Here is a 72,089-nt window from a genome sequence, read left to right as displayed (position 1 = left end):
TAGGAAGTCATTTTATAAGATTTAAAATGATCCGGAAGGTTCTATGGAAGGTTCTAGAAGGTTCTAGAAAAGTCCGGAAGAAACCACTAAGGAAGGCGGAGTCCCGGAGGGACTCCACCTCCCATGGCCGGCCAACCCTAAGGGGAGGAGTCCCAAGTGGACTCCCCTAAGGGGGCCGGCCACCCCCCCCACATGGAAGGGGGGAATCCCACCCCAAGTGGGATTCCCACCTTGGGTAGGTTTCCCTATCACATGGAAGGTTTTGGGTTCGGGTCTTATTCGGAGACTTGTAGTCCAACACTTGGGGCTTCCACCTATATAATGAGGGGCCAAGGGGAGGGGCCGGCCACCCCAAGACCACAAGGTGGCCGCACCCCCTAGTGGCCGGCGCCCCCCTCTCCCAAACCCTAGCGGCCCTCTCTCCTCCACCACATCCCGCACGCTTAGCGAAGCTCCGCTGGGTTTCTCCACCACCACCGACACCACGCCATCGTGCTGTCGGATTCAAGAGGAGCTACTACTTCCGCTGCCCGCTGGAACGGGGAGGTGGACATCGTCTTCATCAACAACCGAACGTGTGACCGAGTACGGAGGTGCTGCCCATTCGTGGCGTCGTGATCAAGATCTTCTACGCGCTTTTGCAAGCGGCAAGTGAACGTCTACCGCAGCAACAAGAGCCTCATCTTGTAGGCTTTGGAATCTCTTCAAGGGTGAGACTCGATAATCCCCTCGTTGCTACCGTCTTCTAGATTGCATCTTGGCTTGGATTGTATGTTCGCGGTAGGAAATTTTTTGTTTTCTATGCAACGAATCCCTACAGTGGTATCAGAGCCGTGTCTATGCATAGATGGTTGCACGAGTAGAACACAATGGTTTTGTGGGCGCTGATGCTCTTGTTATCTTTAGTTGAGTACTTTGCATCTTTGTGGCATAGTGGGATGAAGCGGCTCGGACTAACTTTACATGACCGCGTTCATGAGACTTGTTCCTCATTCGACATGCAACTTGTATTGCATAAGAGGCTTTGCGGGTGTCTGTCTCTCCTACTATAGTGAAGATTCAATTTACTCTTCTATTGACAACATTAGTATCAACGTTGTGGTTCATGTTCGTAGGTAGATTAGATCTCTCTCGAAAACCCTAAACCACGTAAAATATGCAAACCAAATTAGAGATGTCTAACTTGTTTTTGCAGGGTTTGGTGATGTGATATGGCCATAATGTGATGATGAATATGTATGAGATGATCATTATTGTATTGTGGCAACCGGCAGGAGCCTTATGGTTGTCTTTAAATTTCATGTTGAGTAGTTTTTCAAAGTAGTTGTAATAGTTGCTACATGGAGGACAATCATGAAGACGGCGCCATTGACCTTGACGCTACGCCGACGATGATGGAGATCATGCCCGAAGATGATGGAGATCATGTCCGTGCTTTGGAGATGAAGTTCAAAGGCGCAAAGACAAAAGGGCCATATCATATCACATATGAACTGCATGTGATGTTAATCCTTTTATGCATCTTATTTTGCTTAGATCGCGACGGTAGCATTATAAGATGATCCCTCACTAAAATCTCAAGATAATAAAGTGTTCATCCTTAGTAGCACCGTTGCCAAGACTTGTCGTTTCGAAGCATCTCGTGATGATCGGGTGTGATAGAATCAACAAGTGCATACAACGGGTGCAAGCCGATTTGCACATGCGGATACTAAGGTGGCCTTGACGAGCCTAGCATGTACAGACATGGTCTCGGAACACGTGATACCGAAAGGTAGAGCATGAATCATATGGTTGATATGATGAACACTTTGAGTGTTCGCCATTGAAATCACACCTTGTCTCGTGATGATCGGGCTTAGGTGCGGTGGATTTGGTAGATCACTAAGACAATGCGAGGGATATTGTTTTGAGTGGGAGTTCACCTAGATTTTTTAATTATGTTGAATTAAAATTTGAACTCAATTTGTCATAAACTTAGTCTAAACTATTGCAAATATATGTTGTAGAGATGGCGTCCCCAATCAATTTTAACCAGCTCCTAGAGAAAGAAAAGCTTAAGAGCAACGGTAGCAACTTCACCGACCGGTTCCGTCATGTGAGGATCTTCCTCTCCGGCGGAAATCTGCAATATGTGCTTGATGCACCGCTAGGTGACCCTCCCGTGAAACTGAAACCAATGAAGTAAAAGCTGTTTACGAGACTCGGAAAACTCGGTACTCTCAAGTTCAGTGTGCCATCCTGTGCAGCCTGGAATCCGATCTTCAAAAACGTTTTGAGCACCACGATCCTCATGAGTTGATGAATGAGCTGAAAGCTATATTTGAGACTCATGCGGCCGTGGAATGCTATGAAGCATCGAAACATTTCTTCAGCTGTATGATGGAAGAAGGCAGCTCCATTAGTGAGCACATGCTCGCCATGACCGGGCATGCGAAGAAACTCAGTGACTTGGGAATAGTGATTCCTAACGGATCGGGGATTAATCGTGTCCTTCAATCACTGCCACCAAGTTACAAGAACTTTGTGATGAACTACAATATGCGAGAACATGAACAAGAAGTTACTCGAACTCTTTGGCATGCTAAAAGCTGCCGAGATTGAGATCAAGAAAGAGCACCAAGTGTTGATGGTCAACAAGACCACCGAGTTTCAAGAAATAGGGCAAGTCTAAGGGAAAATTCAAGAAGGGTGGCAAGAAAGCTGCCACGCCTCCTATGAAACCTAAGAACGGCCCTAAGCCCGATGCTGAGTGCTATTACTGCAAGGAGAAGGGACACCGGAAGCGTAATTGCTCCAAGTATCCGGCTGATCCGAAGAGCGGCCTTGTCAAGAAGAAGAAAGAAGGTATATCCGATATACATGTTATAGATGTTTATCTCACTGGTTCTCGTTCTAGTACACTGGGTATTTGATATCGGTTCGGTTGCTCATATTTGTAACTCGAAACAGGAACTAAAGAATAAACGAAGACTACTGAAAGATGAAGTGACGATGCGCGTTGGAAACGGATCCAAAGTCGATGTGATCGCTGTCGGCACACTTCCTCTACATCTACCTTCGGGATTAGTTTTGAGCCTAAATAATTGTTATTTTGTACCCGCGTTGAGCATGAACATTATATCTGGATCTTGTTTAATGCAAGACGGTTATTCATTCAAGTCTGAGAATAATGGTTGTTCTATTTTTATGAATAATATCTTTTATGGTCGAGCACCCGAAAAGAATGGCTTATTTCCGTTAGATCTCGATAGTAGTGATACGCATATACATAACATTGATGCTAAGCGAATTAAATTGAATGATAATTCTACTTATATGTGGCACTCGTCGTCTTGGTCATATTGGAGTGAAACGCATGAAGAAACTCCATACTCGATGGATTACTTGAATCACTTGACTTTGAGTCACTTGATAGATGCGAAGCATGTCTAATGGGAAAAATGACTAAGACTCCATTTTCTCGGTATGATGGAGCGAGCTACCGACTCATTGGAAATCATACATACCGATGTGTGCGGACCAATGAGTGTAGCATCGCGCGGTGGTTATCGTTATGTTCTAACCTTCACGGATGATCCGAGTAGATATGGGTATATCTATTTCATGAAACATAAATCCGAAACTTTCGAGAAGTTTAAGGAATTCCAAAGTGAAGTAGAAAATCAACGTAACAAGAAGATTAAATTTCTACGATCTGATCGCGGAGGTGAATATCCGAGTTATGAGTTTGGCATGCATTTAAAGAAATGCGGAATACTTTCACAATTGACACCGCCGGGAACACCACAACGAAACGGTGTGTCCGAACGTCGTAATCGAACTCTCTTAGATATGGTTCGTTCTATGATGTCTCTTACTGATTTGCCGTTATCTTTTTGGAGTTATGCATTAGAGACAGCCGCATTCACTTTAAATAGAGCACCATCAAAATCCGTAGAAACGACACCGTATGAATTATGGTTTAATAAGAAACCTAAGCTGTCGTTCCTTAAAGTTTGGGGTTGCGAAGCCTATGTAAAAAAGTTACAACCGGACAAGCTAGAACCCAAAGCGGAGAAATTCGTCTTCATAGGATACCCTAAGGAAACTATAGGGTACACTTTCTATCACAGATACGAAGGCAAAATCTTTGTTGCTAAGAACGGAACCTTTCTTGAGAAAGAATTTCTCACTAAAGAAGTGACTGGAAGAAAAGTAGAACTCGATGAGATTGATGAATCTATACTCGTTGATCAGAGTAGCGCAGTGACCGGAAGTTGTACTCGTATCGCCTACACAGGCAACAAAGGAAGCTAATGATAATGATCATGAAACTTCGAACGAGGAAACTACTGAACCTCGCAGATCGACAAGGGAACGTGCCACTCCTAATTGGTATGATCCTTGTCTAAATGTCATGATTGTGGATAACAATGATGAGGACCCTGCGACGTATGAAGAAGCGATGATGAGCCCAGATTCCAACAAATGGCAAGAAGCCATTAAATCCGAAATGGGATCCATGTATGATAACAAAGTATGGACTTTAGTAGACTTACCTGATAGCCGCAAGGCTGTCGAGAATAAATGGATCTTCAAGAGAAAAACAGATGCTGATGGTAATATTGCTTTCTATAAAGCTCGACTTGTCGCAAAGGGTTTCCGACAAATTCAAGGTGTTGACTACGATGAGACTTTCTCACCTGTAGCGAAGCTAAAATCTGTGAGGATTTTGTTAGCAATAGCTGCATTTTTCGATTATGAGATTTGGCGGATGGATGTCAAAACGGCGTTCCTTAATGGAGACATTGAGGAAGAGTTGTATATGGTACAACCCAAAGGTTTTGTCGATCCTAAAAATGCTCGACAAAGTATGCAAACTTCAGCGTTCAATCTATGGACTGAAGCAAGCATCAAGAAGTTGGAACCGACGCTTTGATAAGGTAATCAAAGACTTCGGGTTTATACGAGTGCCATGGAGAGGCTCGTATTTACAAGAAAGTGAGTGGGAGCTCTGTAGCATTCCTGATATTATATGTAGATGACATATTATTGATTGGGAATGATATAGAACTATTAAGCAGTGTAAAAGGTTATTTGAATAACAGTTTTTCAATGAAAGACCTTGGTGAAGTATCATATATATTAGGCATCAAGATTTATAGAGATAGATCAAGACGCCTAATAGGGCTATCACAAAGTACATACCTGGACAAGATTCTAAAGAAGTTTAGAATGGACGAAAGTAAGAAAGGGTTTTTACCTATGTTACCAGGCAAGGTCTTGAGTAAGACTCAAGGACCGGCTACGGCGAAGAAAGAGAAAGGATGAGTCAGATCCCCTATGCTTCGGCAGTAGGCTCTATTATGTATGCCATGCTATGTACAAGACCGGATATAGCGCATGCTGTTAGTTTGACTAGCAGATATCAAAGTGATCCAGGAATGGAACACTGGACAGCGGTTAAGAATATCCTGAAGTACTTGAAAAGAACTAAGGATATGTTTCTTTGTTATGGAGGTGACCAAGAGCTCGTTGTAACAAGTTACACCGATGCAAGTTGGAACACTGATCCTGATGACTCTAAGTCACGATCCGGGTACGTGTTTATATTGAATGGTGCTGCGATGAAGCTGGGAAAGCTCGAAGCGATGCACGGTGGCGAAGTCTTCAACGGAATCGGAGTACATAGCGGCTTCGGAGGCTTCATCGAAGCGGTATGGATGAAGAGATTCATTGTAGAGCTCGGTGTGGTTCCTAGTGCATTGGACCCACTAGTCATATACTCGTGACAACATGGGTGCCATCGCCAATGCACAAGAACCAAGGTCACACAAGAGGCTGAAGCATATCAAGCTGCGTTACCACTCGATTCGCGAGTACATCGAAGATGGAGAAGTAAAGATTTGCAAAGTACACACTGATCGGAATGTAGCAGATCCGTTGACTAAAGCTCTCCCTAGGGCAAAGCATGACCAACACCGGAATGCCATGGGTGTTAGGTTCCTTACAATGTAATCTAGATTATTGACTCTAGTGCAAGTGGGAGACTCGTTGGAGATATGCCCAAGAGGCAATAATAAAAGTGGTTATTATATATCTTTATGTTTATGATAAATGTTTATATACCATGCTATAATTGTATTAACCGAAACATTGATACATGTGTGAGATGTAAACAACAAAGAGTCCCTAGTGTTGTGGGTATACTTTATGGGTATATCAACGGCATGGCCTAGATCCGGCAAGCCCGGGTGGCCCATAGATGGTGGTGAGGCATGTGGCCCATCGGGCGGCCCAGTTGCTGTAGATCCTGAAGGATGAAGTCCAGCCCAAGAACAGGAAGCCGGATCTCTACCGACCTACGAAGGAGGCCGGATCCGTGACGGCCCATGAAGTATCCGGATCCAGCACGTACTTGGAGGAAGGCGGATCCTTGACGTACACGGCAAGACATTGTACCGTAGTTAGGCAACTTGTATTCCGGCTAGGACTCTCCATGTAAACCCTAGATCCGTGCGCCTTTATAAGCCGGATCCCGGGAGCCCTAGAGGCACAACCACAACTCATTGTAACAACGCGAAAGCGCCCGGATAATTCCGGACAAGCAGCAGTAGGCCCTCGTCATCGTGCGGGTGTTCCGAAGCCGGGTAACTCGCGTACCACCGTCTCGTGTGCACTCCGCCCTATGGCCCCTACTTCTTCTCCCCTCGTGAGGACCCCTCCTCCGAGGTACCGTCGATTAGGCAACGACAGTTGGCGCCCACCGTGGGGCCTGCGGCGTCTGGAGGCCGGAACCGGGAGGGTTCCGCCATGGGAAGCTTCGACGACACCATCGTTGTGGGGTGTGTTCTTTACGCCGGAAATCTGCCAATCGTCCCTCCGGATGAGTGTTGGATTCCGGCTAAAACCGACCCCGTCAAGCTCTCCATCGTCCCAGTTGGCGGCATACACATCTTCATCGGGGAAACCGTCGATTCCGACGGAAACCCACTGGTAAGTAGCGCTGACGCGACCGCCGCGGAGCAGGACGCAGTCGCGAAGATCCGATCTGAGACGCAGGAACTTCCTGGTGAAGTATCCAGAAGAAGGGAGAATCCTCAAGAAACTTCCTCACACGATGGTTGGCATGCAGGAACGAGTGCGAAAACGTCGACCACACCACTGCCATGTACGCCTTCATTGGTGGACTGCAGAGAGGAGGATTGCTGAGGCATAAGCTCACTTGTTTGGCTAACGCAAATAAACTGACTTTGGATGAGATGATCTCCATTGCCAGTGATCACACTGCCACCGATGACGACGCAGGCGGTGATATCGCAGCTACAGCAATCCCCCTACACCAGCAAAAGAAGAACCGTGATAACGGCAACAACAGCGGCCATAAATGCAAAAACCCTGATGACCAGAAGAGTGGCGGATCCGACATGGTCGCCATGGCGTTCCAACGCGGAGGTTCATGTAATATCCCAGGTTTAGAGGCAATAAAATGAGAGAACACCAAAGTGTGCATTGCATTCATGCATAGAAAATCCGGGGAATTTTCGCGCTTCAAATAAAACTTACCACGATGAATCGAAGTTTCACTTGACTTGCTGGAATTAAAGTAGATCATCAAGTTAAGCGCTATAAACTTCACTGTGATCTTTGCTAAACCCTTATTTTGGGTAGACATAATTTGATCCATAGGTTGGATCAAAAAGGAACTAGAACTATTACACAACACTTAAAAGTTAGCAACTACCTTTGTGTGTAAATTAATTCACTTATAAATAAGTTAAACCACAGGGTCTAAAGTGCATAAAAGCCACACATTCTTATTTAAATCATAACTTATTAAATACATGGAATATCATAAAACTAAAACCATTTACATTACGAATTATAGTTCAAACTATTTGAATCAAACTAACTATGAGTATTTTGAAACTCATATGACCATGCCTTGGTGAAATCAAACCCAACTATCCAAAATTGAGGAATAACCTTCAACTTTAACTTTTTACCAATATTATAATGTAAATCCAATCAAAGATGGTATGATGACTCATCCACAATAATAAAACCACCCACAAGATATTTAGTAACAAATGCCACTTGGCTATCCAAAAATAAATCATATGAGAAGATAATGATCTTGCCACATAGGATGAAAATATCTACATGACTTGCTTTCCAAGTTATGCCACCTCATGCTCAAAGGATTGCTATGGATGAGAGCATGACAACCAAGCACCTTACTCATCCCACCAAAACAAGAGTCACCCACCTAGGTGTCATGACACTAGAGCTTACCCAAGCCTATAAATAGAGCCACACCCTTCATCCATTTCATCATCTTGTAGCATGATACATGTGAACAAACACATAGAGCCACTCCATATGAATTAGATAGGATCAAGATGAAGAAGCTAGGAGGTAGAGGCATACCACAAGATGCAGGTTTATCAGATTTCCTGAAGAACAAGCTACAGAAGATACCAAGGTAGAATTCCTAGGCAAACCATCTATTTAGAGGATCATATCATCATCTCTTGAGTAGGACCTTAGGATATTCTAAGACATTGATAAGTGAGAGAAGTTATAATACTAATCATAACCATGCCCATACAAGAATACTAGAGTAGTACTAATTCTAGTTGTTCAAGACAACATTTGATCTTGGAGGTAAGAACCCTATTCCAATAGCAATACCTTAGGAAACCAATTCCATAATCATCACAATTTGGTATTAATTAGAAACCCTAAGAATCTAAGTGAGTGTGATGAGAGGAATGATAAAGAGTGATTAGTGAGGAATAAGTGGATATTGTCTGATGCATGATTATACCTTGTAGATATAGATGATCAGTTAAACCCATGTTATTAATAGATCTCATTTATCACATAAAATAATAAGTATATCACTAGTAGTTAATCCCAAACCAATCCTCATGCCTTGTGTAGAGGAGTAATCCTAGTCAATTAAACATAACCTAACTATTGCTCACATCCTAAACCTAGTGGTGTATCACATTGGTGATCACTACTAAAACCCTAGACCAAGTCTGAAATCCAACCCATGGATTACTTTGGATTATAATTATAACACTGCCATGCCTCATGCCTACTTATATTGCAACTTAATAAAGAGTATGCAAAACTCTAAACCCTTAGAAATAACTATCCACATAAAATCATAACACAATTCCATTTCCCTTACCATTTGTTAAACCCTAGCCATAATTAAATTATATGTGAATGATCACTATGGTTAAGCACTAGAAAAATAGAATGTGTTCACCATGCACATGTTCTAAATTTCAAATCAATTAAAACATGTTTAATTCCTTAATTAACAAAGCAATTGAGATAAACCCTAAAATCATATCTATTTGAAAATTTGAATTGTGTCTCATAAGAACACAAAATAAATCAATTATATAATAGTTGTTTGAAAACAAAACAATACAGTAGGTGGCATTATCAAATTGTTTTGATATTCAAATATATTAGAACCTGCAAAGTAAAACCAGGATCAAAACTTGAATTCAAATTCAAAATAGAAAATAAAAACAGAAAATGGAAAAAGGAGAAAAAGGAGAGTCTTACCTTGTGGACCTCAGCAGGCCGTCGCAGCCCACGAAGCCTACCCAGCTGAAGCCCACGACGTAGCCCAGCCCAACCAAAAACGGTCCGCGTACCGTTTCGCGATTAAAAAGAAGGTCGTCGTCGTCGTCTTCTTCTCCGAGGCCGACACCGCGGCAACGCCAGTAGACGCCGCCCTCGTCAACGATAAGCACGCCCCGGACGCCGCAGAAGCTTCCAGAAACACTCCCTATACATCTCGCGTCCGAGCATATCCAGAAGCAAAACATCTTCGCCCATATGAACTCTCCAGGCACCGCCACCTCCCGACCGTCGTCGTGTCGAGGCCTCAGAGCTCCCCTCGGCCTATAAATAGGGGGAAAGCACCACCGAGCACCCCTTGATCTCATCCAACCATCCATTTCCCCTCAGCGTCTCTCTAGCCCTCGATTTCTTCCTCGACTGCTTGCCGGCGTCGAGCACGAAGCCAACGATTGAGGCCACCCCGGAGCTTGCCGTGAGGTCGAGGAGGTGCGCCTCGACGTCATCATTCTAAAGGCCAAGCCGAGCATCCAGGGGAGGTCGGAGTGCGGCCAATTTCAAGATCTTCTTCCGCAGTACATCGCCGGAATCGGCGAAGTTGAGATCGATTCCTTCTCCAATCGACATCGGCGGCTATCTGGGAGGCACCAGGGTGAGCTTGCGCATCTCTGGACCCCTCTATTGCTTCCTGGCATCAACCGTAGCCGTAGTTCGTGTGCTCGCCGGAGTAAACCACCGCGGGACATGGTCGCCGGCGTAGCTCCGGTGATCCCCTCGCCAAACCAACCTCACCATCAGCTTCAGTGAGTCGAGGAGAGCCAGAACACCCTAGTCGCGCGTCCTAGGGGGCCCTGTAGCGTAGCGCCGCCATGAATTGGTCGCCGGCGTTTAACCGCCGGCAACGCCAGCGTGGCGGTGGGGCCCCGAGCACCGGTTGACTGGTCGTTGCCATCGTGGCAACTGACCCAGTCAAGGGACCCATCTGTCAGTCTCTGTAGCTAGGGTGCGAACCGGTACGTTTAGTGTTTTTGAGTTATTTCAAATTCCAGAAAATCACTGAAACTGTGTAAAATCATACAAAATTTATTTCAATTCAGAAAAATATAAACAATATATCAAAATGCTCACACAAATAAACTCTATTCAAATAAAATATAAAATAAAAATGTGTGTCAAAATAAAAATCCACTTATTTTTAAACCTTATTAATTATGCCATTTCAATTATTTATAAAAAAAATACAATTTGAATTCAATAATTAGTGAAGTTATAAAAATTAAATTTTAACTATTCAGTAACTAAGTAAAATGTTTTATTTACCATAATTCCATTATTTTAATTATTAGTGGTAATTCATAAACCCTAGTTTGCAAATTACTATTTTCTATTTTCTTTAAATAGTAATAACTCAAGAAAATATTATAAGCTAATATAATTTTGGTAGCCCAACAATTGTTTAATTAAACATCTTAACTTAACAAGTTAAATACTTTAACCCTAATCACAATTGTTAAACCCTGATTCTTAATTAAACCTAAATAAAAATTACTCTAATTATTAAATCTTGTAAAAAATTAATAAAATGTTAAACCATTACTAATTTTGATTCAAAGTAATTAGTAACCAAAACTCTATTACCAATCATCATTTTAGAAGTTGTACCATAATTTAGAAACCTTAGTTTCAATTTGAGTAAGACCTTGATCCCATTATTTCATGTGATCATCCTAAATTAGTGCAACCCTAAAAACCTAGGGGTTTAGCCCATGTGATCATATAAGCTTCACTATACCTATAAAACCCTAGTAAGAAACACATGAATGCATGCTTATGATCCACTAACATAAAACCAAGTCACATGAGATTATCATTTCATGTCCCTATTCTTAATTAAAAACTATATGATTTCCTAGTGTCACTTAGGAGCAAACCCTAACTTGTTAATTGGATTAGTACCATTGATCAATCACTCCTATATACCATATCATTAGGTCAACCTCAACCATCAAACCTAATAAAACCATAATGATGAACCCTAATACCAATCTTATGTAGTAATGCACATCACATGCTCCTATTCCACTAAACCCTACTTAGAAAGTAATAAACCACTTATCTTAGAAACCATTATTAGTGATTACTTAGTGAAGCAAATGTGAAGCCATAGTAAACCCTAACTCATAGCAACACCTTGACCATCCTTCTTTGATATGATACCCATAATCAACCATAGTAATAAACCTTCTAATACTTCCTACATATAGACCAAGTTTATTTAAGAACCCAACTAGTTCCTATTAGAGAACTAAATGAATCCAATAGTAAACCTAGAAAGCCATAGCTCCTATGTATACTAGTTCTTATTCTTATTTAACCTGTTCTTCAAAAGTTATTCTTTTGAAGTACAAATGTCAATCAAACCATAGAAGCCCATAGTTCTTATTTGAAATACTTATTAATTCTTAATCAATATGTTCTTCAAAAGTTATTCTTTTGAAGTATAATATAAGTAATCATCACCCATGTCATGTTAAACTTAAAACTGGCAACTACTCTTGATTTGTTATGCATTCCCCATTCCTTTGTGTGCATGATTGTTATGATGTCTTATATCACTTGGTTATAATGCTAATATAATCAAACTCTAATAAGAACCTTGTTTGAGAACCATTCTAAAACTGCAACAAACCTAAAGAAATCTTTACAACTCATACATCCTAAATCATCGAGGTTAGGTTACGCTCGGGACGATTGCATCTCATACTATGCATTATAGCATTTTTGCCAGTTCTTTAAACATTGTCCTTAACGGACAATGATGGTATTTCAGAATTTGGAGTTCTCACGTATCGAAGCTTTTGCCTGCATAATCTTGCAGTCAAGAAAGGCAAGTTCATCGCTTGCTCATGTCATTTGATTATTTTTATCAAACTATATGCAAAGTACTATACTTATCACTCATGCATTGAAAAGCAAAGTATTATTTTCCAATTATGAATATGACTATGTGGTGGGCAATGGAACCATGGTATGTGTTGATATGGTGGAGGTTCCATTGCATGGGTACTACTCATCTAGGACTAAGTACCAATGCCGTCTAGTGATTCTAGCACCGTACATATCGCGTTGACCATAAGATCTATAATGGCTCTGGGGAAGTCAGTTGTATCTTTTCCCTCTCGCATGCCAACGGACTGGTAATAGGGGTTGCCCGGATCGGTCTATCTTTGGTAAAGGTGGGGACATGTGGTCCTGCACGGTCTACCATTAGATACAGGAGAGGGTAGACTTATTATCGGTCTATGAAGGATTGTAAGGGTTGTCCGGATCGGTCTACCTATGGTGTATAGGACAGGGCATATTAATTGTTCGGAACGGTCTACCTTATTGGTAAAGGTGAGAACACGGGCCTGTGTCGGTCTACCCATAGATATAGGAGAGGACAGACTTACAAAAGGGTGGGTCTGCGAGGTCGCGGAGAAGGCGGTGTGGACTTGGATCTTACACCTGGCCTCACACCAAGGAAGTGTGGACGGCAAAGTATACGCCTGGTTGGCAACAAGGATAAGGTCTCTTATGGGAAAAGTAACGCACCTCTCGCAGAGGGTATCAAAATTGTGGCTGTCACTCCCTGTTCGGGAAGGAAGCTGCGAACGCGGCAGGAAAGGAACTCCATGAAGTTCTAGTCAACCTGTGAAGACTGACGGGCATAGTTTTCAGAATAAAATAAACCTTTTGAAGAAATGTTTATGAAAACTTGCATTCGCCTATGACTTTCTGGTCGATGGCTGTAGCTAGTGCATGATACACCTATTTCCTAATATGAACTTGTTGAGTACGCTCGTACTCATCCCACTCTTAAATCCCCTGCTTAGTTATGGAGGCACCGAAGGAGAAACTACCGTGGAACTCGAAGACAAAGAAGTCAACTGCAACAAGATGAAGAATCCAATCAAAGAAGTCAATGGAGTCAACCTCTGCATCAGTTGGAGTGGAAACTTAGACTAGTAATAGAAGGGAACATTTCCCTAATCCTAGCACCTAAGTAGCTAGATGTCTATAGCAAGCCAAGTAGCTCTTTAGCTTGAGTTAGCAATAAGTTAGACTACGAGTCGTTCTTCTGGAACTTTATTTGAACTTTTACCTCAATGTAAAGTAGGAGGCTATGTTGATCTTCTGTAAACCGTTTGTGTATCCTTCTATAGACATGCCTTGGACTCGCATATGTTTCTGTTGTACCACTCTGAGAGATGTAATATGGGTGGAACGGTGTTTCACTTGTGTTATGTCAACGACTTGTGTACTACACCATGCAGTGGTACGCTGGGTCATCACAGCCCATCTCGTAAAAGTTTTAAACCGCCTATTCACCCCCCCTCTAGGCGACATCCATGTCCTTTCAGCGGCACGCAACACCCAGCCACCAGCCACCACTCCCAGGCGCCATCAATGCTAGACCAGAGAGGGGAGCGGAGGGAGGAGGTCCAGCACCGCGTCCCCAGACATGCGTTTGCTAAGCAGCGGCGGGGTGGAGGATGGCCATCAACAGCATAGGTGTGCCGCCGCCGTCGCCAAGCACGGATTGCTGGAGGGACTCCATCAGGGCCCGGCGGTCTGCCCTCACCGCCGATGAGCGGGCCGATCCGACCTGGGCGGCCACCGGCAACGACGCCTGGTGGGTCGCCTACTTCCAGGCGCAGTACGACATGGAGATGAACAGCACCATCGGCCTCGTCGGCCGATGGAATAGCTAGAACAAGGACATGCACGTCCTCTTCTGGGGCGTTCCGGGGCGCACCCTGAAGAACGTCGTCGATGGCATCCACAACGGCGCTCCAAAGTTGGAGACGCCGTCGTCGCCGCCACCATCTTCGCTCGCAGCGCGCTGGCAGCCGAGGAGGACGTACTCGTCCTCTTCCAACTCTTCCCCATCAGGGCCGACGCGATCGGCGCCGTCCTCGTCGCACCGCGCCGCACCCTACACCGTCCCCAACCACGAGGTGAATGAGGAGGAGCCGGAGTTCGCGACGACGCCAGTCATTCTGAGGCGCGGTGGCAGCGGCATCATGCAACAACAAAGGCGCGGCGGCGGCGCCCTTCTCATCCCGAGGCCGGAGGTGAAGGAGGAGCAGGACGACGAGGCAGCCGAGAAGGCGACGCTGCTGGCGGAGTACGAGCGGCAGCAATGTCTTATCGCGAGCAGCGACGACTCCGAGGACTGCCCAGGGCTGCGAGCAACGTGCTTGGCGTCGCTGAACGACAATGACGCCTGGAGGGGCGACCTCGAGGCGGCGATCGCGATGTCCATCTGTGACACCGGGAAGCCATTGTGGACCTCACCGATGACGACGAGGCTAGACCAAGCGGCGCGGTGAAGGGCGAGCCCATCGACGAGCCCGACGAGCGCGCCAAGCAGGAGGTCGTCACCGACGACATGTATAACTTTCAGCAGTACTACGACGCCTCCGGCCACCGCAAGTACTACTACATTAGGTTTAGTTCAAATTTAATCGAATTTCGTTTGAATCTATGTAATACATAGCGAGTTTAATGAATTTGCTTAAGTTTTAAATATATGAAATTTTGTTTGGAGGACGCGGCTGGGAGCGACATCCTCAAACACGGCTCAAACGAAACATGTCTCCAAATGCTCCATCCGACGCGGTTTGGGGAAGCTTTGGAAACGCGGCTGGAGATGCTCTAATTTGGAAACAAGAAATCGTATCCGGATGGAGTTCCTGTTTTTAGTTTGACACATCGTACGTTTCAGAGTTGAGATAGAAGCGATCCTACGATGCTAGAATCCCGATCGGAAACAAACAAAATATCTGCAGCCGATTACTAGTCTTTCTTTTGTTTCTGAAGGGAAAATCCTTCTACTTAAGCCATCGGGGACCCGGGTCTCTCCCTTCAGAAATCAGAAGTCTCTCGTCCGCAGCCGCCTCGCTAGGATTTCGTTTGCCCACAAATCCGCCGCCGATCCCCGACCTCAACCCACCCAAATCCGCCGCGATCCCCGACCTCAACCCACCCATGGCGGCTGAGGACAAGAAGATCACGCTCAAGTCCTCGGACGGCGAGCAGTTCGAGGTGGACGAGGCGGTGGCGATGGAGTCGCAGACGATCCGCCACATGATCGAGGACGACTGCGCCGACAACGGGATCCCGCTCCCCAACGTCAACGCCAAGATCCTCTCCAAGGTCGTCGAGTACTGCAGCAAGCACGTCCAGGCGGCCAAGCCCGCGGCGGCCGATGGTGCGGCGGACGGCGCCCCCGCCGAGGACCTCAAGAGTTGGGACGCCGAGTTCGTCAAGGTCGACCAGGCCACCCTCTTCGACCTCATCCTCGCCGCCAACTACCTCAACATCAAGGGCCTGCTCGACCTCACCTGCCAGACCGTCGCCGACATGATCAAGGGCAAGACCCCCGAGGAGATCCGCAAGACCTTCAACATCAAGAACGACTTCACCGCCGAGGAGGAGGAGGAGATCCGCAGGGAGAACCAGTGGGCCTTCGAGTAAATCTGCACCCTGCCGCGTTTGCTCGTCATTTCAACGCTACTTTTATCTCCACATCGCCCCGGTGAAGTTGTAAAGTTACATAGTATTCAATTCACTAGATAGTTGGATCGAAAGAGTTGTAAAGTGACATCAATTTTGATCGATGGTGGTTCATTCGTTTTGGTTTGTTTTAATTGTGTGTTGCCTATTCTGATTCTTTTATAATGGCACACCTTAATATCATTTAAGAAATTGCATACACGTATGACCTTGATCAGCATGATGCTAACTACATATTTTTGAAGATATTTTGCTCCCTGTGGTTTGGTATGTGAAATTGCATATACATATGACCTTTGATTTTGAAGTTTGCTATGCTACGGCCTCCTCACGTTGTCAGGCCTCAGGTGTTGAGCGACTGGTGGATAGCCAATGGAAGCATTTATATATTTGATGGAAACAAACTCACCAGAAGAGCAGACGGGGAGAGAATTCCTGCTAGCTAGTAGAAATTCCTCCCAATTATCTAAATAAGTTAGGGCATGTTTGGATTGCAGCCAAAGCTAACCATACCAAAAAGTTGGCTCGCCCCAAAATTTTGGTACCCGTTTTGGATCGGTGCCAATTATTTGGCTCGCCAGCGGCGCCCGCCCCACGCCTGTGTTAATCTTGCTGCCGCGCGGGCGAATTGAGGGCGCGGAGAAGCTCCGCCAAAAAATTGGCGTGGTACTTGCCACTCTCTCCTAGGTGGCCCCATGTAATTTTCTATTTACTTTTTTTGTCTTCTAGTGCATGGAGAACAACAGTTTGATTCTTTTAGCTTTTGATTAAGCGCTGGGTCCTTTGTCTTTTGCGATTATGGAGTGCATGCAGCTCGGCATGTTCAACAATTTTCAGCGCAGCGTGGTGAGTTCTGTCATGGAGTCACAGGTCGCTGCAAACCAAATAAAATATCCATTTTGCCGCGAAAAGCCTTGGTTTGGTTGCTCTTTCCCCTAGCGAAAAAACTAGGGTTTCTCTTTCCTCCGACGGCGGCGTCGTCGTGAGTTTTTGCTGGCCTCCGTCCAAGCGGGGACTACGGGGGGGATCCTGCTCGCCTCCCATGATGGAAGGCGTGAAGGACTCAGAGAAGGGACGTGATTCGAATAAGGACCGGGCAGCAGATGAGTCTCGCACCGGATTGAGGGGAGAAGAGATGCGGGAGAAGGATGGGGACCCTGGTAGGGTTCGGGATTCAGAGAAGGGATCGGGATCAAAACCATCTGGAGGCCCTGATCGCCCGGGGCTGAGGGTTGAGGATCTACTGGATCGTCTAAACCTTGATGAGGAGGAAGATGCGGGGTTCGTCTGGGAAGAAGAAGTGGAAGATCATGAGGCAAAAGCAAAGTGGCTCGCCATTGCTAAGGTACATACTGAACGAGGGTTTAGCCCTAGTGCTCTTTACGCGGATATGCGATCGGCATGGAACCCTGCGAAAGATGTAGCTTGGAGGAAAATTGATGATAATCTGTTTACTATACAATTTTCTTGCCTTGGGGATTGGAATAAGGTGATGTTACAGGGTCCGTGGATGTTTAGAAACCAAGCTGTGTTGATTGAGGAATATGATGGCTTCACAAATCCTAGACTAGTTACTCTCGATAAAGTTTCTGTATGGGCCCAGGTTCTGAAATTACCGGATATGTTGTTGAAAGATCATGTCATACGTGGGATGTGCAGAAATATGGGTGAAATAAGAGAAGTGCAAATCAAGTTACCAGCGGGTTATGTTGGAGAGTTTGTTAGAATCCACGTTAAACTAGATGTCACGAAGAAGCTAACAAGGTTTGTGTCGATGACAAAGGATAATAAAAAAGAATGGTATCAGATCAAGTACGAAAAACTGCCAAATTTCTGTTTTAAGTGTGGACACCTGGGACATTGGCATGAAGAATGTGGGGATGGGGTCCATGATGAATCTAAGTTTGAGTGGGGAGATTTTATGTTAGCAGGGGAGGCCGAGGTTTGGGGCGTGGAAGGGGTACTGGTCGGGGATCGGAACCTGGACGCGCTTCTTTTGGTGGAAGAGGCAGGGGGAGAAGGAGTGACCATAACCCTTTTGCTTGGGAGAATCAGACTATGGGTAAAGATGGTGGTGGAGGTTCTGTCGTTGGGATAGCAAGGGAGGAACTTAATTCTCGTAAAAGGCTAAGCTTTGATGACCCAATGATTAAGAATGGCACTTTGCTTCTTACTGGTTCTGGAGGTAAAGTATCTGATATGGTTGGTATTTTTGATAATGCCAACAGCGAACATGGGAATAAATCAGGTGATACTCCGGGGAAAGTCCAGGCTCCAAAGAGAACAAGGACAGATGAAGATCAGCATACCACTAACAATAGTGGAAACCTTTTATCGGCGACCTCCGGGATGGAGGTTGTCCGGGAGCAATGAAACTCCTAAGTTATAACGGCCGTGGTTTTCTTAAGACCACGGCTGTAACGGCGCTGGTGGATATCCAGAAGCGTCAAGATGCAGATGTAATCTTTTTGATGGAGACACATTTAGATGAATGGCCTGCGGAGTGTCTGAAGAAGAGATTAAAAATGGATTATAAAGAGGTAGTATCTAGTGACTCTCGGAAGGGAGGTTTATTGTTGCTTTGGAAAAAGGATGTTGTAGTGACTCTACGTTATAAAACTATGAACTACATTGATGTCTTTATTGGTACTAATCAGGAAAATATGTGGAGATTTACAGGTTTTTATGGTGAACCTAGATGGGCTGATAAACACCTAACTTGGGATCGCTTGAGAGAGCTACGGTCTGTAACTACAATGCCGTGGGTGGTGATTGGAGATATTAATGAGATCCTGTATCAATTTGAATAGGAGGGAGGCAGGCCGAGACCAAATCAATGCATGAAGGCGTTCCAAGATGCTTTGGCTGATTGTGGTCTGTCTGATCTTGGGTACACAGGAGATAAATTCACTTGGCATAGAGGTGGTATTAGGGAAAGATTGGACCGTGCTTTGGCGTGTGATGAATGGAGAATAAAATTCCCGAACGCTATGGTGGAAAATTTGAATTATGAATGGTCAGACCACAGACCTATTCTTTTGAAATTTGGTGAAGAGCAAAGACAAGAAAATAGAGGCCCTTTTGTTCTTAGATTTGAAGCTCGATGGCTGAAAGAGAAAAACTTTACTGAATTGGTTGATGATGCTTGGCAAGCGTCGGAGTATTTGGATCACAACGGGCTTGCTAGTAGACTAGCTCTTGTGCATGATAATTTGCATAGATGGGATAGAACTGTGCTGAAGAAGCCACAGAAAAGAATCAAATCGGTTAAAAGAGAACTTGAAGAGATAACTCGCAGTGATATTTCTGATGTGAATATAGCAAGAGAAAAAGAATTAGCAAAGGAAATAGAGAAGTTATTGGAGCAAGAAGAACTTTTCTGGGCACAGAGAAGCAGGGTAAAATGGTTACAATTCGGAGACAAAAACACAAATTTCTTCCATAATTTTGCTTCAAGTAGAAGACAGAGGAATAAAATCAAGAATCTGAAGAATGCAAATGGGGATATTCTTGAAAGTAAAGATCAGTTGAATCCTCATATCTCTGGTTATTTTGCGGGTTTGTTTGCCACCGAAGTGGAGGAGCCTGACCCGGGCTTGATACAACTGGTAACGCCAAGGGTGACGGAAGAGATGAATACTTCTCTCCTTAAGCCTTATACAGCTGAAGAAGTAAAGAAGGCCCTGTTTTCTATTGGGGATATGAAAGCTCCTGGTTCGGATGGGCTTCATGCCCTATTCTTCAAAAAATGCTGGAATATTTTGGGTGCTAAACTGACTGAAGAAGTTTTGGAAGCGATAAATAAGAAGTGTATACCGGCTGGGTGGAATGATACAGTTATTGTGCTGATTCCAAAGGTTGAAGCGCCAGAAAGTATTACCCAATTCAGACCTATTAGCCTCTGTAATGTTCTTTATAAAGTCATATCTAAGATGATTGCGGGAAGGCTGAAGCTGATTCTAGATGACATTATCTCACAAGTCCAAAGTGCTTTTGTTCCGGGCCGTCTGATCTCGGATAACATCTTAATAGCATATGAGTGCTTACATAAAATAAAGAACAAGAAGGTTGGAAAAGAGGGTCTTTGTGCGGTAAAACTGGATATGCACAAGGCCTATGACCGGGTGGAGTGGAAATTTTTGGAGAAGATGATGATGAGGCTGGGTTTTCGGAAGGAGTTTGTTGAGTTGTTGATGGCTTGTATTAGCTCAGTGAGATACAAAGTTAGATATAATGATCAAGAAACGGGAGAAATTATTCCGACTAGGGGGCTCCGTCAAGGGGACCCCTTATCACCCTATTTATTTCTTATTTGTGCAGAGGGATTGTCTACTGCTCTGGCTCATAGAGAGGAGGTTCTTGGTATTGAAGGTGTTCGGGTGTGCAGGAATGCACCATCAGTTTCTCATTTACTCTTTGCTGATGATTCCCTAATACTTATGAAGGCGAATTTAATTAATGCAACCTCATTGAGACAGGTGTTGGATCAATACTGTGCAAGTTCGGGACAAATGGTGAGTGAGGCAAAATGCAGTATCTTTTTTAGTCCGAATGTCCAAGTGGAGGTAAAAGGCCAAATCTGTGAAGAGTTAAATATTATGACTGAGGCCATATCTGATAAATATCTAGGTTTGCCATCCATGGTGGGTCTTGATCGTACTGATAGTTTTATATATTTACTGGAAAGAATTATAGAGAGATTGGAAGGATGGAAGGAAAGATTCTTATCTATGGGAGGCAAAGAAATTTTGTTGAAGGCTATTATCCAGAGCTATTCCTGTTTTTGCAATGGGAGTTTTTAAGATACCAAAGCAATTATGCAAAATGATCAATGATGCAATGGCCAGATTTTGGTGGGGAGATACAGAAGAAAGAAATAGGATGCACTGGTTTGCATGGTGGAAGATGTGCATCCCGAAAAATTTAGGAGGGATGGGTTTCCGTGACCTTCATACTTTTAATATGGCGATGCTAGCAAAACAGAGTTGGCGATTATTATCTAATCCGGGGTCTCTTTGTGCGAGGGTGCTAAAGGCCAAATACTATCCGCATTCTAATCTTCTAAAGGCAGGACCAAAAAAAGGATCTTCATACACTTGGCAAAGCATCTTAGCGGGGCTGCGAACTTTTAAAAAGGGACATATTTGGAGAATTGGTACGGGGTAGAATGTGAATATATGGGAGGATCACTGGATTCCTTCAAGTCCTAGCAGAAGGGTGTACTCCAGGAGGGAAATATTGTGTTAAGAAAAGTGAATGAGTTGATTGATCCAGTATCTAATACTTGGGATGAGGATCTCATCCGATCTATTTTCTTACAGATTGATGCAGAGAGAATTCTACGTATCCCACTAAGTCAGAACTTACAAGATGATTTTGTTGCCTGGAACAAAACAAAGAATTATGCTTTCTCCGTTCGGTCGGCGTATCATCTAGAGTGGGATGACCAGTTTGGGCAGACTACCCGCAGAAGAGATGGTCAAGGGGCGGCACAAATTAATCCTGTATGGGAAATTATGTGGAAGCTGAATATCCCAAGCAAGGTGAAGATCTTTCTTTGGAAGGCGCTCCACGGGGTTCTTCCTGGAATGGCGATTCTAGCTGATCGACATATTAAGGTTGCACCACAGTGTCCAGTTTGTAAGCTTGGTCCTGAGGATATTAATCACATTATGTTCAGCTGCAAGAGAGCGAAGGAAGTTTGGACAGAATTGGGGTTAATGGAGGAGATTGAGCAAGCTATGAAGGTTGACCGGTCAGGTTCAGTAGTCTTGGAGCATATTCTAAGATCGCCGAAAAAAGAGATAACACATATTGATAAGGTGCATTCACATGAAATAATAGCCGTGGCCAGTTGGTATATTTGGTGGCAAAGAAGGGAAATAGTAAAGGGTGAAACTGTTAGTCCGCCGAAAAATACTGCGTTTGCAATCAATGCAATTACGGCAAACTATGAAGCTGCGACGAGTGCACATGTTGCCAAAGATATAATCCGGAAGAAACCTCCTAGTGGAAAATTCAAGTTAAATGTTGATGCATCCTATATGGTGAATGGATCGGGATCGGCTGGAGCCGTGCTTAGAAATGAGAAGGGTGAGGTTTTGGGGGGTATGGCGTGCCCCCTTGAGAATCTCTTATGCGCAACGATCGCGGAAGCATATGCTATGCTGAAAGGTTTGGAATTTTTGGATAAATTCGGGTGCTCTTCATGTATAATTGAATCGGATTCACCGGAATTGATCTTGGCTTGCACTCGGAGAGATGGATATTAATGGTCCTTATACGGCTATTTTAGCGGATTGTTTCCGTAAGGCAAGTGAAGTTATGGATTTACAGCTTGTGCACCGTAATATGAGGAGGCTAACCAGGTGGCTCATGAGTTAGCTAGGTTTGCTTTTAGCTCTAAGGAGATTCTTAGTTGGGTAGATGAGCCCCCAGAGTTTATTTTACCTTTTGTTTTTAGGGATGTGACCCTGCTCACAAACTTGTAATTGTACTTGTGGTTCCGGCAGCAAGTTTCACACGCACTCTTTTCCTTTCAGGGTACCGAAGGGGACTGGAAGGTTTTTAATGAGGCGGCTTGCTTGCCTAATATATTATCCATTTTCAAAAAAAAAAATATCCATTTTGCCAAAATTTTGGAAGGTGCGTTGGATACCATCCAAACAACGGATACGAACCAAAATTTTGGGGTGCGTTTGGTTCTAGCCCCACTGCACCCTACCAATTTTCGCCTTACCAAATTTTTGGCGCGGGATTTGCCCGCCCTCACTTCGCCCAAGATTTGGCAAAAAAGTGAACCGACATACACGGAGCGGAGCGGGCTAGCCAATATTTTGGAGCTAAACCAAGCAGCAGCCCGGGGTCACGGGACGTACCAATTATTTGGTCGGGCTAGCTCCGGCTACAAACCAAACCTACCCTTGGTCATGCCCTTGATTTGGTCATGCCAAAATTTTGGCGGGGCAAGTTGGGGCTCAAACCAAACATACCCTTAATGCTGTTGCCATCCCTGGCTTCTCAGCGATTTGACGCGGATCGCCGTGTGGGCTAGCGTATAACAGAGGCGCTGAGCACCGGCTCACTTGCAGCTCGTCGGATCCGGCTGGCCGCAACCCAACCCTTCTCTCTTTCTTCTCTCTGCTTTCTCCCGAGTCTAGGGTTCACCTTGGCCGCCTCAACTCCTCCCGCTTCGGCAGCTCCCTCCATAAGTCGCCGCCGAGGCCACAGCTGCCGGGGCCCGCGTTTTTGCCATCCTCACGAATCCTGGCGTCTTTGCTCGACGCGACGGACGTCGAGGAGAAGGAGGAGGGGAGCATGTCTCCGCACTTGATCGTGCTCACCAACGCCGAATTCCGGGCCAGTGGCCGGGCCATGGAGCTGCCGTGAGGGCTCATACTGGTCAAGGAGGGGGATGAGCTTGTCATGATCGCGCAGTTCATGATGGAGCTGCATGAGATTCAAGACCGTGGACGGCGAGGACTTGCCCAGGATCCTCCACTTCAACCCCCCGCCTCCGACGAGTGGAGCGGTAAACCCGCCATCGAGTAGAACACTTTCGCCTCCTCACACTTTCTACCGCATGCAGTGGGGCACCCGAATTCGATGCGAGGGCTGGATGTCCCGCACCGACGAGGAGGCGAGGAGCCCTGACGGCTAACTGCGCACCAGGTTATACAACCACATCATCGCGCGCTCTAGAAGCGGGAAGTTTGTCCTCCGCATCGCGGATACTGACATCAAGCGCTCCACCAAGAAGACTGAGGAGGTGGTCCTCAGCGACTTCTCCTGGCTCGGGCTTGCCGATTCATTTCTGGTTTTGCAGTTGGTCTGCCGAAGTCTCGCGAAGGTGCTTGTTTGCATTGAATGTTCTTCCGGATGTGAACATACGAGTGTCTATTGTTCCGTAATCCTTAACCTTTCAATGTTGCCTTACTCCCTTGCACACTTTCACCAAGACACATCTTCTATATGATGTGGAGGCTATATATTTCGGATTTGTTTCGCTATGTGCTCAATAGATATTGCCCGTCGTAACACGAACCGGTGCAAAAGGTTTTTCTGCTCCCCACGCACCTCCACCCCCCCCCCGTGGATCGCCTTTTTTAACACTGTAAAATAGAAAAGAAAATGATACAGAAATTTTTAGATTTTGAAAATTCCAAATGAAAATATGAAAGCAGGAAGATTTTAGTTTTTTTCCAGAAATTTAGGATTTCATATTTTTTTATTTTTTAAAATTAAAATTAATAATTGCATCCTGCATAAAGTTTGCTATTACTTTTAGCAAATTATAAGATTTTCAAATTTTTAGGTTTTAGGTTTGGCAAAAAAAATTTGAAAATTGAAAAATTGAAAATAATTAAAAATAATACAAATTATAAAGTTAATGTTTATTTATTTATTCAAGATTATTATTACAACATTACTTTGGTTTATTAAAATAATTATTTGAAATTCGAACAATAAAGAAATATGACATCGATCGATATGTTAATAGGATTGATATGATACTACTATCACATACATGCGCGCGAAGCACTTGGATGCGGGATGGAAAGGAACTTGGAAGTTAAGCGTGCTAGTGCTAGAGTAGTGGGAGGATGGGTGACCGAGCGGGAAGTTTGAGCATGAGTAAGTAATTGGATTAGAGATAAGGGTAGTTAGAGACTAACCTTGTGAAATAACTAAAATATTAGAAATTCCGAAAAAAGAAAAAAAAGGGAGTAGAAAATAATTCAAAAAAAGTGTTTTTCTGCCGCGGCAGCGTTTTGGGACGTTTTTCTGCCGCGGCAGACCCTTTAGCACCGGTTCGTATTACGAACCGGTGCAAAAGCTCCCCCGCCCAGCGCCCCACAGGCCACAGCCGGCCACGTGGAGACCCCTTTAGCACCGGTTCATAAACGAACCGGTGCAAAAGGCCCCTTTTGCACCGGATGGTTTGCACCGGTTGGCCATCCGGTGCATATGGCCATTACCAACCGGTGCAAAAGGCCATATTTCTACTAGTGTGACAACCATATATTACTGGACCGAAAGAGCACATGTGCTGCAATAATACACTTCCACAGTTCTACTACATGTTCGACAGAATACTATCTGTTCGGTTGGAACACTTAGAATTAAAAGAAATGATTTATGGTACCTAACATGTGCGGTGTTGCTGCCCTCGGCCCAAGGCCCTCTTCCTGAGAGCGGCGGCAGACACAAGTTCACTTTGACCGAATCTTGGCATGACAAGTTATTCGTCCTTTGGAGTCCTCATCTCAACTGGATTTAGGCTGCGACATGTTTCTTCTTTTCCTTGATCTGGTCTACCCTATTTTCCTTTTTCCGATCCTTCAATTTTGGACAGTTCTTATATGAAGATTCAGGTTTAAAAATATCTCTTTGCATGTATTATTCTTTGGTTGTTTACTCTTGGATAAAGTTTTTGTATGAACTAACATAGCTTGAGATTGGTGTGTGGACGGCGTGGTTTACCACCTGGGCTTCGGTGATGGTAGATTGTCAGCCTACTAAGATGTCTAGAGGTTATATTTCTTATTTGAAAGGTTTGTACATTTTTTACCGTAAGTAAATTCGCCAATCATATTTATCTTAATTCTCTAATTCCTTTGATTTTATTGCTTCTGAAGGTAACTGCATTCAGTGAATTGCTTTTTGTCTTCATCTTGAATAACTGGAACCTCAAATTTGGTGTGAACAAGTTGTGATGCTGCAGTTCTTTTTGTACAGCTTCTGAAGGTACACATTGGTCTTTTGTGCAGTACATGTTATGACTATATAAAACACACCATCAACATGAATCAAACACACCTACAATAGTTTGTAATTATGTAGGAGCGGAAGTTCCATTTTATTTCCATTTTACTTGGGATAATATTCATTCACCTATGATAGTTCTTCATGAAAGAAAATCCTTATGATAAATACGCTTATATATAGGTACATGACCTTTAAATAAATTGTTATTTCAACTTTATTTCTTCTTCACAAGAGAACAATTTAGAGCTTCATGTCAAAAGAGGTTCTTTATTATTATTAGTCTCCAACGTGGAGTAACTCTTATCGGTTAACAGAATCTATTCTCTGGGGTGTGTTAGTCTTTAGTCCTATACACAATATTTCTATTCACTTTTTCTTAATGATGAGTCTACCTTGTGCGAAAGAAAATATTGCTCTCCAGTTTGCACACAAAACTGCCCATTGTTTTTCCAAATGGGTAATGGACTATTAACCAGCTTCATCATAGTACATGCTTTTGCTTTATAAGGTACTACAATTATGCTCTATGAGATTCTGTGTTGCTATTTCCAAGGTTTACACGAATATATAATTTGGAACATGGTTTTCCATACACTAATACAAAGTTTGAACCATGGTTGACACAAATATAAAACATTGTAAAATAACTAAACCTAACTAGTGTTGGCATCGCAGGTTTCGTATGTTTGCTGCCAAGAAAGAACACTCGCAGGCACACCCAGTCACCCAAACTGGAAAATTCAGCTGTTGACGGTGCCCCTGTTGGTTCTTTCGAGGAAGAACAACCAGAAACCTCCGTGCCTATTTTCGCTGCGAAGAAACAACACTCAACCTTCATCCTCCCCGGCGCTGTCGCCGTGGTAGTGTCGCCAGCAGCGCGTCTCGTCGAAGACCTTGACGCTCATATCCCCCTCGCCAAGGTAGGAGAACATGAGTACGAAGCCGGCTTCGAGTTGGTGGTAGCGCGAGAACTTCTCCCAGCCGATGTGGAGGTACATCTTTCCGCGCGCGCCGTAGATCACGTCCACGATCCACCGACAGTAGCCGCACGCAGCCTCCCGCAGATGCAGCGATCCTGGCTCATCGCCGGCGACGAAGTTGGTGAACGTGATCGGTAGCCTCTGGATGCCATGTGGATCGCCCTTGTGGAAGACGACAAACTCGAACACCACCCACCGCTCCTCCTCTTGCAGATCCGACGATGAAGATGACGGCGTCGCATGCGACGACGAGTGTGCAGCTCTGCCGCGACCACGATCACGACCACAGCCGTGACCTCGGCCTCCGCCTCTACCAGCCATGGAATCGACTCTTGAGATGGTGGCGGCTAGGGTTGGGAGAGGGGCGCTAGGATTTGTGTGTGAGAGGGACGATGATATAGCGGCCCTTTTTATAGGCCGGAGGGAGGCGGGGGAGCGGTGGCGCTCATTAACGCCGGCACGCAAAGCTAGGTGCGACGAGACGCTTCGCTGCGCCTCTGCGGGAACTGCACCGTCACTGCGCGCCAATAACTTCCGTCGCGAGGTAGGCGACGGGTAGGTTAAACTTCAATGTGCCGCTGACGCGTCGGTCCCGCCACTCCCTGCCTCGCTTTTCGTTGTATCCGGCGTCCCCGGAGCGTCCCCTGTGTAGCGGGGACGGGCTAGGGGCGCTGAACACCGTATCGGGCCGCGTCGGACAAAAAAAAGGCTTTGGGGGACATGGCTGGGAACGTTTTTTTGTCCGCCATGCCCCAAATCCCTTTGGGGGACGCGGCTAAAGGTGCTCTCACGATGCAATAGCTTCTGATGCATCTTGGTCGAAGTCAAAGGATATTGAACATGGCTTTGAGAAGTTCCATTCGAGCCATATCATCATAAGAATGGTACTTGGTTGTCCTGGATTTGCTGATGTATACATGTACCTCATATTTAATCCTTTATATGACTGTTCTTTATAAGTTATATAACCCTGTTCTGTTCATCAATTTTGTGAACCATGCTTGAATGAAATTTCAAAGTTTATGTGTTAGTGTACTCCTTCAGTGTAATTTTAGGTAAGTTCTCTCTGATATGCTTAGCTATGTCTGATGAGGTTTGTTTCTTCTCAACTTCTTGGTCACTGCAGTTCCAAGGTGGTCGCTCCTTATCTGGAATCTCCAGATTCCGCGGTGAAGGATCTTGCGAAATCCGAGCTGCTGCTGATTGATGGTGGCAAACTGATAATCCCAGGCCATAAAGCAGCTGAGAAGAAGTGAGCTTTCTTGATGGTGCTTTCACCATCGCCGGCAGGTAAAGGTGGTGTCCACGCTTCACCCATAGATGAATTTTTGTCACTTGGCTTTGTCATGAATATGATAGTTTGCACCAATGAGTAGGGAATGATCCTATCACCTCCGTTACTCCGAAGAACGAAATCTTACCATATTTTGGTGTATATCTTTTGCATTCGAGTTACCATCCTGATTCATTTTTTGTATGTTTTCACTGAGAGTAGCAAGATTTTATTCGTCTAGACATACCAGTGAAGGAATACTAATTTTTAACAGAAATTTGAGCAGCATCACTGACAAAAAAAACATATATTTTATCTCCTAAAAAACAGATAATTTTTTGCATTAGAATCAAGAAAAAAATAGTGCGCAATAGCGCCAGAATGATGTAGTGTGAACTGTCTAGAAACGCTTAGCGTGCTATTAGCGTCGAAATAGCGCGCTATTTTTTTTTCCATGATTAGAATACATTTTGTGCATATGTTGAGTGACACTAATCTAAAATGTGAAAGAGAAGAGAATCAACACATAAACCTGGAAAATCTTTCCAGATAGAAAAGTTTAATTACTGTTGAAGGTGCGTCTTAAAGCTGGTTTAAGCCATGCTGCAGCCTTCTAACTGTGTGATTTTGTATTAGGACCTGTAGTTATTGAAGAATCCCGTATGATCCTAGGGCATAGAAACAAAACAAAGCGCGGGAAAGTTTATCGTCTGCGCTTTGGTGTTTGCGTTGGAGACACGCTCCACGGACTCTTATTTAGACGCTATGCATTAAGGGCGTCTCCAGCGGCGCGACGCATTTCGGACGTCCAAACGGACGCGTCGTGTCCGTTTGTGTCGGGCCAAATGGTCGAAACTGTCCGGGCGTCCTTCTGCGTCGGGGGTGGCTCCAGCGGCACGACGCATAATTTTTTTTTTCCATTCATTCACCATAATTTAAAGGGATTTCTATTTTCCTGCCCCTGGCTCCTTAGTTGTACTCAGTTTTCCCCAGCTCCTTAGATTTTCCTCAGTTTTCCCCAAGCCCTTGTTTGAAACCCGCAGAAGCAGCTCAGACGGCAGGATTCCCGTTTAGTTGACCGTTCTGTCACGTGTGGGGCCGCGTCGCGTGGAGCTGGTAGAAAGGGACCGCGTGGGACAGGACGAGACCGCGTTTGGTTGCACGTGAGCAGGAGCTGGGTTCTGTCTCTCTCTGCCCCAAATTGGCATTATTAAGAGCACCTTTTTCCCCTCACCAAAATAGTATCAAATCTAGAGAAGCTTGCATTTCTGTATTTCTTCAATTATTTGTGTCTTTGGCCCTCGTTGTTTGCCCAATATGGCAGCAAATCTAGTACTCCCTCTGGTCCATATGTATGTAGTTAAATCTAGAAGCAAATCTCCAGGGTAATGTACGATAAATTCACAAGTCATAGTAAATAGAGAAAACAAAGACCAACAAAATATAGTAGAATAGGGATAGATAATAGGGATCCCTCCCTAGATAATAAGCTGCATACACAGCAGCCAACATAGTAACAGGTTCGAGGTTCTTGACAGCACCATCATATTAACAACATAACAACAAGGGATCCCTAGCTAACAACAAAGGGATCCCAACAACAAAATGGGAGGCAGCAGCAGCAGCACACGTCCAGGACTCCGCCTACCCCATCTGGCTCTCCCTCCACTTGTTGCTGTAGCTCCCCTTGGGAGCCTTAGGCTTGAGCGGAGGCATGCGCCCGGCGGAGATCTCCACCCGCTGCATGCCGCGGAGGTGCATGCCGAGCGCCCTGTGCTTGGCGCGGAAGGAGTAGACGTTCACCGTCGTGCCGACCTTGGGGAAGGTGTTGCTGATGTTCTCGGCATGCGTGACGAGGTTGAAGTCCGTGGCGCCGAGTCTCCTGGTGCAGAAGGGGCACCTGTACACACCCTTGGCGAAGTAGGAGATGTACTGGCCGACCTGCAGCCTCCGCAGCACCTGGCGAGTCTTGACGTCCTCCTCCTCGTCGTCGCTGCCGACGTCGCTGCTAGACATCTGATCCATATCAACCAGAAACTATGAGTGAATGAGTTGCAACGATGACGAACGTGCGTGATAACAAAGTTAGGAAAAACAGAGTCAGCCTCAGTTAGAGTGGGCATGATTATATATCTACAGGGAAGGTGTAAGCGAACCAAAGCTCATGCACAACAGATTTGTACATAGCAATGGTTCGCTGAACCCTCCCTGTAAAAATTTGTGCCCAACGATTCATCATAGGCAAAGAAACAGATTCCAGACCTGAACTTGAACACATTCCAGATTATTTGCAAAATTAAACGGTTGATATCTTTTGATTAGTGCATAAAATAACCGATTGAGATCCCATGATTACTTGCATAAATTAACCGATTGAGATCCAATTATTACTTGCATAAATTAACCGAACGGCCGAACCCCAAATCTTAAAGGAAATCAAGAAGTGATCAAAACAAAATGGAATAAAATCGGCGCAAATATTAGCCCAATACTCATCCATCTACAGATCCATCTACACCAGCAAAAATAGGGTTCAAAAAGGAATGGGGAAACAAAAAGGAAGCAAACCGTAGTTACCTCGTTCCATGGGTCCTCCAGGAAGGTGTCGTAGGGGTTCGGGGGCCGGACGTACGGCACCGGCTCATAGGGGTCAAATCCCGGCGGGATCTGACTGCCACCGGCGGCAGCAGCCTCCGATGCACCGGCGGCGGCGGCGACGCCGTCCGTTGAGGGGACGGCGTCGAAGAGGGAGGCGTCGCGCTTGGAGCCGACGGCGCCGTCGACGATGGGATTGGCATTCTCCTTGTCCATCTCGCCGGCAGAGGAGAGGGAGAGGGTTTTTTGCTTGGGAGCTTTGGAGAAGATGATGGGACGTGAGAGAGGCGTCGTTGCGTGGGCGAGTGAGAGTGACAGAGATAGTGGGAGGAGGCGTCTATAAAGGCGAGGGGTGGTTAATGCGACCCGCGTCCTACGCGTCCACCACTGCATGTCCGCACGGCTTGGACTTCTGCAATGCGACACGCGTCCACGATTGCACGTCTTCGACTTCTGCACCGCGACCCGCGTCTACGCGTCAACAATTGCACGTCTTCCATTTCTGCACCGCAACACGCTTCCTCGATTCTAACCCTGGAAATTTAGATATACTCAGATATAACCTCGAGTCATATACTAGCATTTTTGTGTGCTCAGTTTTCCCCTTGAGTGCTAATACTGGCTAGTGCAATATGCTCAGTTTTACCCTCAAGTGGCTGGTCAATAGACAGTCAACAAATGGGATTAACTAGTTAAACGAGTCATTTAATGTGCAAAAAATTCCGAAAAATAGTGGCACATACTCATGGAGTCTTTACCACAAATTGTCAGTTCTCAAAACAGCTTTCCCCAAAACAATAGTAGCTATGAAGGTGCATGGTTTTCCACAATAAGCCCTTCCCAAAACAGCTTTCCCCAAAACATACTTTGTCTAAATGAGGCCACAATTCTCACACTCATGTATATTTGTATTGCAAATAGTTTGAGGTAGGCCAAGATGGGTTTCATTGTACAAAACACGCATTTTCCATTTTTTAAATCTCATATTTGAATCCCTTAGTCTGTTTATTATACAGGTGCCCTTGGTTTCTTGATACTACTCAGTTTTTCCCTCTCCCTCCACAAATTCTCGCAGACGTGCAACATTGCTCTGATTGGTCTAGCCCATGTCACGCGGATCGTGCCCGCCGACCGTTGATCGTATGATCTAACGGGCAGGATAACCCCTCTCTCTCTCTGTCGGCGGTTACCTTCCACTCTCTAAGTATGCTAAAGGGCGGTTTTCTGTATTCATTTTCACGCGCTAAAAATTATAAACTCTTTTAGGCATTACTTTTCACGAAAAAAATAATAAACCATCACCGATTTGTTGTAGCCATTAATTTTCACGAAAAAAGTAATAAACCATCACCGATTTGTTGTAGCCATTAATTTTCACGCAAAAAATGATAAACCATCACCGATTTGTTGTAGCCATTAATTTTCACGCAAAAAATGATAAACCATCACCGATTTGTTGTAGCCATTAATTTTCACGCAAAAAATGATAAACCATCACCGATTTGTTGTAGCCATTAATTTTCACGCAAAAAATGATAAACCATCACCGATTTGTTGTATCCATTACTTTTCACGCAAAAAATCCCTTTTCAGAAGGTCGAAAAAACCTAACTTGTTACAAAAGCTGGTTTCAGTGAGACCTAACCAAATTTGGCATACATGATGCCATATCTATAACAACAAGGAATATCTAAAAGGGGAAGTTTCACAAAATTTCAAATTTAGGGCGAAAATGATGCCATACATTATGCCATAACTTGTTACCAAATCTGAAAATCAATTGGGGATTATAAAGGGAAATAAAAAGTTCGAAAAATATAAAAACGAAACAATCTATCTATCTATGTATAGAAGATCAGCTGTATGAAATTTGAGGTCATTTAGAGAATGTAGAAAAAATCACCTTGTTAGAAAAGCTGGTTTCGGTGAGACGAAACGGCATGCGTTTAAGCAAAGTGATTTTTTCGAACATCTCCAAATGACCCCAAATTTGCCATACATGATGCCATACGTGTAACAACAAGGAACCCTATCTAAAAAGTGTCAAAAAAGTTTGCCCAACCGTATAGCTCTATCAAAAAGAAACTCACCATGGCGCTAGTATAATTTTGGGCTTAGTTACAAGGGTCCCTAGTTACAAACTTTCGTTACCTAACCTTCAACACGAAACTTGTTTCAAATCACTTTTGGCGTACAAGAAACAAATCCCACCTTGATTCGAGCACCACAGCCTCCAAACGATGCCGATGCCGATATCGGCATGGTCGAACGACTATGCTCGCCGCCACCGCTAGGTCACCGTCGGGATGCACCGTCAATCCCGTCCCCTCATTCGATCACCGACACACCGGAGATACCGCCGAGGCCAATGCCGAACGTACATGCCGATGCCAATGCCGAACATGCATGCACGCCGCTGTGGGCACGGCCACGCCGCCCCGCTATGCTGGACGCCACAGACCACAGCGAGGTCTTTCCCTTCGCCACCACACTCTTCTAGCACCCATCTATACACGCCAGAAAGGAGAGACACTAGTTTTCTCTACATTGCTCGCGTTCGTGTCGGACACGGTTGATGACCCACAAGTATAGGGGGTGTATCGTAGTATCTTCGATAAGTAAGAATGTCGATCCCAACGAGGAGCAGAAGGTGTTGACAAGCAGTTTCGATGAAGGATTCACTGTAAATGCTCACAGACAAGTATTCATGGGGTTTTGATGTAACAGATGAATAAAGTACAAGTAAGTAAAATGCGAGAGAAATAATTGCAGCGAGTGGCCCAATCCTTTTTAGCACAAAGGACAAGCCGGTTTGTTTACTTATAATGACCAAACGTTCTTGAGGACACACGGGGTTTTAGTCTAGTGCTTTCGCTACATACAGCTGATTAATCTTCATTGTTTTGATAAGTGTTGTGTGGGTGAACCTATGCTAATGTACCTCCCTTCCTAGGACTAATACATACTTGTGATTATACCCCTTGCAAGCATCCGCAACTACAAGAAAGTAATTAAGATAAATCTAACCACAGCCTTAAACTCTAGATCCTCGCGATCCCTCCCCGCATCGATATACCAACGGGGGCTCAGTGTTTCGTCACTCCGGCAACCCCGCAATTGGCAAACGAGTACAAGATGTATTCCCCTAGGCCCATAAATGGTGAAGTATCGTGTAGTCGACATTCACACGACACCACTAGAAGAATGACACCACAACTTAAATATCATAACATTGAATATTACTCAACCATAATTCACTACTAACATTTAGACTTCACCCATGTCCTCAAGAACTAAACGAACTACTCACGAGACATCATATGGAACATGATCAGAGGTGATATGATAATGAATAACAATCTGAACATAAACCTTAGTTCAAAGGTTTCACTCAATTGCATCAATAACAAGTAGAAATCAACACCGGGAGAGTTTCCCCTATCAAACAATCAAGATCAAACCCAAATTGCTACAGCGGTGACGAGGTGCTGCGGTGGAGATGGCGGTGATGATGATGAAGATGATGGTGATGGTGATGGAGATGATGTCCAGCTTGATGGCGCTGACGATGGCGTCGATTTCCCCCTCCGGGGGGAATTTCCCCGCGGATTCCTCGCCCGCCGGAGAGCTCTTTTCTCTCTCGGTGTTCTCCGCCCCGCGAGGCGGCCGTGGCTCTTCGCGACGTACCCTCCGGAGCTTAGGTTTTCGGGACGAAGGGTTTCGCGAAGAAAAGGAGGCGAAAGGGGCTGTGGGGCCCCCACACCACAAGGTGGCGCGGCCGGGCCATGGGCCGCGCCGGCCCGTGGTCCGGCCCCCCTTGGGTCTTCTCGGCTCCCCCTTTGGCTTTCTCCGTCATCCGGAAAAATAGGATTTTTGGTATAATTTCCTTCCACAGCTTGATCTTCCGAAATATTGCATCCCGACGGTGCTTTTTCCAGCTAGTAATCCCGGCTCCGGTGCGCGATCTCCAAATAATCATGAAACATGCAAAATAGATGAAATAACATAAGTATTGTGTCCCAATATGAAATATATCAATGAATAACAGCAAATTATGATATAAAATAGTGATGCAAATTGGACGTATCAACTCCCCCCAAGCTTAGACTTCGCTTGCCCCCAAGCGAAACTGAACTCGGTAAACAGGACCACATGTTTATGGAGTGAAGAGTCGATAAATAAAATACGGACAAGAAGCATCATATTCATTCACACAAGACATTATATAAACAACTTCCTCATATAACTCAACTTGAAACAAGTATAAGGTAATCACAAATAAAGGTGCATAAGAAATCATAATTGGTGGTGGCAAACTTTGTTTTTGGTCAGAGAACAGTTAACAGATTATACTTATCTATTGAGCAGCGCTCTCATATTAAAAATTATGGTAAACTTGCATACTCAATCATATTAATCATTGATGACTTTCAAAGCTATATTCATTCAGGTAAAACTTGTACTAAACAAGGAAGAGTAAAGACATGATGAAGCAAATCACAATATAATAGTTTGATCACAACAACTCAAATGCTTGCTTGAGATGGAGGGAAATAGGTTTACTGACTCAACATAAAGTAAAAGACAGGCCCTTCGCAGAGGGAAGCATGGATTAAATCATGTGCTAGAGCTTTTTCAGTTTTGAAATCATATAAAGAGAATAAAAGTAAAGTTTTGAGAGGTGTTTGTCGTTGTCAACGACTGGTAGCGGGTACTCTAACCCCTTGCCAAACAGTACCTCCAAAGAGCGGCTCCCATGAAGGACGTTATCTCTACCAAGCAAGGTAGATCATCCCTCTTCTCTTTTGTTTACACATGTATTTTAGTTTATTTAAAGATGACACTCCCCCCAACCTTTGCTTACACAAGCCATGGCTAACCGAATCCTCGGGTGCCTTCCAACAATCTCATACCATGGAGGAGTGTCTATTGCAAAATTAAGTTGCTTACTGATGAATAGAGCAAAACACGTGAAGAGAATTATTAATGAAAGTTGATTAATTGGGGCTGGGAACCCCGTTGCCAGCTCTTATTGCAAAATTATAGGATAAGTGGATGAAGCCACTAGTCCATTAGTGGAGGCTGCCTAACAAGACTGAAAGATAAAACACCACATACTTCCTCATGAGCTATAAAACATTGACACAAATAAGAAGTAATAAATTTTGAATTGTTTAAAGGTAGCACATGAAGTATTTACTTGGAATGGCAGGAAATACCATGCAGTAGGTAGGTATGGTGGACACAAATGACATAGGTTTGGGCTTAGGTTTGGATGCACGAGAAGTATTCCCTCTCAGTACAGGTCTTTGGCTAGCAAGGTTAATTAGCAAGCATAAGAGTTGAGGGAAACAAACAAATATACATGTGATAGAAACAATCATGCATCTTACTTGTAAGCACAAACAATCTTAACTTCATAATAATAAGCTATGAGCTAACAAGAAAGGAAGACAATGAAACAACTATATGTATTTCTCTTTTCTACTTAAACCTCAAGGTGTTGTTGCTATTGACCAATGCTAAGTTTGCCAAAACCAAATAGATTTACTCAATGCTCCCAAAGTGGTACCAATACTAAAATCAAGATCAATCATATAGTAGAAATTGCAAACTAAAATAAGGTGTGCAATATGTAAATGATAAGACTTCTCATTAATATTTCATAACGATAACTCACACTAAGGGATACATAGACAAACTAAAGGAGAGATACTTCCACACTGCAATCCATCTTATACGATAACCTCCCTACTCATGATATGACACTACTTGATAGTAAAAAGTAAAAGGTAGTGATGATGTGATACCGCGGCACTCCCCCAAGCTTGGAACAAACCAAGGGGATGCCAATACCGATGATGAATCAATCCCTTGGCGATGGTGGTGATGAATTCCCGTCTTCAGACTTCCAAGATAGAGGCTCTCCATCAACAAATGACATCTTGGTCTCGGGAATCCTGAAACTAGCAGCACGGCTTATGTGTTTAAACCTGTTTTCATACTCACAGCTCTGATTATGAACGTCATAGAGTTGAGCTTGGAGTTTGTTGGTGGTGTCGTGAAGTGAGAGGATGTCGCCCCATAGCTTTGCAGCTTCCTTCTCGTGTTCAAGAATGAGTTCGGACACAATCTTGTGGAAGATATCCACTTCACGCTCGGCCATCTTCTTGTAATTGAAGACCTCTTGTTCTAGCTTCTCCATCCTCGTCTTCCAAGCTTCCTTCTCCTTTGGGACCCTGAACATCTTTGATCTGCAGCTTTCCCTCGACGAGCATCAACTCCTTTGGGTGCATCCTCAGCTCCTCCATGTACAAGTTGCCAACATCCTTGCAGGAGCTGTCCTTCGGAGTTCCCGACGAAGACATGATGGCTCTAGATCCGAAACAAATCCCGGCGTAAACAGCTCGAAACAAAACACGTCGAGAAAACGATATACGGACCTCCAGGGGTCCGGGGGATTATATAGTAAAAATTTTCAGAACAAACGGAAAGTACCAGGTCGAACCAGAGTCGGAAAGGGGCGACGAGGCGGCCAGACCATAGGGCGGCGCGGGCCCAGGCCAGGCCGCGCCGGCCTATGGTGGCACGCCCTCGTGCGTCTTTTCCACTCCGTTTCGATCTCGTAATTTTTCATATTTTCCAAAAACAGCAAAAACATTGTTCGGAAAGTAAATTGTGAACTTTTCATTACCGATCATCGTTACCTATTCAAAGTCGAGTTCGGCGGACCGTCAATTTGTCCTTTGATGAAAGCCTCCGGTGTTTCCACTTGAATAATATCAACATCAACATTATAAGAATCACCCGAGATATAATGCTTGAGTCTTTGTCCATTCACCACTTGCGTAGCATTGCCTTGGAGAGAGCTAATTTTAATTGCTCCCGAACGATACACCTCCTCAACAACATATGGTCCTTCCCATTTCGAGAGTAATTTCCCTGCAAAGAATCTGAGACGAGACCGATACAATAGGACTTTATCCCCAACATTAAACTCTCTTTTGATGATCCTTCTATCATGCCATTTCTTAACTTTCTCTTTAAAGAGTTTAGCATTTTCATAAGCTTCACTTCTCCATTCATCTAGAGAACTTAATTGCAGCAACCTCTTATTACCGGCTAGTTTAGGATCTTTATTTAGTTCTCTAACAGCCCAATAAGCTTTGTGCTCTAGTTCTAAAGGTAAATGACAAGCTTTTCCGTAAACCATTTTATAAGGTGACATTCCCATGGGGTTTTTGTAAGCAGTTCTATAAGCCCATAGTGCTTCCTTCAATTTACTAGCCCAATTCTTTCTAGATTTATTAACGGTCTTTCCCAAAATAGATTTAATCTCTCTATTTGATAATTCTACTTGACCACTAGTTTGAGGGTGATAAGCGGAAGCAATTCTATGATTAATACCATACCTAGCAAGAGTTTTTCTAAAACCTCCATGAATAAAATGAGAACCTCCATCAGTCATAATATATCTAGGAACTCCAAATCTAGGAAAAATAATATCTAAAAGCATTCTTAAAGAGGTCTCACCGTCAGCACTTTTTGTAGGTATGGCTTCCACCCATTTAGTAACATAATCAACAACAACAAGTATATGAGTGTTACCTTCTGAAGAGGGAAAAGGTCCCATGAAGTCAAATCCCCAACAATCAAACGGTTCAATAACAAGAGTATAATTCATAGGAATTTCATTGCGTCTGGAGATATTACCAACCCTTTGACATTCATCACAAGATAAAATAAACTTCCTTGCATCTTTGAAGAGAGTTGGCCAATAAAAACCTGATTGTAGAACCTTTTGCGCGGTTCTATCTCCGTCGTGATGTCCTCCGTAAACACTACCATGACATTTACTCAATATTTCTTGTTGTTCATATTCGGGAACACACCTTCGCAGAATACCATCCACTCCTTCTTTATATAAGTGTGGGTCATCCCAGAAATAATGCCTCAAGTCATAAAAGAATTTCCTCCTTTGCTGAGCTAAAAAGGTTGGAGGAAAGTACTTGGAAACAATAAAGTTAGCATAATCAAGCATACCAAGGACCTGTCTCGCGAGCTCACCTTTATTACAGCCAATTGTTCATTTGGAAAACTATCATTAACGAGAACAGGATCATAAGCAATATTTTCCAATCTAGATAAATTATCAAGCAACAGGATTATCAAGCACCTTTCCTATCTACAATATGTAAATCAAATTCTTGCAAAAGAAGTACCCATCTAATAAGCCTCGGCTTAGCATCTTTCTTTGTCATAAGGTATCTAATTGCAAGCATGATCAGTATGAATCGTAACTTTTGAATCAACAATATAAGATCTAAATTTATCACAGGCAAAGACTACAGCTAATAATTCTTTTTCAGTTGTAGCATAATTTCTTTGAGCAAGCATCAAGAGTTTTACTAGCATAATGAATAACATTCAGTTTTTTATCTACTCGCTGTCCAAGAACAGACGCCTATATCAAAATCACTAGCATCACACATAATTTCAAAAGGCAAATTCCAATCAGGAGGTTCAACTACAGGAGCAGCTTGTTAAGGCTTTCTTTAGAGTTTCAAAAGCTTCCTTACAATCATCATCAAAAACAAAAGGTACGTCTTTTTGAAGAAGATTAGTAAGAGGCTTTGAAATCTTGGAGAAATCTTTAATAAATCTCCTATAAAACCCAAGCATGACCAAGAACACTACGAATACCTTTAACATCCCTCGGATAGGGCATCTTCTCAATTGCTTCAACTTTAGCTCTATCAACTTCAATACCTCTCTCGTAAATTTTATGTCCCAATACAATTCCTTCATTAACCATAAAGTGGCATTTCTCCCAATTAAGAACAAGGTTAGTTTCTTCACATCTCTCGCAAAACTTTATCAAGGTTTCGCAAGCAACTATCAAAAGAATTCCCATAGACGGAAAAATCATCCATGAATACTTCCACAATACTCTCACAAAAGCCATGAAAAATAGCCGACATGCATCTTTGAAAAGTAGCAGGAGCATTACATAAACCAAAAGGCATACGCCTATAAGCATAAGTTCCATAGGGACAAGTAAAAGTGGTTTTATCTTGATCTTTAGTTTTAACAAAGAATTTGTGAAAACCCGTAATAACCATCAAGAAAGCAAAAATGAGTATTTTTAGACAACCTTTCTAGCATTCGATCAATAAATGGTAAAGGGTAATGATCTTTCTTAGTAACTTTATTAACTTTTCGAAAATCAATGCACATTCTATACCCTACAACTACTCTTTGAGGGATGAGCTCATCATTATCATTAGGCACAACAGTCATTCCTCCTTTCTTAGGAACGCAATGCACAGGACTAACCCATCTACTATCAGCAATAGGATATATAATACCAGCTTCAAGAAGTTTTAATACCTCATTCCTTACCACCTCCTTCATCTTCGGAATTAGACGACGCTGATGTTCGACAACAGGCTTTGCATCATCTTCCATATTAATAGCATGTTGGCAAATAGAAGGAGAAATCCCCTTCAAATCATCAAGAGTGTAGCCAATAGCTCCTCGGTGTTTCTTCAATATTTCCAATAACCTTTCTTCCTCAATCTCTGAAAGCTTAGAACTAATAATAACAGGATATATTTTCTTATCATCAATATGAGCATATTTAAGATTATCAGGCAAAGGTTTCAAATCAAAAACTGGATCTTCCTTTGGTGGCGGCGTTGTACCCAAATCTTCCACCGGTAAATCATGCTTGAGAATAGGTTGGCGAAGAAAAATTTCCTCAAGCTCATCTCTTTCTTTCCTAAAAACTTCACTCTCGCTATTCTCCAAATGTTGCTGCAAAGGATTATTAGGAACAAGAACAATAGATGCACACTGCTCCATTTTAAAATCATCACTAGGCAAATCAGCTTTATAAGGAGTTTTGGTAAATTTAGAGAAGTTAAACTCATAAGACTCACCAGCAAATTTAGTCAAGATTTTATCTTTCTTGCAATCTATAATAGCTCCACAAGTATTTAGAAAAGGTCTACCAAAAATGATAGGACAATAATCACTAGCCGCAGAACCAAGTACCAAAAAGTCGACAGGATATTTAATCTTACCACATAGAACTTCCACATCTCGAACAATACCAATTGGAGAAATAGTTTCTCTATTAGCCAGCTGAATAACCACATCAATATCTTCAAGTTCACAAGAATCAATTTCGTGCATAATCTCCGTGTAAAGCTCATAAGGAATAGCACTAACACTTGCACCAATATCACATAAACCATAATAGCAATGATCACCAATTCTAACAGTATAGCATAGGAACACTAACTTGTTTGGGTTTATTAGGATGTGAAACAATATTAGAAGCATCTTCACGTAAAATAATATGACCATCCTCCACATTTTCAATCACAAGATCTTTAACTATTGCAACAACGAGGTTCAACTTTTATTTGTTCTTCAGGTTCTATAGGTTTCTTTTCACTTTTATGAACCGCACTATTTATAACAGAGTACTCCTTAATTTTAGCAGGGAAAGGAGTTTTTTCAATATAAGCTTCAGGAATAACATGATCAGCAGTTTCAACTACAACGCATTTATTAATAGATGAATCAATTTTATCTTTATACAGTTCATGATACTTATCAAAATTATTCTTAGGCAATTCATAATGAGAGGCAAAAGCTTTATAAAGATTTGCAGCAACTTGAGAATCAAGACCATATGTAGCACTCATATTACGAAATTATCAGTATCCATAAAAGCTTCAATGCATTTATAATCATAAATTATACCCGATTCTCTATCCTTGTCGTTCTCCCAAACTTCAGCATTTTCTTGGATCCGATCAAGAAGGTCCCTTTTAAACTCTTCTTTGTTGCGTGTAAATGATCCAGAACAAGAAGTATCCAGCAAGGTCTTGTCTTGAAAAGAAAGTCTTGCATAGAAATTATCAATAATAACATTACCAGGAAGCTCATGAATGGGGCATTTGAGCATTAAAGACTTCAATCTCCCCCAAGCTTGGGCAATACTTTCTCCATCATGAGGCCAGAAATTATATATGCGATTCCAATCTTTGTGAATTTCACTTGGAGGATAGAATTTGGAATAAAATAAAGGCACAATGTCCTCCCAATCAAGAGAATCACCATTCTTCAGCAATTTATACCAATGCGCCGCTTACCGGACAGACGATATAGAGAATAGTTTCTTTCTAACTTCATTCATAGCAATACCTGCACATTTGAAAAACCCGCATAATTCATGCAAAAACAGTAAATGATCACCAGGATGGACAGTGCCATCCCCTTCATAGCGGTTATCCATAACACGTTCAATAATTTTCATAGGTATTTTATATGGTATTACTTCCTCACCTGGCGCCTCATCCACTACCGTTGCAGTAGTAGTAGATTTCCCAAATAGAAATTGAAGAGAAGATCTCTCCATAATGACTTATAGCAGCAGGCAGTAAATAAAATCAGCACAAACAAGTAAAGGTTTTCCTTACCAATTCCACTTACCAATAGCGCTTCACTCCCGGCAATGGCGCCGTGAAAATAGTCTTGATGACCCACAAGTATAGGGGGTGTATCGTAGTATCTTTGATAAGTAAGAATGTCGATCCCAACGAGGAGCAGAAGGTGTTGACAAGCAGTTTCGATGAAGGATTCACTGTAAATGCTCACAGACAAGTATTCAGGGGGTTTTGATGTAACAGATGAATAAAGTACAAGTAAGTAAAATGCGAGAGAAATAATTGCAGCGAGTGGCCCAATCCTTTTTAGCACAAAGGACAAGCCGGTTTGTTTACTTATAATGACCAAACGTTCTTGAGGACACACGGGGTTTTAGTCTAGTGCTTTCGCTACATACAGCTGATTAATCTTCATTGTTTTGATAAGTGTTGTGTGGGTGAACCTATGCTAATGTACCGCCCTTCCTAGGACTAATACATACTTGTGATTATACCCCTTGCAAGCATCCGCAACTACAAGAAAGTAATTAAGAAAAATCTGACCACAGCCTTAAACTCTGAGATCCTGCGATCCCTCCTGCATCGATATACCAACGGGGGCTCAGCTTTCTGTCACTCCGGCAACCCCGCAATTGGCAAACGAGTACAAGATGTATTCCCCTAGGCCCATAAATGGTGAAGTATCGTGTAGTCGACGTTCACACGACACCACTAGAAGAATGACACCACAACTTAAATATCATAAGATTGAATATTACTCAACCATAATTCACTACTAACATTTAGACTTCACCCATGTCCTCAAGAACTAAACGAACTACTCACGAGACATCATATGGAACATGATCAGAGGTGATATGATAATGAATAACAATCTGAACATAAACCTTAGTTCAACGGTTTCACTCAATAGCATCAATAACAAGTAGAAATCAACACCGGGAGAGTTTCCCTTATCAAACAATCAAGATCAAACCCAAATTGCTACAGCGGTGACGAGGTGCTGCGGCAGGAGATGGCGGTGATGATGATGAAGATGATGGTGATGGTGATGGAGATGATGTCCAGCTTGATGGCGCTGACGATGGCGTCGATTTCCCCCTCCGGGAGGGAATTTCCCCGGCGGATTCCTGCCCGCCGGAGAGCTCTTTTCTCTCCGGTGTTCTCCGCCCCGCAGAGGCGGCTGTGGCTCTTCGCGACGTACCCTCTGGAGCTTAGGTTTTCGGGACGAAGGGTTTCGCGAAGAAAAGGAGGCGAAAGGGGCTATGGGGCCCCCACACCACAAGGTGGTGCGCCCAGGCCATGGGCCGCGCCGGCCTGTGGTCTGGCCCCCCCTTGGGTCTTCTCGGCTCCCCCTTTTGGCTTTCTCCGTCATCTGGAAAAATATGATTTTTGGTATAATTTCCTTCCACAGTTGATCTTCTGAAATATTGCATCCCGACGGTGCTTTTTCCAGCAGAATCCCGGTTCCGGTGCGCGATCTCCAAATAATCATGAAACATGCAAAATAGATGAAATAACATAAGTATTGTGTCCCAATATGAAATATATCAATGAATAACAGCAAATTATGATATAAAATAGTGATGCAAATTGGACGTATCAATGGTCAGTCAAAGTTTTGAGGTAGTCGTCGATGTCGTCGACCATTTCTTCTCTTCTTTGCATGGTTAAACGCGTCTAGTTCATATCTATCTAATGCGTCTGGTCTCGCCTCATGCAGTTCTTTGTGGACGTCGATCTCATCTCGGCACCCCGCAGGCCACCTCCTCCGTGCCATCGTTGTAGAGCTCCGTTTAAAAATCTATTCCTACCCGTGTATTGCCCATTGTATCAGCGCCATGGCCCACTTGTCATTCGATGTACCGAAGCCCCACTCGTGCGCGTTTTGGTCAGGGATACACCGATGCTTACGGTCAAACAAAGATGGATGGTCTGACGTGTCTTTGCGGGCTCTACGTGGCCCCACTAGTCGAAGATAACGGTCAACCGTCGGGCAACCGGCCGTTACATCACGTGTGATGGTTTCAGACAAAGGCTTGGGTAAAACTGAGGAAAAACTAAGGAGCTGGGGAAACTGAGCACAACTAAGGACCCGAGGGCACGAAAATAGAAATCCCGAATTTAAATGATAAAAAGGACATAAAAAGCCAGAAAGGCGTGCTAAAATACGCGTTGTCTACTGGTCGTCGTCGCTGACGAGGTCAATCAGCTGCGGTGTCGGCCATGGAAGCTCGTACGCCGGCGGTGGAGGAGGTACCGCCGCACGGGCAGGAGGCTGTGGTCAGGGATCCCACGCTGGAGCAGCAGGCGGAGCGCGGACGTTGGAACGCGTCGGCGTGGCCGGAGGAGTCGCCGGCCTCCCCTGCGCGAGCGCTGACTCGCGGAGCTGGATTGCGAGCCCGTCCCACAAAGCGAGCTCGTTGAGCTCGTCCTGCTCGCTGTTTGCCAGTGCCATGGCAATGGCCTCCTCCTCTGAAATGTCCGGCGGCTGGGTCTCCGGATCCCACGCCGGTCCGCCGTCGTCGTGGTCGTACTGCGGCATGGTCACGTCGCCTTCCTCGTCCTCGTCGCCGTCCTCATCCGCGTCCTCGTGGTCGTTCTCTTCTTCTTCGGCGGCGATCTCGCGCTCGAAGTAGTCTACGTCGGCGAGGTAGGCAGCGCGGCGCCGCGCGTCGAACTCCCACGTCCCGAAGGAAATCCAATTGTAGGAGTTTAGCGCGTACGCCGGATCCTCCCACAGATCCGGCGGCAAGATCGCTCGGCGGCGGCGCACCTCGTCCCGCCGCTCTCGGCCCTCGCGCGGCACGGGGGGGACCGGCACGCGCCGCGAGTTCAGGTACGAGCCCCCTCCCGGCAAGTTCGCGTCCGGCCATGGTACCGGCCGGTTTTCCGCCCATAGCTGCCGCGCGAGGTCAACGCGGACGTACCGGCCGACCCGTGCCTTCTTGCCGGAACGCGAGCCGCTAGCCTCCTGGTCGTTCTTCGTCTTCCGGAACGGCCAGCATTTCTTCCCCATGGCGTCGGTGTGGTGGATACTGTGGGATTTTGGCAATGGTTTTGGTCGGGGAAATGGGCGCCGGCAGCGTCCCTTTAAGAGGCTCCGACGCCATCTCGCCTTCAATGGCCTGCCAGAGCAACGCCTACTAGCTGCGCACGCTCGCGGAAGCCGAGGCACGCCATTAATGCGGCCCTGCAAAGGCTGCAGCGCACCGCCCAGAAGTAATACCGCGGAAGATGAAGCAGTTGTGCCGCTGCCAGGCGGGCCCGCGCGAGGACCGAGCGGACACTTTGCGCGTCCGCGCAGCGTCCACCGAGACGCAAACCTGGCGCATATTTGGGCCAAGTTTGCATCTCCGCGGATGGCCCGGTCACTTTGCGTCGCCCCGCTGGAGGTGGTGCCAGACGCATTTCCGGTCACGGCGGACACAAACGGTCGCTCAGCGTCCGTTTGCGCGCCGCTGGAGATGCCCTAATATTTTTTAATTCCTAAGCGGCTGCACATGTGTCTGTCCAATGTACATGGCCTTATTGATTAAACATGTTCTTTTTGTATTGGTAGAAAATTCTGTAGACGAGGAAACCATATTTCGGATGAAAATACCTCTCTGTTTGATGGAAACAACTTTAGCATAGAAAGCAAATTCTCTTATAAAAGACGGAAAAAACGATTTTTGATGCTTTCAAATGCTTCATTACCCCTTTGTTCATGCTTCCACGATTGTCAAGCTGTGGTTCTGTTGTCTTACATACTACCCAGTAAGTGCTTCATTATTACAATTTACAAGTAACATGCATTGAATTTTAACACATCATGTTCCTATTATCTGCATACATGCTTCGTATCTAAACAAATTTATAGGTACACATATTTTTTCAGATGTAAGCCACTTTTTATTGCACTGAAGAAGTCGTAATATTATTCTCCTCCCATGAAAGAAAGAGAGGATACAGACAGGGTGGAAACCCTAGCAACTGTCGTCATCTATCTCGTCCTCGTCGTCTACGACCGGGAATCGATGGGTCTCCGCCTCCTCTACTAGCCGCTTCAGCGGCGGGAGGGGGTGGGGACCTTGGACCTGCGCTCGACGTTGTAGAAGGTCCCTAATGTTAGAGTTTGGTCAACCGACATCGTCATTATGGTGGCTATGGCGGCGTTGTGCAGGACAAGAATAAGGTTTACCTGTCTGTTTGTCCACCTCATCGGCGGTGTTCTCGCTGGTTGAATTGAGGAGGGCTGAGATTCATCTGGTCAATCCATCCATGGAGTGGTGGATCTGTCGAGTCTACGCGTATTATAGGTTTGGTTTTAGAAGATTCAGATCAAATTTTTTAAAAAGAAGGCCGTAGCCGTACCTTAAATTAATAAGGCCGTTGGAGGCAAGTTGTTACAGGGTGCTGAAAAAACAGCTAACATGAGACGAAAAATTAACAAGCATACAAGAAAAGAAATGAAACACATCTTGAGCTTGGTGTCCGTTGTCCACCCTTGCGATCCGTCTGAAGAGGCACTGAAGCTGGTGAAGAGGACCGCCATTGAGAACTCCCGCCCTAGTCAACCTCTAGAGGCCAGGCAAAAACCCAAGAACCATCCGTTTCTACCTCTGCAGAAAGCTCCCTGCTTTCTCGCCCCGGATCGAAGGGCGCCGGACCTGTCGGAGGTTGACCGCTCTCCCCAAGCACACATCGATGTCGGAAGTCACTGTCGGGGAGAAGGAATCCAAGCACTCGCCTTGCCACGCCGCCACCCACGAACATCACCGCCACCCGCAACCCAGACCACAACACACCAGACCAAGCTGCCAGGAGCAGGCACAGACACCGTCTACCAACCACCGCCGATCTCGTCCACCCATATCCGCTATCTCCAAACGGCGCCTCCATCGAGGGAACGAAACCAAAGCGCCGCCACCGTCGAAACCAAAGTTTTTGGCTTTCACCCGAGATAGGAAGAGCAGGGAGGGAGGGGATACGACCTCGATGTCGCCTTCAAGAAGGAGCACGACGCCGTCGTCAGCGTTGTCGACCTCATGGCCGCCACCGTCAGCGAAGAGTTTGACCTGGTTCAAGGCCATCACCGATCAACCCCACCAAACCACCGGAGGGAGTTCGGGGCCAGGGAGGTGGGAGGAGCACCTCATGGAGGATCAACAACCGTCCAGATTTGATGCCGGAGGCCTGACGGGGCGACCTTCGCACCAGGCCTACGCATGCCGCCTCTTCGCCGTCTACACGACCGAAGAGTGCAGATCGCAGCACCGGCACCCGCCACCCGCCGCCAGGTCGACGACGCCCTGCATCCATGGTCCCCGCACGGTCGGCGGCGCGTAGCACCCAACCACTAGCCACCACTCCCAGGCGCCAGCAAGGCCAGGCCGGAGAGGGGAGCGAAGGGAGGATGTCCAGCACCGCGTCCCTGAACGGAGACCACCCTACCCTGGCGCCTTCCTCCCTGCAGCCGCACACGGGGGCCTGAGAGCATCTCCCTGCCGCCCCCATCACCGGCGCTGCACAGCCTTGCCGACGACCGCCTCTAGGGCGATAAGAAGGGGAGAGGAGGTTGGTGGAGGTGGCGGTGGCGTGATTTAGGGTTTCTCCCCCGGTCGCCTGGAGGGGCAGCATGAGGGAGAGAGAAAGGGGGCATTACTCGTGGGTATGCCGTTTTCTCAGATGAATTCAAGGGTTCAATGACGATAACTTCGGATCTAGGGCGCTGGTCCTTAGGGGCACGTGAGCGAAGACTTCCCGACTGTCATCAGCAACGTCAGGGTGGCTCCGATAAGGAAGCGGAGATAGAGGCACATCGGTGGCTCGCTCTAGAGGCAGTACTGTATTTAGGTGGTGCAAGGAGCTCGATGTAATTTTTATTATGTCGAGGATGCTTTGTATTCTTTTGAACTCATGGAATAGTTTTGGATATTTCAAAAAAAAGCCATAACATATTAAAAGCAAGATTTACTTTCCAAAGAAGCATAGTTCAAAAATATTTGTTTCCAAAAAAAATCCTGGAATCAGTTTCCTAAAGAGTATCATAAGTAGTATCATGCATGCCATGTTGGAAAAAATCTGATGTGTCACATCAATTAATGAGGTGAGAGATGAGAGTAGTATCATAATATGATACCGTATCATGACACATAAACCTAGAAAACTTCATGACAAATACATCATGTACACACATTTGCATTGAGATTCTACAAAACATTAAATATGACATAAGTATGATACCATATTATGATACTATATCCATTATAGAGATGGTATCATAAACTAGTATCATGTGCATGATACTAGTGTATGATACTTCCCATTGTGATTAGTCTAATTAGGAACAAAATCGTATCCGGATGGAATACCTATTTTAGCGGCACACGCATCGTATTCCGTGCGCAGTAAAGGCTGCTGACGGTCAGCACTACGCGGCGTGGAACTCGTACTTCCTGCGGCAGTGGGAGCAGGAGCTCGCCTCCTACGACGGCCCGCCGCCTCCGCCTCCGCGCAACAACACCGCCAGACGAAAACGTTGGTGGAGCGTGCCGGGCCGGACGCTCGACGCCGTCATCGAACACATCGAGGGCGGCAACGCGCCCGTTCTCACGATGCCGCCGCCATCGAGGGCATCGGCCAGCCGCCGGGGCAGCTGGCAGCCACGACGCATGGCTGCCAGGTCCTCTTCGTCCGGTTCGGCGTCAAAGTCGACGCCGAGCTCCAGGTTGGCGCCAACATTGGCGCCGGTGAAACGGGAGCCTCTTTCCCCGTCGCGCTACCGTGATCGCAGCGGCGACGGGATCGTCATCCGCGAGTCGTCGACGCCACGCGGCCACCTCCGCTTGGTTCACCCCAAGCGCGAACCAGGCACCTCCGACGAGCGGAAGTGCAAGCCGGTGAAGGCGGAGGAGGTCCACGATGCCGAGGAAGCCGCAATCCTCGAGGTCGTCATGGCGAGGTCCCTCCAGACCTCGTCCCCGCCGACAACGCCATGCCCCTCGACCAGGCCTACACCTGGTCGAGGGAGCAGCGGGAGAAGGAGGAGGCGGAGCGGTAGGTTCGGCTCCTCGAGCAGGCCGCTCGCTACCGCCGGCCTGCGACTCCTCCATCTGGTGTCCCCATCCCCGTCATCGACCTCGAGGAGTCCGACGACGAGTGGTACAAGCCCTCGCCGTCCCCGCCGCGCAACAGTGGCCGGTGGGGAGACCCCGGCCAGGGCACTAGCAGCCAGGCGGCGGCGGCGCCGCCTCGTTTCGACGACGACGGCTCCGACGATGATGGCGGCGACGGCGACAAGGACTACACTGTGTTCTACCGCCATTTCGGCATGTAGAGCGCCGTGTTTAAATATTTAAAGTTGTATTCCCCTGACCGAATTCGAAATATATTTGTGACTTCGAATTCGGCCTCTATGTATGAACTTCGCCCTCTATATAGTAAATATCATTAGATTTAGTCTAAATTCAATCGTTTTTAGCCATATTTCGTTAAGTTTTCGTTTTTCAAAATTAGATCGTCATCTTCGCCTGAGATCGTGGCTGGGAAACTAGCCCTCCCCACGCCTTTTTTACGTCCAATCCGGACGAAATTTATCCCGGATTTCGGGCGTGAGGAGGCAAAACAATTTATCCCGGATTTCGGGCGTGAGGAGGCCAAACGAATGGAGATGCTCTTAGAAAACAAAAATCGTATCCGGATGGAGTTCAGATAGTAGAACCGATCCTACGATGCTAGTCCCGATCGGAAACAAACAAAATATCTGCATCCGATTACTAGTCTTTTTTGTTTCTGAGGGGAAAATCCTTCTACTTAAGCCATCGGGGACCCGGGTCCTCTGCCTTCAGAAAATCAGAAGTCTCTGTCGTCCGCAGCCGCCTCGCTAGGATTTCGTTTGTCCCCAAATCCGCCGCCGATCCCCAACCTCAACCCACCACCCATGGCGGCCGAGGACAAGAAGATCACGCTCAAGTCCTCGGACGGCGAGCAGTTCGAGGTGGACGAGGCGGTGGCGATGGAGTCGCAGACGATCCGCCACATGATCGAGGACGACTGCGCCGACAACGGCATCCCCTCCCCAACGTCAACGCCAAGATCCTCTCCAAGGTCATCGAGTACTGCAGCAAGCACGTCCAGGCGGCCGACGGCGCCGCGGCGGCGGACGGAGCTCCCGCCCCGCCCCCCGCCGAGGACCTCAAGAACTGGGACGCCGAGTTCGTCAAGGTCGACCAGGCCACGCTCTTCGACCTCATCCTCGCCGCCAACTACCTCAACATCAAGGGCCTGCTCGACCTCACCTGCCAGACCGTCGCCGACATGATCAAGGGCAAGACACCCGAGGAGATCCGCAAGACGTTCAACATCAAGAACGACTTCACCGCAGAGGAGGAGGAGGAGATCCGCAGGGAGAACCAGTGGGCCTTCGAGTAAATCTGCACCCTGCCGTGTTTTCTCGTCGTTTCAACGCTATCCACATCGCCCCGGTGAAGCTGTAAATTTACATTATCTAATTCACTAGTTAGTCGGATCGAAAGAGTTGTAAAGTGACATCGATTTTGATCGTTGGTGGTTGATAGTGTAATCATTCTGTCAGCACTTCTTCATTCGTTTTGGTTTGTTCTAATTTTATGTTGCCTATTATTGATTCTTTTAGAATGGCACATCTTAATACCATTTAAGAAATTGCATACACGTATGAACTTGATCAGCATGGTGCAAACCACAGATTTTAGAAGATATTTTGCTCCCTGAGGTTTGGTATGTGAAATTGCATATACATATGACCTTTGATTTTAATGTTTACTATGCTACGGCCTCCTCACGTTGTCAGGCCTCAGGGTCTCCACGACTGGTGGATGGGCCTAGCTAGGAGAAATTGCTGCCAATTATCTAAATAAGTTAATACCGTTGCCATTCGGTGCGCCGGTATAACAAAGGCGCTGAGCACCGGCTCACTGGCAGGCCTTTTCATCGGACCCGCCTGCCCGTAACCCAACCCTTCTCTCTTTCTTCTTTCTGCTTTCTCCTGAGTCTAGGGTTCACCTCGGCCGCCTCAACTACTCCCGCTCCGGCAACTCCCTCTGTAAGGTTGCCGTCGGGGCCCGCGTTTTTGCCGTCCTCACAAATCGTCGAGGAGAAGGAGGAGGGGAGCAGGTCTCCGCACACGATCATGCTCACCGGCGCCTAGTTCCGGGCCATGGAGCTGCCGTGAGGGCTCATGCTGTGCTCCTACATCACGGTCGCTGCCACGCCGCGTGCTGCGCACCCCGAGCGGGACCTTAAGATCATACTGGTGATCCGGTCATGATCTCGCAGTTCATGTTGGAGCTGCAGGAGATTCAAGACCGTGGACGGCGAGGACTTTCCCAGGATCCTCCGCTTCAACCCCCCGCCTCCGACGAGTGGAGCGGTAAACCCGCCATCGAGTAGAACACTTTCGCCTCCTCACATTTTCTACCGCATGCAGTGGGGCACCCGAATTCGATGCGAGGGCTGGATGTCCCGCACCGACGAGGAGGCGAGGAGCCCTGACGGCTAACTACGCACCAGGTTATACAACCACATTATCGCGCGCTCTAGAAGCGGGAAGTTTGTCCTCCGCATCGCGGATACTGACATCAAGCGCTCCACCAAGAAGACTGAGGAGGTGGTCCTCAGCGACTTCTCCTGGCTCGGGCTTGCCGATTCATTTCTGGTTTTGCAGTTGGCTATTGAAGTCTGCGAAGGTGCTTGTTTGCATTGAATGTTCTTCCGGATGTGAACATACGAGTGTCTATTGTTCCGTAATCCTTAACCTTTCAATGTTGCCTTACTCCCTTGCACACTTTCACCAAGACACATCTTCTATATGATGTGGAGGCTATATATTTCGGATTTGTTTCGCTATGTGCTCAATAGAAATTGCCCGTCAGAGCAAACAGTTTGTTTTGTACTTGCAAAGATATAAGCTCGAAGTGGAGGGAACCTCGGCATGGTGTGTAATATCCCAGGTTTAGAGGCAACAAAATGAGAGAACACCAAAGTGTGCATTGCATTCATGCATAGAAAATCCGGGGGATTTTCGCGCTTTCAAATGAAACTTACCACAGTCACTGAAGTTTCACTTGACTTGCTGGAATTGAAGTAGATCATCAAGTCAAGCGCTATAAACTTCACTCGTGATCTTTGCTAAAACCTTGTTTTGGGTAGAGATGATTTGATCTATGGATTAGATCAAATGGAATTAGATTTACAACAACACATTCTTTAAGAATCCAACTCTAACTTATTAACACTTAAAAGTTAGCAACTACCTTTGTGTGTTATTTAATTCACTTATAAATAAGGTAAACCACAGGGTCTAAAGTGCTTAAAAGCCCCACATTCTCATTTAAATCATAACTTATTAAGTATATGGAATATCATAAAACTAAATCCATTTACATTACGAATTATAGTTCAAACAATTTGAATAAAACTAACTATGAGTATTTTGAAACTCATATAATCATGCCTTTATGAAATCAAACCCAACTATCCAAACTTGAGAAATAACCCTCAACATTAACTTTTTCACCAATATTATAATATAAATCCAATCAAATATAATATAGTGACTCATCAACAATAATAAAACCATCCACAAGATATCTAGTGACAAATTCCACTTGGCTATCCAAGAATAAATCATATGAGAGGATAATCTCTATGCCATGTGGGATGAAAATATCTACATGACTTGCTTTCCAAGCTTTGCCACCTCATGCTCAAAGAATTGCTATGGATGAGGGCATGACAACCAAGCACCTTACTCATCAAACCAACACAAGAGTCACCACCTATGTGGCATGATACTAGAGTTTGCCCAAGCCTATAAATAGAGCCATACCCTTCATCCATTTGGACATCTTGTACCATGCTACAAGGAAACCAAACACTTGAGACCTTCCATGTTAATTAGCTAGGATCAAGATGAAGAAGCTAGGAGGTGGAGGCATACCACAAGATGCAGGTTTATCAGAATTCCAGAAGAACAAGCTACATAAGATACCAAGGTAGTATTCCTAGGCAGACCATATATTTACAGGATCATATCATCATCTCTTGAGTAGGACCTTAGGATATTCCAAGACATTGAGAAGTGAGAGAAGTTATAATACTAATCATAGCCATGTTCATACAAGAATACTAGAGTAGTACTAATCTTAGTTGTTCAAGTCAATATTTAATCTTGGAAGTGAGAACCCTATTCCAATAACAATACCTTAGAAAACCAATTCCATAATCATCACAACTTGGTATTAATTATAAACCCTAAGAATCTAGGATGGGTGTGATGAGAGGAATATTAAAGAGGGATTAGTGAGGAATGAGTGAATCTTGTCTAATGCATGATCATATCTTGTAGACCTAGATGATAAGTTAAACCATATGATTACTAGATCTCATCTATCACATAAAATAATAAGTATATCACTAGTAGTTAACCCCAGACCAATCCTCATGCCTTGTATGGAGGAGTAACCCTAGCTAGCCAATAAAACATAATCAAAGCTTATACTTATACCACTTATGGCTTGTGTATCCTATGGGTAATCCCAAATAAAAACCCTAGACCACATTTGAATCCAAGTACCACTTGGGATCATGAAAAGAACCCTGCCATGCCTCATGCCTACTTATATTGCAATTTAATGAAGAGTATGCAAAACCCTAAACCCTTTCACATAGGAATCACTTCACATAAAATATTAAACCCTACTTTTCCATCCTAGTAGACCAAATGAAGTAGTGTTCTATAAATTAAACCATCATTAGCAAATGTATTGCTAATTATAAACATAGGATCCATCTTAATTAGTTCAAGCTAAAGTTTACTAAAACCAGATTAGTGATTATAGAACTTTCTTAACCATCTTCTTAAAAACCATAGAAATAATTCTTCACATACAATCATGACACAATTCCAACCTCTTTACCATTTGTTAAACCCTATCCATAATTGAACTATATGTGCATAATCACTATGGTTAAGCACTAGGAAATTATAACATGTTCACCTTGCACATATTCTAAATTCCAAACCATTTAAACAAATTTGATTCTTAAATTAAAAAGCAATTTAAATGAACCCTAAATTCATAACTATTTTGAATTTTGGATTATGTCTCATAAGAACACAAAATTAATCAATTATAAAATGGTTGTTTGAAAACAAAACAATACGAGTGAGTAACATTATCAAATTGTTATGATATTCAAATAAGTTAGAACCTGCAAAACAAAATAGAAATCAGAATTGAATTCAAATAACAAAATTCAAAACAGAAAATGAAAAGGAAAATAAAAGAGAGGAGGACTTACCCTGGTGGACCTCCAGCAACCGCAGCAGCCCAACCACCATCTCCACGCTAGCCCATCAACTCGGCCCAAGCCACCCCAATACCAGCCCACGCAGCGAATCGGTATCGAACAGAAGAAAAGGGGCGTCGTCTTCTTCTCCGGCGTCGACAGCACAGAGGAGGAGCTTGGCCACGTCCTCGACGAGGATAAGGACGCCGCCGGACGTCAATGAGTTCCTCAGAACCTCGCCCAATCCTTTCTGCGTCCGAGCCTATCCAGAAGCATCAAGATTCACGCCCTAGCTCACTTCACCATCGCCATTGCATCCCGGCGGTCGCCGTCGGTGAAGTGACGATTCCGACCTCGTCGTGGCCTATAAAACCACCTACAGAACCTCCATGATGTCCTTGTTCATCTCCGCTCCTTCATTCACTCCCTAATCCTCTCAATCCCTCACCACTATCCACTCACTCGTCGCCGGCGTCGAGGACGAGTCGACGGAGGAGACCACCCCAAGCTCCGTACAGTAGCTCGTTCGAAGCGCCTGGACTCAAGGATCATCATGGTGGAGCCAATCGTCCTAGGGGAGCTCAGGATCAAGCCAATTTTGTAATTCCCTTTCGGTGTACTGTGGCGGTATCGGCGAGTTCGTGCTCGATTCCGTCCACGATCCACCTCACCGATCACACCATCAGCATCACGGTATGATTGCGCATCTGTAGACCTCTTATTTGCATCATCTCGTCGTCTGTAGCTCGCTTTCGAGATCTCACCGGACTTGCTCCGCCGCGGGCTCATTCTCCGGTGATGTTCCGGTGAACTATTCGCCAAATCAACACCACCATCGTGTTCAGTAGATCAAGAGGAGTCGATTAGTACTAGCCGTGCATCTCGGGGAGCCTAAAATCGGCGTCGCCATCGCGCTCTGACTCACCGGCGTCAAGCCGCCGGTGATGTCGACGTGGCGGTGGGACCCGATGAACGTTTGGACCCGATCAACCGCCAACGAGGCAGGTGACCTGGCACAGGACCCACATGTCTGTCTATGTGTGTGTAGAGCGAACCGGTATGTTTAGTAATTTCCATTTATTTCAAATTCCAGTAAATTGCTGAGACTTTGCAAAATTCTAGAAAATTCATATCAACTCAGAAAATTATGAATAATATATCAAAATGTTCACAAAAATAAACTCTATTCAAATAAAATATAAAACAAAAATGTGTGTCAAAATAAAAATTCACTTATTTTTAACCTTATTAATTATGCCATTTCAATTATTTAAAATACAATTTGAATTCAATAAATTGTTAAGTGTAAAAAATTAAATTTTAACTATTCAGTAACTAAGTAAAATGTTAGGATTAATTTTATCTATCATATTTGCATTAACTTAAATATTAGTGGTAATTCATAAACCCTAACTAGTAATTATTTTAATTAATAGCATGTTAAAATTATTAATAACTTTATTCCAAGTACTTAATCCCATTAATTCTAGTACCAAGTATTACTTTAAGAATTGGATCATAATTTAGAAACCCTAATTTTATTATAAGTTAGAATCTGGATCCCATTATTGTATGTGATCATGTGAATTTCCTTTACATAGAGAACCATATTATGTGACCAACAAATACAAGACATGATCCACTAGCATAAAACCAAGTCACATGAGATTATCATTTGATGTTCCTATTCTTAATTAAAACCTACATGACGCACTAGTATCACTTAGGTATAAACCCTAACTTGTTAATTGAATTAGTACCATTGATCACCACTCCTATATACCATACCATTAAGATCAACCTCAATCATTAAACCCTAGTAGAACCATAATGATAAACCCTAGTATCAACTTTGTGTAGCAAATCACATCACATGTTCCTATCCAACTAAACCTTACTTAGGAAATGATAGACCACTTAGCTTAGAAACTATTAGAGATTATTTGGTAAAGCAAATATGAATCCAATAGTAAACCCTAGAAAGCCATAGCACCTATATATAGTAGTTCATATTCTTATTTTAACCTGTTCTTCAAAAGTTATTCTTTTGAAGTACAAATACCAATCAAACCTTAGAAACCCTAATCCTTCTTTGAAATACTCAATATTTCTTAAACAACATGTTCTTCAAAAGTTATTCTTTTGAAGTATAATATAAATAATCATCAACCATGTTACGTAGAACTTAAAATTGACAACTGTTCTTTACATATTATTCCACCACTATTATTAGTGTGAATGATTGTTATGATGTATTATATCACTGGTATATGCTAATATAACCAAACCCTAATAAGAACCTTAATTGAGAACCATTCTAAAAGTGCAACCAACCCTAAAGAAATCTTTACAACTCATACATCCTAAATCATCGAGGTTGGGTTACGCGTGGGACGATTGCATCTCATACTATGCATTATAGCATCTTTGCCAGTTCTTTAAACATTGTCCTTACCGGACGATGATGGTATTTCAGCATTTGGAGTTCTCACGTATCGAAGCGTTTGCCTGCATAATCTTGCGGTCAAGAAAGGCAAGTTCATCGCTTGCTCATGTCATTTGATTATTTGTATCAAACTATATGCAAAGTACTATACTTATCACTCATGCATTGAAAAGCAAAGTATTATTTTACAATTATGAATGTGACTATGTGGTGGGCAATGGAACCATGGTATGTGTTGATATGGTGGAGGTTCCATTGCATGGGTTATATCACCCTAGGATTAATTACCAATGCCGTCCGGTGATTCTAGCGCCGTACATATCGCGTTGACCATAAGATCTATAATGGCTCTGGGAAGTCAGCTGTATCTTTTCCCTTCGCACGCCAACGGATCGGAGAGCTGGTGGGGTGCTTGGAGGCACTCGCCGCAATAGGTTGGGAAATCCTTTTAAATCCCCATCCATTAGTGATGATAAGCTCAACGATCTATGAGGGATTGTCCGGAGTACACCATGAGTAAAGCCGTATTATCGGGGAAGTCTACCGGAGGTGTACGGTCGGACAAAAGGGTGGGTTTGCAGTCGCGGAGAAGGCGGTGTGGACTTGGATCTTACACCTGGCCTCACACCAAAGGAAGTGTGGACGGGAAAGAATTCGCCTGGTTGGCAACAAGGATAAGGTCTCTTATGGGAAAAGTAACGCACCTCTGCAGAGGATACTGAATTGTGACTGTCACTCCCTGTTCCGGGAAGGGAACTGCGAACGCGGCAGGAAAGGAACTCCGCGAAGTTCTGGTCAACCTGTGAAGACTGACGGGCATAGTTTTCAGAATAAAATAAACCTTTGGAAGAAATGATTACAAAAACTTGCATTGGCCTATGACTTTTGGTCTATGGCTGTAGCTAGTGCATGATACACATATTTCCTAATATGAACTTGCTGAGTACGCTCGTACTCATTCTATCTCGTTTGAACCCCCTTCTTAGAGCAAGGCACCGAAGGAGAAACTACCGTGGAACTCAAAGACAAAGGAGTCAACTGCAACAAGATGAAGAATCCAATCAAAGAAGTCAATGGAGTCAACTTCTGCATCAGCTATAATGGAAACCTAGACTAGTAATAGAAGGGAACCTTTCCCTAATCCTAGCACCTAAGTAGTTAGAATTCTATAGCAAGCCAAGTAACTCATAATCTTGAGTTAGCAATAAGATAGACTACGAGTCGTTCTTCTGGAGCTTTATTTGAAGTTTTACCTCACTGTAAAGTAGGAGGTTGTGTTGATCTTATGTAAACAGATTGTGTATACTTCTATAGACATACCTTGGACTCGCATATGTTTCTGTTGTACCACTCTGAGAGATGTAATATGAGTGGAACGGTGTTTCACTTGTGTTATGTCAACGACTTGTGTACTACACCATGCAGTGGTACGTCTGGGTCATCACAGCTGGTATCGGAGCAAATGCTTTGACCCTAGGATTAAAACCCTTTAAAGGAGACCTATAGGTTTGGTAGTGTCTATAGGAAGTTGTCTTAGTTAAACCAACTATTATTTTGACTTGAGATGGGTATTCACTTGAGAATAATCCTGACACACTTGAGTCAATCTTATCTATATTTCTTAAATAAGGTTAATTAGTTATCTTGCTTCATTCCAAATAACTAGAACACCATTGGAGCTTAAGATAATGGGTGGTAGTAGACCACAGTTGGTATACATTACATGGTAGTCCAAAGAGAGGATACAACCACAAGGAAGATATCCTATTGGAAGAAGTATACCAATGCAAGTTATGGTTAAGTAAGAGTCATTTAAAATGTCAAATGACCGATGTTAAGTAATGTAGATAAGTTATATAAGGTAGTATATGTCTATGATGAGTCAATCATAGGAGGTAAGGAAGAGTGATAGGAGTTACATGAGTCTACTTTCAATAATAAACTAGGTATTCATATATGATTCACTTGAGAATCATGGTATGATGGAGTAGAACATCATAAGTACGATAACAAAAGGATGATAAGGAGTAGGATTTAGGGAATAGTTCGAAAGCTTAGGCCTTAAAATCCTATAAACTGTGTCAAGAATGTTAGAACCATAATTCTTAATTTAAAGAAGGCTTATTTAGAGCATATCACATAAAGAAATCCTAGAGTTAGAGGTGGTATATTCTAAACAATCATGTGTTTAGAGTAGACATGTTAGAACTAATTGTATTATAGGAATTAGTCCTCAATAGCAGATATATATGGTATACTATTCTGTTAGTACTTCCCGAGAAAACTAAGTTAACTTCAACTATCCCAAGCCATTTTGTTTCAAGATTGTCTCATTGCAAATGTGCAATTAAGACAAATGTTGAGACAAATAGTAGAAAGTCACGTATTTGTGCTAAGTATCACAACCTAAACCTATCTTATGTGGTGTTATATACTACACATCTGAACCTGATGATTAGGGATGTCTTACCCAACTACTATATTCAGGTATATAAGGATGTGTATTATAAGCACAAAGCTAGATTTTCTTGGATTTTATTGGATTTTCATTGTTTGACTAGATCCATACATGAAGTTTGACTTTGATATGCAAATGCATGTTGCAATATCAAGCTCTTACTTGATGTTATAGGTCTAGAGGGTAAAGGTATTCGTGTGAGGAAGTGACGAATTATGAAGATTTGAAGACAAGATGAGGGTTCACTTGAAAAAGGAAGTAAAAATTGTGGGAAGCAACCACAACAATCTGAAGTAAGGACCAATCAAAACTCATTTTTATCCTTAATTAAGGAGTACTTCAACATGGAAGTATCATGAAAGCAAGAAAAAATAGTGAATATGGAGCAGTAGAAGTGGAGCCATATTCCTTAGGGAAGAAGGGAATGCAAGTGAAGTCACTTACAATACTATTTTCATAGTATCAACAAGTGGTTTTCTTGCAAAACAAACCTTAGAAAAAGTAAAATAGACAAGTGAAGTCGCAGCTGGCATCATATGACCGCAGCTGATACAGGATAATCATGAAGAGAAAGTATGTGAAGTAAGGTATATCTTAACAAAAACTAGGTAAGTAGCCACAGCTGGTAAGTAGATAATGACTAGAATCATAACATAGTCGCAACTGGTATCCAATAAGCCACATCTGGTACGAGGTAGTCTGCAGCTGGTACCAGATAGCCCACAGCCTGAACATATTTTTCCTTACCCTAAAAGAAAGGGGGATTCTGCAGTTAGTACTTCACAGCTGATATCTCGTGGTTGGTAAATATTTAGTCGGAGGATTCATAATGGATACCCACAACTGTGTGGATACACCACAAAGAATTCTTCGTGAGACTTTAGAAAAGTACAAAATATAAACCAGACTTAAACCAACTACCTAACCTTGGAGTTTAATGATTAGAAGAAAGGAAGTTTGAAGATCATTAGTAAACTCCAAGGGGGAGAGGAAGGCTGAATAAGAAGTATTAAGATATTATTTGGAGTATGATAGACGGAGAAAAAGGTCTGAACTGAGAGGAAGTCCAATCTTATTTTATAAGGTTGTTGGGATGTATCCATACCAAAGTACTCTCAGGAGGATGTCAGACCAGAAGCCGAGGTTCATATCTCGAGGAAGTAAAGGTTAGACCTTAACTTGAGTGGGTAACTGTAATTACTCGAAACCAAAAGAACCCAAGTAAGTCTAAGATAATGAAGTTGGATGAAGAAGATACCGGAGAACAGTCAAAGCATAAGAAGATACTATACGAAGGAGTTTGACCATACTAAAACATAAGCCTATTAGAAAGATTCCTTTCATGGAACCTAAAGAAACCAAAAGGAAAATAACTAGCTTTAAACTAGAAGCCATGATTGGATGGACTAAATGAGTCTAATCCATTCGTAGGACTAAACCACCAGGACCATGCCTATCGTAATACCTTACCAAGTACCATTACTTTCGTTATGGTAGTAAGGGAAAACAATACCCTACCTCAAATAAATCTTTTAAAATTAAGGTTTGAGTATCGCAGCTGGTAGAACCAAGCTTTGAGTACCCAAATAAGGAGATGTCACCACAACCATTAGTAAAGTCCATTAACAAAATAAGATGTCCTAATCCAAGCATCTTTGGAGAGTAAGCCTATAAGCCTAGAGTGTTGGAAGAAATCATAGAATTGAAGAAAGTATCAGTGCCAGACATTAGAAGACTCCATGAAGGATCTAGACAAGGGATATATTCAAATATATATAGTGTGATCACCATGGAGTTGAAGGATGGTGATCTGTTCAAGTCAGTTCCACGTTCCGAAACATGAGAGCGTTCGAACTTCGGGACGAAGTTTAGTTTAAGGGGGAGAGGCTGTAATATCCCAGGTTTAGAGGCAACAAAATGAGAGAACACCAAAGTGTGCATTGCATTCATGCATAGAAAATCCGGGGGATTTTCGCGCTTTCAAATGAAACTTACCACGATCATCGAAGTTTCACTTGACTTGCTAGAATTGAAGTAGATCATCAAGTCAAGCGCTATAAACTTCACTGTGATCTTTGCTAAAACCTTGTTTTGGGTAGAGATGATTTGATCTATGGATTAGATCAAATGGAATTAGATTTACAACAACACATTCTTTAAGAATCCAACTCTAACTTATTAACACTTAAAAGTTAGCAACTACCTTTGTGTGTAATTTAATTCACTTATAAATAAGGTAAACCACAGGGTCTAAAGTGCTTAAAAGCCCCACATTCTCATTTAAATCATAACTTATTAAGTATATGGAATATCATAAAACTAAATCCATTTACATTACGAATTATAGTTCAAACAATTTGAATAAAACTAACTATGAGTATTTTGAAACTCATATAATCATGCCTTGATGAAATCAAACCCAACTATCCAAACTTGAGAAATAACCCTCAACATTAACTTTTTCACCAATATTATAATATAAATCCAATCAAATATAATATAGTGACTCATCAACAATAATAAAACCATCCACAAGATATCTAGTGACAAATTCCACTTGGCTATCCAAGAATAAATCATATGAGAGGATAATCTCTATGCCATGTGGGATGAAAATATCTACATGACTTGCTTTCCAAGCTTTGCCACCTCATGCTCAAAGGATTGCTATGGATGAGGGCATGACAACCAAGCACCTTACTCATCAAACCAACACAAGAGTCACCACCTATGTGGCATGATACTAGAGCTTGCCCAAGCCTATAAATAGAGCCATACCCTTCATCCATTTGGACATCTTGTACCATGCTACAAGGAAACCAAACACTTGAGACCTTCCATGTTAATTAGCTAGGATCAAGATGAAGAAGCTAGGAGGTGGAGGCATACCACAAGATGCAGGTTTATCAGAATTCCAGAAGAACAAGCTACATAAGATACCAAGGTAGTATTCCTAGGCAGACCATATATTTAGAGGATCATATCATCATCTCTTGAGTAGGACCTTAGGATATTCCAAGACATTGAGAAGTGAGAGAAGTTATAATACTAATCATAGCCATGTTCATACAAGAATACTAGAGTAGTACTAATCTTAGTTGTTCAAGTCAATATTTAATCTTGGAAGTGAGAACCCTATTCCAATAACAATACCTTAGAAAACCAATTCCATAATCATCACAACTTGGTATTAATTATAAACCCTAAGAATCTAGGATGGGTGTGATGAGAGGAATATTAAAGAGGGATTAGTGAGGAATGAGTGAATCTTGTCTAATGCATGATCATATCTTGTAGACCTAGATGATAAGTTAAACCATATGATTACTAGATCTCATCTATCACATAAAATAATAAGTATATCACTAGTAGTTAACCCCAGACCAATCCTCATGCCTTGTATGGAGGAGTAACCCTAGCTAGCCAATAAAACATAATCAAAGCTTATACTTATACCACTTCTGGCTTGTGTATCCTATGGGTAATCCCAAATAAAAACCCTAGACCACATTTGAATCCAAGTACCACTTGGGATCATGAAAAGAACCCTGCCATGCCTCATGCCTACTTATATTGCAATTTAATGAAGAGTATGCAAAACCCTAAACCCTTTCACATAGGAATCACTTCACATAAAATATTAAACCCTACTTTTCCATCCTAGTAGACCAAATGAAGTAGTGTTCTATAAATTAAACCATCATTAGCAAATGTATTGCTAATTATAAACATAGGATCCATCTTAATTAGTTCAAGCTAAAGTTTACTAAAACCAGATTAGTGATTATAGAACTTTCTTAACCATCTTCTTAAAAACCATAGAAATAATTCTTCACATACAATCATGACACAATTCCAACCTCTTTACCATTTGTTAAACCCTATCCATAATTGAACTATATGTGCATAATCACTATGGTTAAGCACTAGGAAATTATAACATGTTCACCTTGCACATATTCTAAATTCCAAACCATTTAAACAAATTTGATTCTTAAATTAAAAAGCAATTTAAATGAACCCTAAATTCATAACTATTTTGAATTTTGGATTATGTCTCATAAGAACACAAAATTAATCAATTATAAAATGGTTGTTTGAAAACAAAACAATACAGTGAGTAACATTATCAAATTGTTATGATATTCAAATAAGTTAGAACCTGCAAAAACAAAATAGAAATCAGAATTGAATTCAAATAACAAAATTCAAAACAGAAAATGAAAAGGAAAATAAAAGAGAGGAGGACTTACCCTGGTGGACCTCAGCAACCGCAGCAGCCCAACCACCATCTCCACGCTAGCCCATCAACTCGGCCCAAGCCACCCCAATACCAGCCCACGCAGCGAATCGGTATCGAACAGAAGAAAAGGGGCGTCGTCTTCTTCTCCGGCGTCGACAGCACGAGAGGAGGAGCTTGGCCACGTCCTCGTCGAGGATAAGGACGCCGCCGGACGTCAATGAGTTCCTCGGAACCTCGCCCAATCCTTTCGCGTCCGAGCCTATCCAGAAGCATCAAGATTCACGCCCTAGCTCACTTCACCATCGCCATTGCATCCCGGCGGTCGCCGTCGGTGAAGTGACGATTCCGACCTCGTCGTGGCCTATAAAACCACCTACAGAACCTCCATGATGTCCTTGTTCATCTCCGCTCCTTCATTCACTCCCTAATCCTCTCAATCCCTCACCACTATCCACTCACTGTCGCCGGCGTCGAGGACGAATTCGACGGAGGAGACCACCCCAAGCTCCGTACAGTAGCTCGTTCGAAGCGCCTGGACTCAAGGATCATCATGGTGGAGCCAATCGTCCTAGGGGAGCTCAGGATCAAGCCAATTTTGTAATTCCCTTTCGGTGTACTGTGGCGGTATCGGCGAGTTCGTGCTCGATTCCGTCCACGATCCACCTCACCGATCACACCATCAGCATCACGGTATGATTGCGCATCTGTAGACCTCTTATTTGCATCATCTCGTCGTCTGTAGCTCGCTTTCGAGATCTCACCGGACTTGCTCCGCCGCGGGCTCATTCTCCGGTGATGTTCCGGTGAACTATTCGCCAAATCAACACCACCATCGTGTTCAGTAGATCAAGAGGAGTCGATTAGTACTAGCCGTGCATCTCGGGGAGCCTAAAATCGGCGTCGCCATCGCGCTCTGACTCACCGGCGTCAAGCCGCCGGTGATGTCGACGTGGCAGTGGGACCTGATGAACGTTTGGACCCAGTCAACTGCCAACGAGGCAGGTGACCTGGCACAGGACCCACATGTCTGTCTATGTGTGTGTAGAGCGAACCGGTATGTTTAGTAATTTCCATTTATTTCAAATTCCAGTAAATTGCTGAGACTTTGCAAAATTCTAGAAAATTCATATCAACTCAGAAAATTATGAATAATATATCAAAATGTTCACAAAAATAAACTCTATTCAAATAAAATATAAAACAAAAATGTGTGTCAAAATAAAAATTCACTTATTTTTAACCTTATTAATTATGCCATTTCAATTATTTAAAATACAATTTGAATTCAATAAATTGTTAAGTGTAAAAAAATTAAATTTTAACTATTCAGTAACTAAGTAAAATGTTAGGATTAATTTTATCTATCATATTTGCATTAACTTAAATATTAGTGGTAATTCATAAACCCTAACTAGTAATTATTTTAATTAATAGCATGTTAAAATTATTAATAACTTTATTCCAAGTACTTAATCCCATTAATTCTAGTACCAAGTATTACTTTAAGAATTGGATCATAATTTAGAAACCCTAATTTTATTATAAGTTAGAATCTGGATCCCATTATTTTATGTGATCATGTGAATTTCCTTTACATAGAGAACCATATTATGTGACCAACAAATACAAGACATGATCCACTAGCATAAAACCAAGTCACATGAGATTATCATTTGATGTTCCTATTCTTAATTAAAACCTACATGATGCACTAGTATCACTTAGGTATAAACCCTAACTTGTTAATTGAATTAGTACCATTGATCACCACTCCTATATACCATACCATTAAGATCAACCTCAATCATTAAACCCTAGTAGAACCATAATGATAAACCCTAGTATCAACTTTATGTAGCAAATCACATCACATGTTCCTATCGAACTAAACCTTACTTAGGAAATGATAGACCACTTAGCTTAGAAACTATTAGAGATTATTTGGTAAAGCAAATATGAATCCAATAGTAAACCCTAGAAAGCCATAGCACCTATATATAGTAGTTCATATTCTTATTTTAACCTTGTTCTTCAAAAGTTATTCTTTTGAAGTACAAATACCAATCAAACCTTAGAAACCCTAATCCTTCTTTGAAATACTCAATATTTCTTAAACAACATGTTCTTCAAAAGTTATTCTTTTGAAGTATAATATAAATAATCATCAACCATGTTCTGTAGAACTTAAAATTGACAACTGTTCTTTACATATTATTCCACCACTATTATTAGTGTGAATGATTGTTATGATGTATTATATCACTGGTATATGCTAATATAACCAAACCCTAATAAGAACCTTGATTGAGAACCATTCTAAAAGTGCAACCAACCCTAAAGAAATCTTTACAACTCATACATCCTAAATCATCGAGGTTAGGTTACGCGTGGGACGATTGCATCTCATACTATGCATTATAGCATCTTTGCCAGTTCTTTAAACATTGTCCTTACCGGACGATGATGGTATTTCAGCATTTGGAGTTCTCACGTATCGAAGCGTTTGCCTGCATAATCTTGCAGTCAAGAAAGGCAAGTTCATCGCTTGCTCATGTCATTTGATTATTTGTATCAAACTATATGCAAAGTACTATACTTATCACTCATGCATTGAAAAGCAAAGTATTATTTTACAATTATGAATGTGACTATGTGGTGGGCAATGGAACCATGGTATGTGTTGATATGGTGGAGGTTCCATTGCATGGGTTATATCACCCTAGGATTAATTACCAATGCCGTCCAGTGATTCTAGCGCCGTACATATCGCGTTGACCATAAGATCTATAATGGCTCTGGGGAAGTCAGCTGTATCTTTTCCCTTCTGCACGCCAACGGATCGGAGAGCTGGTGGGGTGCTGGAGGCACTGCCGCAATAGGTTGGGAAATCCTTTTAAATCCCCATCCATTAGTGATGATAAGCTCAACGATCTATGAGGGATTGTCCGGAGTACACCATGAGTAAAGCCGTATTATCGGGGGAAGTCTACTGGAGGTGTACGGTCGGACAAAAGGGTGGGTTTGCAGTCGCGGAGAAGGCGGTGTGGACTTGGATCTTACACCTGGCCTCACACCAAAGGAAGTGTGGACGGGAAAGAATTCGCCTGGTTGGCAACAAGGATAAGGTCTCTTATGGGAAAAGTAACGCACCTCTGCAGAGGATACTGAATTGTGACTGTCACTCCTCGTTCGGGAAGGGAACTGCGAACGCAGCAGGAAAGGAACTCCGCGAAGTTCTGGTCAACCTGTGAAGACTGACGGGCATAGTTTTCAGAATAAAATAAACCTTTGGAAGAAATGATTACAAAAACTTGCATTGGCCTATGACTTTCTGGTCTATGGCTGTAGCTAGTGCATGATACACATATTTCCTAATATGAACTTGCTGAGTACGCTCGTACTCATTCTATCTCGTTTGAACCCCCTTCTTAGAGCAAGGCACCGAAGGAGAAACTACCGTGGAACTCAAAGACAAAGGAGTCAACTGCAACAAGATGAAGAATCCAATCAAAGAAGTCAATGGAGTCAACTTCTGCATCAGCTATAATGGAAACCTAGACTAGTAATAGAAGGGAACCTTTCCCTAATCCTAGCACCTAAGTAGTTAGAATTCTATAGCAAGCCAAGTAACTCATAATCTTGAGTTAGCAATAAGATAGACTACGAGTCGTTTTTCTGGAGCTTTATTTGAAGTTTTACCTCACTGTAAAGTAGGAGGTTGTGTTGATCTTATGTAAACAGATTGTGTATACTTCTATAGACATACCTTGGACTCGCATATGTTTCTGTTGTACCACTCTGAGAGATGTAATATGAGTGGAACGGTGTTTCACTTGTGTTATGTCAACGACTTGTGTACTACACCATGCAGTGGTACGCTGGGTCATCACATGGTGCCCAGGTTCTAAAATGAATTTGTTGTGAGGGGGCAGCAAGGTGTGTAGCAAGCGGCAACAAGATGATCATCAGGTATTGGAGGTGGGAAGAGTATGTGGCATGTACTACATGCATGCAGAAATAAAATTGCATGGATTATTTAAGCTTCTCGATCCGTTTAGTTTGTTATTTTTGATGGAACATGAAAATACTTTAAAAATGATTATAGTTTCTGCGGGCGATTTCAGGTTTAATGTTGACATTGATATTGGAACTGTTGTTCTGCTAGGGGTTAGTGCCAAACCAACATAGAACAAGGACGTTAAATATAGGATGTGATGTTATTTCTTTCGATATGATACACATTTCCATATTTCTTTCCAAAGTTATTTCTTTACATGTACATATATGATGATATATATGTACGCCGATATATTTGAACCAATCCTTGTGTTCCTACTATTGATAGCTATTTTCATGAGTAATACTACGCTTGATTTATGAAATTCCGTTGTTGTATTCTTTACTACCAACAGAAAAAAAAAATGAAAGAAATTATGTCTGCAAGGAATTGTATATCCGTTTGTTTTGAAATGGATGTTAAGATGGGAAGTTTCCAACTTTCCATATAACTGTAAATCATGAGCTTTAAGATCAGCATAGGACAGTAGTATTTATTTTGATCTTATCTAAAGTTAGTATTGTGATCAACAAGATATCAGAGAACCGCATTGTCAAGCACACAATGCAGTGATGTTTTTCTTCTTCTTCAATATTGTGTCATCCTTTCTAAATCTATATTTAGAGGAGCACTTTGAAAACTCTTCTCTGGATGGGTATTTTGACAAGTGACAACCATATATTACTGGACCGGAAGAGCACATGTACTGCAGTAATACACTTCCACAGTTCTACTACATGTTCGACAGAATACTATCTGTTCGGTTGGAACACTCAGAATTAAAAGAAATGATTTATGGTATCTAACATGTGCGGTGTTGCTGCCCTCGGCCGAAGGCCCTCTTCCTAAGAGCGGCGGCAGACACAAGTTCACTTTGACCGAAGCTTGGCATGACAAGTTATTCGTCCCTTGGAGTCCTCATCTCAACGTGATTTAGGCTGCGACATATTTCTTCTTTTCCTTGATCTGGTCTACCCTATTTTCCTTTTTCCGATCCTTCAATTTCGGACAATTCTTATATGCAGATTCAGGTTCAAAATAGGGTGTGGCTACAGAGTGCCCGGTTACCGGTTAGTCTTATGCGGTGCTCCCTTGTCTCAAAGGGAAATTTGCCTAAAATAGGAAGTTGTCCCATTAGCTGAAAGTGACACCTAACAGAAATAGAAATCGGGACCGCATTTCCGCACATGCAGTCATCCACCTTTTTTGCGTAGCGTGCACATCAATTGGCGGCACAAGAAAATCGGACCCACATCCTTCTTCTTCCTCCAGTTTATGGCATGTAAGAAAATCTCTTTGCATGTATTATTCTTTGGTTGTTTACTCTTGGATAAAGTTTTTGTATGCACTAACATAGCTTGAGATTGGTGTGTGGACGGCGTGGTTTACCACCAGGGCTTCGGTGATGGTAGATTGTCAGCCTACTAAGATGTCTAGAGGTTATATTTCTTATTTGAAAGGTTTGTACATTTTTGACCGTAAGTAAATTCGCCAATCATATTTATCTTAATTCTCTAATTCCTTTGATTTTATTGCTTCTGAAGGTAACTGCATTTAGTGAATTGCTTTTTGTCTGCATCTGGAATAACTGGAACCTAAAATTTGGTCTGAACAAGTTGTGATGCTGCAGTTCTTTTTGTACAGCTTCTGAAGGTACACATTGGTCTTTTGTGCAGTACATGTTATGACTATATAAAACACACCATCAACAAGAATCAAACACACCTACAATAGTTTGTAATTATATAGGAGCGGAAGTTCCATTTTATTTCCATTTTACTTGGGATAATATTCATTCAGCTATGATAGTTCTTCATGAAATAAAATCCTTATGATAAATACGCTTATATATAGGTACATGATCTTTAAATAAATTGTTATTTCAACTTCATTTTTTCTTCACAAGCGAACATTGTAGAGCTTCATGTCAAAAGAGGTTCTTTATTATTATTAGTCTCCGACGTGGAGTAACTCTTATCAGTTAACAAAATCTATTCTCTGGGGTGTGCCAGTCTTTAGTCCTATACACAATATTTCTGTTCACTTTTTCTTAATGATGAGTCTACCTTGTGCGAAAGAAAATATTGCTCTCCAGTTTGCACACAAAACTGCCCATTTTATTTCCAAATGGGTAATGGACTATTAACCAGCTTCATCATAGTACATGCTTTTGCTTTATAAGGTACTACAATTATGCTCTATGAGATTCTGTGTTGCTATTTCCAAGGTTGCTGTTGGTGGAAAATACAATGCTTTTGGAAGGCATGACTGAACAGATCCACATAGCATCTCCAGTCGCGTCTCCCAAACCGTCCCCCAAACGGCGCCGGATCGAGCGTTTGGGGGACGTGTTTTGTTCGTGCCGCGTTTGGGGACGTCGCTCCCCAGCCGCGTCCCCCAAACGCCCCCCCCCAAACATTAAAGAGACTGCATTTGCTACCCGCATGGGTAGCTACACACCCATGCACTACACCAATATGCAAGCCATATTAACTTGTTTTAGCTCGGTTTTCTAGTACAACGTGGAATTCTAGTGTACAAAAGTGGTTTCCGAATTTTGATAAAAATATTTTTTATCAAAGTCAACGCACCAACGTATTTTTGCGTTGACTTTTTGAATACTGAGTTGACTTTGACAAAAAAAAGTTCAAATCAAAATTCGGAAATCGCTTTTGTACACTAGAATTCCATGTTCTACTAGGAAATCGAGCTAAAACAAGTTAATCTGGCTTGCATATTGGTATAACTAGATGATGCCCCGCACGTTGCTACGGAAATATCTGCTATAAAAAGCTAAAACATATACTACAAAATAACTTTGTTGAGATTTTACAAAAAATTCTAGGCTTTAATTGAAGTGTGAATTAAAACATGAAAATGTAAGATAAATAATTATTTAATTCATGTTCAACAGGAACAAATTATATTATAAGAAATTACGCTGAAATATTATTTTCATTTGTACTCGGAGGCAAAACTGTGTTGTATATACGAAGGAAGAAAATAAAGGTTGTACATGAGATGATGAGAATCAGAAACAGGAATTCACTATTCCAGTTTCTTTGTAACTAAATTACCAACTAATCTACCACTGCCAATATTGTACCAGTACAGTGGATTAAAAGCTCGGAGAAGTGAAGAAAAAGCGAGTTCATAAATTACAGGATCAGCATTAAAAAATAACAATAGTGGTGACATATTGGAGTTTGGATTTTGAATTCCGAGCCCCCTAGGGGAAAAAATCAGCTCGGGAGCCAAAACCTTGTGGAGAACAGATCTAAAAATAAAATACATGGAGAACTGATCTCATATAAAGCAAGTTCATAAATTCCAGGACAAACATTAAGAATGAACAATAGAAATATGTAATATTGGAGATATTTGAAAGAGGCCCCCTATGTCCCTGGACAATCAACCGAGATTTTTAATATGCACTCTTGATAAAATAAGAGTAGCATGATGTACATAATATATGATTTCACTGTATCACCCACATTAAATAAACAGTGTGACTCTCTGAAATCTCTGCTTGAAAGGAGCTGTGCAAAATATCAGCCAATAGAGCGCTCAGTATTCTGCAAACCTAGCACCCTATCAGAAAACAATCGACCGTATTCTGTAGGTATTATCTTTCTCAGTTTTTGAGGTCTAATTTAGCGCTCTGTTGAGAGAACTGCACATAACAAAAGAACACGTTAGTTTAATACAAATCAAACCGAGATGTGGAGAATTACTCGTGGGTTATCTTTCTCGGTTTTTGAGGTCTAATTTAGCGCTCTGTAGAAGAACTGCACATAACAAAAGAACACGTCAGTTTAATACAAATCAAACCGAGATGTGGAGAATTACTCGTGGGTTGAAGTTGCAAGAGGATGTTTGTACGGCAGAAGAAGGGCATGAAGGCTGTCTGTCATCCATCACCCTGGTGGTAGGCTGACAAGAGGGAGCAGCTATTTGGTACCAGTGTAGGCCGTAGGGGGTCGGTTCTGAGCTGTTGTGCTCATATTGATGGAGGATCGCTTGATCTAGGTTTATAAAGGCAAAGCCGACTGCTCATTTCCACCATCAATTTCTTCCACATTAGATTCCTGTGCTGGCTTGTTTCATTCAGTTTCTTGTGGCGTTAGTGTTGGAGTAGAGGTGGCCAATACGGAGGGGAGGCGGGGAGTAGTGGAGAAGATGAATAGGCACGAGACGACAATGATCAGTTCTAGTGGAGGGTTGGCAGCGGAGCAAGCCTGGGCTTTGTCGGACTTTGGTTGAGCCCACGCAGAAAGAACTAAACCAGAAGAGTGAGCGTCAGGTAATATTGTCTTCGGATGGAGCAATAACTGTGACGTTTT

At 43.4% G+C, this 72,089-nt stretch overlaps 1 protein-coding gene and 1 pseudogene across 1 annotated transcript; both read left to right on the top strand.

The window, feature by feature from the left end:
• Positions 1 to 15,544: 15,544 nt before the first annotated feature.
• Positions 15,545 to 50,683, top strand: LOC124685156 (annotated as a pseudogene).
• On the top strand, positions 15,612 to 16,286 carry LOC124685157 (SKP1-like protein 1). The gene has a single exon (XM_047219482.1). It carries the CDS (start codon positions 15,625 to 15,627, stop codon positions 16,111 to 16,113), a length of 489 nt encoding a protein of 162 aa, XP_047075438.1. The 5' UTR covers positions 15,612 to 15,624; the 3' UTR covers positions 16,114 to 16,286.
• Positions 50,684 to 72,089: the final 21,406 nt, after the last annotated feature.

This window comes from Lolium rigidum, chromosome 1 (assembly GCF_022539505.1).
Source record: "Lolium rigidum isolate FL_2022 chromosome 1, APGP_CSIRO_Lrig_0.1, whole genome shotgun sequence".
NCBI classification, from domain to species: Eukaryota; Viridiplantae; Streptophyta; class Magnoliopsida; order Poales; family Poaceae; genus Lolium; species Lolium rigidum.
The sequence above is the reverse complement of the archived record's forward strand: the minus strand, read 5'-3'. Positions and strand labels throughout refer to the sequence as shown.

Coding starts and splice junctions, on each gene's coding strand:
- LOC124685157 (XM_047219482.1), top strand. CDS start 15,625: ATGGCGGCTGAGGACAAGAAGATCACGCTCAAGTCCTCGGACGGCGAG.